The 65426-nt window shown below is 59.0% G+C and overlaps 6 protein-coding genes across 7 annotated transcripts; 1 reads left to right on the plus strand and 5 right to left on the minus strand.

The window, feature by feature from the left end:
* Positions 1-5398: 5398 nt before the first annotated feature.
* LOC141972826 (acrosin-like) lies at positions 5399-8009 on the plus strand. Its single transcript, XM_074930862.1, has 5 exons — positions 5399-5484; positions 5799-5999; positions 6335-6600; positions 6868-7013; positions 7491-8009. The coding sequence occupies exons 1-5, from the start codon at positions 5399-5401 to the stop codon at positions 7905-7907; spliced, it is 1116 nt and encodes a 371-aa protein (XP_074786963.1). The 3' UTR covers positions 7908-8009.
* A 10285-nt stretch (positions 8010-18294) lies between these two features.
* On the minus strand, positions 18295-20905 carry LOC141972827 (acrosin-like). Its single transcript, XM_074930864.1, has 5 exons — positions 20820-20905; positions 20305-20505; positions 19704-19969; positions 19291-19436; positions 18295-18813 (listed from the first exon to the last, which is right to left on the minus strand). The coding sequence occupies exons 1-5, from the start codon at positions 20903-20905 to the stop codon at positions 18397-18399; spliced, it is 1116 nt and encodes a 371-aa protein (XP_074786965.1). The 3' UTR covers positions 18295-18396.
* A 9068-nt stretch (positions 20906-29973) lies between these two features.
* Positions 29974-35709, minus strand: LOC141972882 (maestro heat-like repeat-containing protein family member 7). 2 transcript variants are annotated; one of them, XM_074930927.1, is made up of 11 exons: positions 34192-35709; positions 33895-34044; positions 33581-33735; positions 33138-33285; positions 32625-32762; positions 32343-32519; positions 31866-32021; positions 31376-31477; positions 30898-31000; positions 30681-30740; positions 29974-30173 (listed from the first exon to the last, which is right to left on the minus strand). In XM_074930927.1, exons 1-11 carry the CDS (start codon positions 34198-34200, stop codon positions 30040-30042), a joined length of 1332 nt encoding a protein of 443 aa, XP_074787028.1. In that variant the 5' UTR covers positions 34201-35709; the 3' UTR covers positions 29974-30039. The 2 variants fall into 2 exon arrangements, with proteins under 2 accessions (XP_074787028.1, XP_074787027.1); XM_074930926.1 differs by having other exon boundaries at positions 32343-32762.
* Positions 35710-38321: 2612 nt separating this feature from the next.
* LOC141972828 (maestro heat-like repeat-containing protein family member 7) lies at positions 38322-43302 on the minus strand. Its single transcript, XM_074930865.1, has 6 exons — positions 42963-43302; positions 42452-42553; positions 41974-42076; positions 41757-41816; positions 41546-41639; positions 38322-38625 (listed from the first exon to the last, which is right to left on the minus strand). The coding sequence occupies exons 1-6, from the start codon at positions 43068-43070 to the stop codon at positions 38322-38324; spliced, it is 771 nt and encodes a 256-aa protein (XP_074786966.1). The 5' UTR covers positions 43071-43302.
* Positions 43070-54449, minus strand: LOC141972829 (uncharacterized). The gene is made up of 12 exons (XM_074930866.1): positions 54110-54449; positions 53599-53700; positions 53121-53223; positions 52904-52963; positions 52693-52786; positions 49475-49772; positions 45029-45178; positions 44715-44869; positions 44272-44419; positions 43825-43962; positions 43462-43638; positions 43070-43075 (listed from the first exon to the last, which is right to left on the minus strand). The coding sequence occupies exons 1-12, from the start codon at positions 54215-54217 to the stop codon at positions 43070-43072; spliced, it is 1539 nt and encodes a 512-aa protein (XP_074786967.1). The 5' UTR covers positions 54218-54449.
* Positions 54217-60644, minus strand: LOC141972830 (uncharacterized). The gene is made up of 7 exons (XM_074930867.1): positions 60573-60644; positions 56176-56325; positions 55862-56016; positions 55419-55566; positions 54972-55109; positions 54609-54785; positions 54217-54222 (listed from the first exon to the last, which is right to left on the minus strand). Exons 1-7 carry the CDS (start codon positions 60642-60644, stop codon positions 54217-54219), a joined length of 846 nt encoding a protein of 281 aa, XP_074786968.1.
* Positions 60645-65426: the final 4782 nt, after the last annotated feature.

Raw genomic sequence — 65426 nt, forward strand, 5'->3', positions numbered from 1 at the left:
CCTTCCTTCTCTTCTGTTCCAGGGTGTCCGAATTCCCGCCCTCCTCGGCTGCTTCGACGCTGTCTCCAGACAGATCCATGTTGGAGAGGAGGCCGTGACTATCCACAGGCCCGTCTTTCGCCTGGCCAGAAACCCCGTCCTGGTCCGCAGCCTGACGGACAGCAAGGCCTACCTGCCCGGTAAGAGGGCGGATTAAACCCCGGTTGGCTTCACGGTCATCGCGTCCCTTCCCTGGGGCTGAGAACTCCTCGGAAGCGACTCCCCCTCTGCGGAGCAGAGCCAAAAATTTGGGGGTTTTGTCGTTCTGGGCGAGGCAACGATCGTTTCGCCTAGGGAAGCGCCCGTGGAAGGGCCACTGGCTGAACGTCTCCATCCCTCTCGTGGTTTTTTTTAGGCAACAAGGAGCTGGAGCCCCTCAAATACTCCAAGGTGGCCGCAGCCGCCTCGGTGTCCCGGCAGCTTTCCTCTGCTGGGTGTATTCTGTTCACTTTAAACCAGTTCGGTGTGGTGCCTGGGTTACAGAAATGCCCAATAACCAACTCAATATTGTTAGTTGGGGCTCCTGTTTCGGTGTGCACGTGTGTTACCCAGATAGCATCTTGAAAAAGTGAAACCTGTGTTCTTGGAGTCCTGTGGGGTGGGGGGGTGTTTTGGGTTTGTCTGCTGAGTTTTATAAATTGCTGGTATGTTCTAAATGAATAAATATTCTCTGTGATATGGAGGGATACCTGAGCACCTGTCGTCTGTTAGAGGGTGTCACTGATTTTATGCAGATGTGCTTTCTATAAACCCATAGGCTGTGTGCTTTCCTGTGTCATAGTCTGTGCATCTTGTATTTTGATCTTGCCTGTAGAGTTAATGGTAGGGGGATGTGTTTTAGAAAACACTTCTGATAGAGCGTGTGTTTGATAAACTTCTAAAATTCGTCAGTCTAAATGCTTCTTCCTGGCTAAAAGAAGTTGTCTATGTACTCGCTATGGACTTTGCTGTCGTTGTTTCTTCTCCCTGTTCAGCTGCTGCGTGCCACAGGGGCTATTTGCTTGTAAATGCCTGTCCCTTCTCCGTAGAAGGGGACAATCTTGTCCTGTTTTCCCCCCTTACCAACTCTTCCTGTCTATTCAGAGTGGGCGAAGGAGCTTTCTGCTCAGTGCACAATTCCTGTGAGTTGTTTAGGCTGCTCTTTTCAATTTACGTCTTTGCTGTGTCAGTTTTTGGCTCGATAAGTCAGTTCAAGTGTCTGATCCTGTCGCTCTGTGGTCAGAAATTGCCCCAAGGGAAGAAGAAAGAACATGTTGTGAGGAGAGAGGAGGAGGAGATGGTTTCTCTCAATATCCCCGAGGCAAATCCTGTACCTTATTCAGATCAGATCCTTCTCACTTAAACTGTATTTTCCTAGGGTGGTTCTGTGGCAGTTGAACGTGATGTTTCTCCTTGTGCTCAGAGTCTGAGTGCTGAGCTGAGGCAGATCCATCTCCCGACTGTTGGAGTCTGTGCAGGCTCCTAACGCTGCCGGGGGTGCCGGGGAGAAGCAGAGCCACAGACACAGCTGTGGAGGGGAGAGGTGGGAGGACAGACAGCATCTGGATTTAGATTGGTTTCCAGTGCACCCAGAAACTTGCGTCCTTTTGCAGTGTATGGAGTGATGTAAGAAAGCTTATGATCTCTGTCTGCAGTTTCTCTGCTGTTATTCTCCTCCTGCAGTTGTGTGCCCTGTGATGTGTACAGCTGGGTGTGCGTGTCTGCCTGTCCTGGCTGTACGCAGGCACCTGTAACTGTGTAGGTGAATGCGAGTTGTAGTGAAGTACGGAGAGTTTCTGTACTGGCGAGATAGCTTGGAGGTTTTCTGAGGGGGAGAATACAACTCCTGGCTTTACAGGTTCAGCTCTTATCCACAGAGGGATTCACATTACTCTTACCACAGGCAAATATTTTGAGGATGCCTGTGTCACAGGCTGAACTCTGTATCTCAGGGGTTTGGGGAAGATGATACGCTCAGATCTGGGCTTTAACACCCGTCCCATCCATCAGCTGAACTTCCGGCACTGTTGGTTGTCTGTGTGTGTTTGGAGATAGTTCTTCTACTACGTGGGGTGTCCCTGAGGGGCTGATATTTATGAGGGAGTGTGTTGCTGGAGTCATACAGCAATGCTGACAAACAGCAGTGTGGCGACGGGAATGGAAAAAGTCTGATATTTTGGTCTGTTGTTTTCTTGCCTTGTAGCTTTTTCTCAGATGAATTGTGTTGCAAGCCATTAAAAAGAAAAACTTTGTCCAGAAGGACATTTATTGTATTTTATTTGGCAAAGCGTTTCCTGACTCTTGGTAGAATGTGAAAATGTAATGAGTAAAGGAGAGTGAACCTTTAAGCAGATTTTTGAAGGCAGTTTTGAGGCAATTTTTGTATATGCGTGAAAAGTTCTGTACCAGCTACTGTACCTGAACCTTTCTGCATCAACATACAAAATCTGACTGAAAGGTGAAAGTGCTGCAGAGAAAATATTGGTGTGACATTCAAATGTTATCCCCAGAACAAAGAAAAATTTATCACAATGATTTTCTTCAAACTTGGGATTTTTCTTACAAATGTGGAGGCTCGTATCTGTGTCATGTACCCTGTTTCACCAGAGAGATTTTTGTCAGCAATAATTCGTATCTATGCACATAGGCCCTGAAGAATATCAGCTAACAATAACCTGAAATTGAGTACTGGGAAGCCGCATTTTGTAGTAAGTGTTCTCAGGATTTACTGATCTGTCGCATTATGTGGGCAGGTGTATGGTAAGAGGTAACAGTGAAGGGCAGAAGGTGAGGTGGCTCAAACCAGATTTCAGAGGGATGGATTTAAACCAATGGGGGTTGAAGGGGTTTTTTAGCTGTTTGTTTGTGGCTTTGTTTTTCTCCTTTATCTTTGAATGTCATCAGTTTCCTGCAGGGACATAATTCCACCGAGTGCTGGGAACCTAACAAGCTACTGGGGAATGTGAATGCAGAAACCATTCCCTCTGAAGTGGGCCCGGACTGTTGCTGCTGAGCACTAAGCTGGCCTTGGCGGGCGTGACCCTGGCACTGTGGAGTTGCTCTGTTCTTTCTCGGCTGGCTCGCTGCTGCTGGCTCGTGGCTCTTCCTGTGGCCAGCTGCAGCGGGCTCCTGGCTTCCCTGCAGTCACCTGGTAGGATTTCACCTGGGCGCTGTATGGTGAGCCAGGCAAATGGTACCTCTGCTCTGCTGCTTTCCCAGGGAACCTGGAACACGGCTTGTGTCCTTAATGGGAAATGAGTCACAGCTCCTCCCTGGGACAGCTCCACCGAAACACTGGAGAGAAACTTGCCCTGGCTGGTAGGGCAGGTGTGGTATCCTCAGGAGGTGGACGGGTTTCTCTTCAACTTGAAGCTAAGGGTAGTGGCGGTGTTAGCAGCTTCTAAACCAGGTCAGTTAATGGGAACTAGCTGCAGGCTTGCTGAAGCCGCACTAATCTGGCTGCTCTCAAAGAAGTGTGTGTCTCTGATCAGCTCATTCTCTCTGAGCAGGCTGAAAAACAGCCCCAGGATAGGAGTGCTTAGTCTAGAATCCTGTCGATTTTGTTTTGGGGTTGTCTTTAGCTGTTGGAGATTAATGAATGAAAATGGTGTTTGAATTGGCAGCCAGTTCCCATCCCTTGGCAGTGTTATTTCCAGCTGTTCTCTCCTTGGCTCACCGGAGCCCATCAGCTGAAGGACTCTGCTCTTCTGCCCTGGGGGAGTGGGGTGCAGCCTTCAGCGTCTAGTAACTAGTGAGGTGATAGCAGAGGGTGTTGAGGCCTTTTTTGCTTGTCCACTGTGTATTTGTCCCAGCCGTGTCCAAATCCAGCCCTGGCCTTTCCTCTTCACTCATTTTTGCCCCTATCACAATCTCCCCTGACCTCAGAAGAGGAGCCTCCCTTGATTCCACCGGCAGCCATCAGACACAGCGACAGCATGTTGGGGATGGTCGCTGCCGTGGAAGTGCAGACAGCACCTTAGATGCTCGATAGCTGAGTGCAAGCAAGGTCTGCTCGGCAAGGTCTGTGTGTGCTGGCGTTTGGGTAAGCACCTGGCGTATGGATCACAGGTTTCTTCGATTTCTCGGGGTCCCACTGGAAGGGGAAGGTGAAGGTGGTGAGTCTGAGTGTCCCTCTGAAGTGTCTGCATCTCCTAGAGGCAGCCCTGATATTTTGGTTCTGTAAAGGTTTGATTTGACCTCTGGTTCCTCCAGAGGTATTACACACGTGGAATTCTTTGCCACTGCAGTTTACCATTAAGGTGTTTCCTTTTGGGGAAGGAAGTGGAGTGCAAAGTGCACTTGTTCAGGAGGAAGAGTCTTAAATGAGAGGAACAGTGATCTCTGCTAGCTGACAGCTGAGGCAGGAAAAAACCTTTTGTGGGAGGTGTTGGGTCAGAAATAGTTGCCAGGAAGGTATTGCCCAAATTCGATGGGATATGCCTCCTGTATGTTGGCTTTTTTTTTTTTTTTTAATACATTTACAATACTACCTTCACTTTACAGGTAATATTTATTTTCTAGGAAGTGCCGAAGAGGTGTAACTTGTTAATGTTTAAAACGGGTTTTCTCTGACCTGGATGGAAGTATCTACAGAGGAATGTGTTGTATTTTGTGTAGGAATAGCTTTCAATAGCTTTTTCTCTTGATGGAGGAAGAGCATTAACCGTTTTAATCTTTGCGCTGTTGAGTTTTATTTGGGGTGGGGGTGGGGACAGCTTGGACAGCTGGTGTTGTGTAGCCCTGGTATTTGTTCTAGTTCCACTCTGGCTCGAACATGGCTGTGAGACTGGCTTTGGGCACTAAAGCCTGATCCTGATACCCGCGATGTGCTGTCTCTTACCACGCTGAGGAGTCTTTGTCATTAATTCCTTCATTTGGTGCAGAGATGGCGTCTAGTTCTGCTTGCTTGCAGGGAAGCTCTAGAGAGAGGAACGGATCCTGATAATTACTGAAACACCTCAATTCTGTGTGAGGGCTGGGAGAGATGTTCATATCCCTTGTAGTGCCTTATCTTGTAGTAAGACCTTGCGGAAGCTTTTTCTTGCCTTTTCACATAGTAGCATGATGTTCATGTGGAAACTGAACATCTGTGAAAAAAGAGTCAGCTTGAACTGTAACCGTGAGCCCACAGCAGGGAGCTCTCAGGGAGCACTGAGCGGGGTGTGCGGGGGTGTCTGATCCCAGCGTCTGCCTCCCCTCGTGCTTGGAAACCCCCGTGTTGTCCCCCCCGCCCCGGGAGACCACTGTGCCCAGCGCCCGGACCCAGCAACCCTGTGACATCAGCCTCGTTGCCAAGGGCACCGTGGGCACCGCGAGCCCTGTGGGCACTCTGTCGGCTGCTGCGCTGGTGGTGACACCCCTCAGCTCTGGCAGCTGGCACATGGCACTGGCAGTGATGGATCTGCTCCGTCTCCTCGTCGTGCTGGCCCTGTGCCGGCCTGCGCAGGGCACCTGGGACAGCTGTGGGTAAGTGGCCGAGGCTCTGGCAGGGAGCTTGGGCAGCCTGCTGGGGTTCCCTGGAGGGTCCCCGCTGGCCCCCCGTGGCCACAGCACGGCTTCCCCAGCCCCACGCGGGAGCCTCGGCTCCTGGCAGCACCCGGGCTGCTGGCACAACTGGCCTGCGGGGCTACAGCAGAAACGGGGGTGGCCGCCCGCCCGCCCCCCGGGGCTCCCCGGCCTCGCTGTGCGTGCAGCGCCCCGTGGGGAGGGCAGAGGGCTGACCTTCAGCCGGGACAGCCGCGAGCTGTCGAGCAGGACGCTGATGAGATTTTTGGTTGCAGAGGGACCTGCGGGCTCCGGAACGTGGCTGCTGACGACGGCACCTCGCCTGTGCTCGGGGGAAAAGATGCCCTGGCAGGGTCCCAGCCCTGGATCGTCAGCATCCAGGATCCCTGGGCAGCAGGCACGGGACATGTGTGTGGAGGGTCCCTCATAAGCCCACAGTGGGTCCTGACAGCAGCCCACTGCTTCCTCGAGGCCAGGTAAGGAGGGCCAGGCACGGGGATATCCCCCGGCACTCGCGGGCGCCCCGTCCGCAGCACCGCGGGCTGCTCCCGTGCCCTCGCCTTGCCGTACGGCCGGTGCCTGGGCACTGCAGAGCCCGGCTGAGAGGCTGCTCAGGAGAGAGCTGGGCTCCTGCCCCGGCTTCCTCCGGCCTCCAGCTCGACACGCCTCGAGCCCGAGGCACGCAGGGGCAGTCTGAGCCTCCGTAGCGCTGCTTTCCTCTGCCCCGTGTGAAGCAGAGGGCAGGGAGCTGCTGGGCTGCGGCAGCACGTGGCTGGGCTCCCTCTGAGCCCTCTCCCCATCTGCCTTCCAGGAACGTCACCATGTGGCGCGTGGTGGTCGGGGCCACCCGCTTGACCCAGCTGGGCCCGGAGGCCCAAGTGCGGAATATCAAGCGGCTTCTGGTTCACGCGGACTATAGGAACATCCCGCACAGGCAGGACGTTGCGCTGCTGGAGTTGGACCAGCCGGTGCAGTGCAGCCGCTCCGTCCAGCTCGCCTGCGTGCCCGACGTCTCGCTGAACGTGTCCGAGCTGACGCCCTGCTACGTCAGCGGCTGGAGGGCCTCGACGGCGAGCGGTGAGTTCCCAAAGAGCGCTCGGGTCCCGAGCGCGAGCTGGGCACGCGGGGATGGCGGGCTGGGCTTCCTGACAGCGGAGGCGAGAGCCAGAGCCCGCCTGCGGGGACGTGTGCCCGTGGAGAGAGGGGCCTGGCCCAGGGCCCGCGGCGAGAGAGCAGGGCAACGCCGGGGCAAAGCCAAGGCCCAGGGCAGGGAGGGGCTCCCCCAGACAGGGCAGGACACCTGGCCAGGAGCTGCCGGGCATTGATTCCTTTCTGTGCTCACAGCTGCAGGAACAACGGATGTCCTGCAGGAGTCCGAGGTCCGCCTCATCGACCTCAGCGTCTGCAACGCCAGCCGGTGGTACGCAGGGGCCCTCCACCCCCACAGCCTGTGCGCTGTCTCCGCGCAGGGCGGCATCGACACCTGCCAGGTAGGAGCCTGCGACAAGGCAGCGCCCAGCGGCACCGGCAGCCCCCTACAGCCGCCCAGACACCCCCCGGCAGAGGCTGTGCCTGGCCAGTCGCCCTCCCACCGCTGGGTCCCCGCCGCTGGCGGGGCTCACCGCCCCTTCCCCAGCTGCAGGTCCTTGCCCCTGGCCCCACTTGCCCCAGAGGCCCGGGACTCTGCCCAGAAAGCCCACCCAGCGCTCCTGGCAGCCCCGAGGTCCGGCTCCCAGCCCTGGAACATCCCTCTCGCACCCGGCCAGCGTCGCTGTGCGGAGATGAGCGCCAGCCCCACCCCGCGGGCCCACCACCCCCTCCCAGACAAGGTCCTGTCGGCCCCAGCACCTGAGCAGAGCCTCTGTGCTGGGGACACAGCTCTGGGGGTGCTGGCAGAGAGAAGGAGCCCGCCCTAACGCTGCCAGCGGCCACCCGCCACCACCCTGACTCTCTCTCCTCCGCTGCAGGGGGACAGCGGCGGTCCTCTCGTCTGCAGAGACAGCACTGCTGACTACTTCTGGCTCGTTGGGGTGACCAGCTGGGGGACAGGCTGCACGAGAGCAAACCGGCCTGGAATCTACACCTCCACTCAGCACTTTTACAGCTGGATCCTGGAACAGATGGGGCTGAGCCCAGAAGTAACGGCTGCTCCGACGCCAGGGCCAGCCTTCCCATCAACCCCCTTGCAGACGCCGAGGCCAACAGCAACCCCATCAGGCGGCTTCAGCTCCGACACCCTTCTACCGCAGAAGTTGGTGCCATTCTTCACCTGGTTGCAGGAGCTGGTGCAGAACCTGTGGGAAGGGCTGAGCAGCAGGATGGACAGGATCCAGTGCAGGCTGCAGTGCACCACGGCCACCTCCTGCAGGGGCTCTGCCTGCTGAGCCAAGGGCAGCCTCAGCGTCAGCGGCCTGCTCGGTCCTGCCCACGGCCCTCCACCTGCACAAAAAAGGACATTTTCTTAGCTGCTGAATAAAGTTTCCACGTTTCCGAGCTCACCAGGCTTTGGTTCCTTTCCGTCTCCCGTGCACGGCAAGGATTCCATGCCCAGCACCTGCAAAGTGAGGCTGCAGCAGCCAAGTGGGGCACAAAGGGAAAGAGTGACTCCGAGGGGTGACCCCGAGCCTGGTCGGAGGGGAGCGTGAGGGTGCAGTGGGAGAAGGGACCACTGGTCACAGGGGCGAGAGGTCTTGGGGACAGCAGCTGGAACACAGAGTGTCTTAGGCTGGCTGCTGGTGGGACCCCGGTGTGCGTGTGTACAGGGCTCCGGTGAACCTGAACCTGAACTCTCGTGACCCGGGAGACACGGCTCTGGGCAGAGCCAGGCTGTGCCCTGAAGCCGGGCTGAGGAGCTGGCCATCCCAGCACCCATATCCCAGGCGCTCGGTGTCCCTGCTGTCAGCTGAGCCATCTCTGCACGTGCTGCGCTGGTGAATCCAGGGAGCGAAGGGCGTTTGTGTTTCACTAGTAAACATCCAGTCCTGCCCGTCGGGAAAGGCAGAGAAGGACCGGCCTGTGCTCCTGGCGATGGACGGGCTGGTTACGGACCCAGGGGTGCTGGTAAAGGCCTTGGCCTGCCTGTGTCAGTCTGTTCTGCCCTTCACATTACTGGTGTGTGTGTCTGTGCCCGTGTCTGTGTACCTGCCCTTTGGGTGCAGCATCAGTCTGTGGAAGACACACCCGGGGACGGCAGCAGCCACGTCCATGAGGCTGCGACAGGAGAAAGCTCCTGGGGGTGAGTCCCCCAGATTCGGCTCTCGTGGGACTGAAAGGGGAAATCCCCCGTGCTCAGCAGCGCCCTGGCTGCTCCCTGACAGAACGGGGAAGGAAACACAGAGAAACTCTGCAGCAGAGACCCCGAGGGGCAGAGGCAGCGCTGGCCAGGTGTGAAGGCCTGTGCAGGGACAGTCAGGGAGTCAGGAAAGGAAAAGGAACGAGTGGCACTGACCCCCCCGGGAAGTTTTGTCAGACCTCTGCAGTTTGATCACTCTAAAAGTAAAGAGCATTTCATCCTGGCAGCGTGTTGGGATGTGGGTAAACTCACAGGGGGATGTGCCAGCCACACATCAGCTGGGACAGCCTGCGATGTGACGAGCACGGTGCCGTCCCTGCGAGGAAATCCGCCCCAGGCCACGGCAGAGAACTGCAGGAGCTCAGCCAGGGCAGAGGAAGAGCGCTCTGCCGAAAGCCTGGGCAGGGGCTGAGGGGAGAGGTGGCGCAGGAACGCAGCGCTGCTGCCTCCGTCCTCACGGCCACTTTGGTCACAGACGTGTTCTCACCCAAATGGAACGTGGTGCTGCCATTCCGGGCCAGGACGGGGTGTGAAAAGAAAAGAAAATGAAGAAGAGAACCAAGAGCGACCTTGCAGGGCTGGAGTAGCAGAGGGAAGATATTTTGGCTGCTGGTATTTTCTGGTGCTGGCATGGCTGAGAAGGGGGTGCATGGGGCTGGCTGCTCAGAGATGTATTGAGCTGCCTGCAGTGAGCGTTTCCCTCTCTGCATGCTGCCCGTCTTGCCGGGGAGCAGGGGGGCTCTGTGGTTTGGCCAGCCAGGACAGAAGGGTGCCTTTAGCCTGGGAGAGAGAGGGGCTGGCTGTGGAGGTGTGTGGGGGTGAGCGCTGGTGCCCCCGAAGGGCTGGGAACGTCCCGGGGAACAGGCTGGGATGGAGAAAGAGACACTGAGGGAGTCGAGGCCTGAGCTTGATCCCCTGCCCACGGCCTCCGATACGCGGCAGGTCACGCGGGAAGGCCTTCCCCAAGGGAGAGCTAAAGAGTTTCTGCACAACGTGCCCCTCGCTCCCCGTGTGCCGGGGCCGCGGCTGCCCCTCGAGGTGCCTGCTGTAGCCGACCTGCAGCCGGCGTTACTGTCTCTCCGCAGACGGGCAGAGTGTTGAACCAAAGGCTCGAGAGGTCTCCTGGGCAGGCTAGGCTCTGTTTCCTGCTATTGGGGCATTTTTACAGTCCTCCTCGAGGGGAATTAAACCCACATTTGGGCTTACATATAAAAAAGAAAAACTAAAACTTGACAAGCAATGCACTGGGCGGAGTCCTGCGGCACTAAGCGGTTCTACACGGCTTCGGCAAAGACGCATCACGAGCAGATTCCTCTCTGCAGCGCCATCCTGTACGCGGTTTGCGTGGGGCACCTCAGCCGGGCTGTGGGTCCATCTCCCAGAGCAGAGGGAGCCCCTGAGAGCTCCCGTTCCAGGATGGCTACAAGTCAATGCTGAGGCTGTTTCTTACCTCACCGCCCAGGGTAACTACAGCGCCTTGCAGGGAGTCCTTCTTGTCTCTGTCATCCCTGCTTCAAGTCAGTTTAACCGCTTTCCTGCAGCGGGGCCACCCTGCCCTCCGTGGCAGATGATCATTCCTCAGCCACAAATTCCCACTGCTGAGCCGTTGCAACTTGAATTTCCCCTTCCCTGTCAGCTGTTTGACTTATCCCCGGGTGGGACCGAAAGCCTCCCTCCCCCAGGGGTCGCTGCATGAGTGACCGGCAAAGGCCGGGCCTGTGGCACAGCACAGGAGCGCGTTCCCCTCAGAGAGGGGCTCGCTCCCACCGCTCCCCTTTGGGTCAACCCCGGCACAGGCTGCTTGACCCTGCTCAAGTGCGCGATTCTGGGCCTCCACAACATACCTGTCTTCTGCCTCAAGGCACCCGAGACCCAAGGGACACGGGCCAGCGCGGTGCCCGGGTCGGGGACCACACGTGTTTGTGCGGAGCTCCTGGGGAGCTCGATCTGAGGAGAAGGGGCCCCGGACAAAGGATCTCAAGGCCAAGAGCAACAATGTTCTTCCCACAAGGTGAAAACCCAGCTCCTAGAGCTGGACCCGCGCCGCCACGAGCTTGGCAGCAAAGCTCCATAAACGAGACAAGAATGCTGGATAGGTCTCACCTCCCCGGGAAGATTCCCTGTAAATTGGGTCTTAGCACGGCAGAGGCTGTAGGAGGGAAGACGATACAAATGATGGCAGGGAAAATGCCCAGGCACAGTAGGGCCTGGCTTGAACGGAGGCAGGCACAAGCAAGCACTCTGGAGTACAGTCTTTTATTGCATGCACGAGAGAGTAAGGGCTGTGTTTGCTCCCTGCTGGAGCGGCCCAGGGGCTCTGCACCTCTCTTGCCAAACGACTCCTCAGGGCATCGCTCACAAGCCTCCCAACGCCCTCGTTTTCACATGGGCCGCCCGGGCTGGCTGAGGGGAAGCTTTATGCGCAGCAGTGGGCGCCGTGCTCCTGTGCGGGCTGGGGGCTTTGGACCTGCTGGAAGGACGGGCTGCCTGGAAAACTGCAGGCCCGTGGAGGGAAGGGCATCCGCAGCGGGATGGCTCTCCTTTCTGTGCTGTGGTGTGGGCGGTTTTGAGACACCCCTTCCAGACTGCAATTCGGGGCTCAGAGCTGGCCCACGTTGACATATCCGCTCTAATACATTCTCCACAATGTCTTTTGCCAAGGCCCTTATAGCCAAAGCTTTGGCTGAGGCTCTTGGAATTGGCTTAACGTCTGTCTCTGACTTATTCCCTGTTCCAAGAACCTCAGGGACCACAGTTCCAGCATTCCCAGTCCGTTCTGCAGGGCGCTGCTGAATTCTGGAGATGGCAGTTTGGATGCTCTCCCTCGCAATTGTGCAACTCCGATGCGAGACTTCAGCAGCAGCTGTATTTGCCTCATCGCTGCTGAGCCTCTGGGACCGCTTGGCACTTTCCTGTCTAAACTCATGTTTGGAGCAAGTTTGCCCTTTGTGCAAAGGTCCTTTCACTCTTGTGCGCTGCCTTCCTTTCCTGCCTTTGGGTGGAGGTGGGCAGGATGGTTTCCGAGGCTGCAACAGCCGCTGTGCCAGGCGAGAAGTGTCCGTCGCTGTCACGAGTTTGAGGGCAGCCTTAAATCTGGCCAGGTGCTGCCGAAGCTTCTCCTGAAAGGTGACACCAGGTTGTGGCTCTCTGTTGCCTGGACAAGGGCTCACGCCCCCCCGTTCTGAGGCTTCGCACGGGCCCAGGCCAGCGCCCTGCTTCAGCCGTGTGATGAGGGAGGAAGACAAGCGCTTCTTCCCTCAGCACTCCGCGTGCTTGAACGTGACCTTCCTGCCCAGCCCATGCCCTCCCCAGCACCCTGTGCCAGCTCAGCTCTGAGCTGGGCGGTCTCTTCCCCGTCACAAGGCCCGGCCCACCAGCCCAGCCCTCCCCTCTTCTGCACTGACCCCCTCCCCGAGACACAGCAAGCACAGCCCCAGCCCTCAGCACCGTGCCGCTGGCCGCTGGCCGCGAGCACTCCGCTCTGCCTACCTCTTCTTGCCTGGCCACGTTCTCCGCCTGCACCCTGAGTGTGAGCAGGTACTGCCTGTAGTCATTGAACTCCTTCAGCGTGCAAGTCACCTGTGAAGAGACGAGGGGAGGGTTTGATCCAGGCCCTGTCAAGCCAGCTACAGAGCCCGCAACGGCCCGAACCTGGCGGGTGGGGAGCTGTGCCCCTGCACACACTCCCTCAGAGCTCGGGGAAGCCCGCTTGGACACAATCGTTTTTATAAGCCCGACAGCGTCCAAACCTACGTGGCCATCGCTAGTGACTAAACCTGCCTCCCTCAGCCTCCTGAAGTTGCGTCTGCGATTGTGATACGCCTTCAGATATGGGTCGTGGAGGCTGTTGTACTCTCTCCTGAGTAGGCGGCAGTAGGGATCTCCCAGGTCAAAATGGCCCGAGGGCAGTTGAAGCTGTAAGAGAGATGTTCCAGAGTGTGAACGGGGCAGGAGAGACCAGCAGGGACAGATGCACTTCCCAGCTCCTCCCACACCCAGGGTGGCATTTCCAAACCTCCAAGGTACAGCCTAATTCCTGGATGACTTCCCAGCCAGAGGAAAGATCTCTCGTGGGAGTGGTCCGACGTGTCAGACCAAAAGGCTGCAGCTCCTGCTGTAGAGCAGGTGGCTGCAAGGACTTCTCTGAATGGCGGGGACCCCGTAAAAGAGAAGAGCTTCTCCGCCCCTTTTCTACTTCCTTCACCTTCTCTCCCAGCTTCGCCCGGCTGAAAACAGGCCTGGAGCCAGGCAGCACAGGGATCTTGGCCCCGAGTGGGAGGTCCAGCAGCTCACGGTCCATCAGCCCGGTAGCTCCTTCTCCCAGGTGCTGTCTCCTGTTCCCGGCCTAGGAAGACAGAGACACTCAGGTGTTAGCTCCATTAGGCTCCTGCTTGGCAGCTGCAAGAAAGGGCACATCCCGAGGTCCCCAGAGTAGCCCCCCGTGCCCCAGGCTCCCTGGCTCAGCCCTGTCTATTGGCGCGCCGCTCACCTTTCTCCTCCTTCCTGGTGCCCTCTGAAGTGTGCCTGTCCTTTGGGCGCCAGTGGTGAGACGCTGCTCCATGGCTCTTCCAAGAGCTCTCCTGGAGCTGTGACCCTGCACGGATTCCCAGCTGTGGCCACATCAGCCGCTCTCCCAGCAGGTGGCTCTATATAGAGAGCAATCGAGCATTGTGATGTCACATTGCTGCACTGACATCACTGCGTTGCCGTGGCGCCGCCCGGCTGCTGTCCACCGGCCATGTGGAGGAGAGGGCTACTGCGGGTGGCCTTCTGCCCGAGGTCCGGGCAGCCCTTTTTCAGGAAAACCACCACGTTCTCTACCCCACACTGCCCTGGCTGCGCCGGGAGCTGGAGGCAATGCATGAGGAGCAGTGGTGGCTGGCGATGACAGCGGAAAAGCTGGTCCTGAGTGCCCTGTGCTGCTTTGGGCTGGACGAGGAGGCCGCAGTCCAGCCGCTGCAGCGGAGGCTCCAGGAGCACGCTGGGCCGTGGCCTCATCAGTGTCACCGTGCGCCTGTTACTGATTTTATTAACAACTGAAATGAAATTGTGTTTGATTTTAACATAAGTATAGAATTAAGAGATATTACAGTAAAAATAATTTCACATTTATTGTATTTTGAATCTAGCAACTGACTGCTACTCTAAAATCCCCTGTACAGCCCCGCAGCAAGGCCGAAGGGACTGGTCATAATTGTTTAATGGGAACGGTTAGAACCCAGGTAACAAAACACGAGGTGATTTGTCAACTGATTTATAATACATACACGGGACTAGAAGAATGCAGGTAGGTGTCAAGGTCCAGGATTAATGGGAACTGAGGGCAGTGACCGTAACAGCTTGCAGGTACCTGCCAAGAAAACCGTGTCCTTAAGCAGAAGGTAATTCCGGCAGGGGGAGATGGCGACCCCCGACCCATGGACCACCTACTCCCATTACACCCCAGAGCCATTTCTAGACATTTCTAACCTCTACTGCGCAGAATCGGAAATAGGAGGAGAATATGTTAATGATTTCTTGGAAGTTGTGTGCTTATGTATGAAGACTTAATGAATATGTATAAGTTCTATATAAGGTGTGTGGTTCTGGTGCTCGGCGCGTGGTGTTGGTGAGAGCACTCCCCTACACGTCCGGCTGTCAATAAAGAAGTGTCTGCTCATCTGCATCACATTGGTGTCGGTAAGTTATTTTTATCCCGGATTTCGGTGACACCCCGGTGCAGCGAGGAGGCCTGGAGGCTGCTGCTCTCCTACGCTGCCAGGAGGGAGCACAACAGCCCCACATCCAGCCCCAGCCCCACCACCTCCCGGGAAGGGTTTTCTGACTCCAGCCCGCTCTCCTCCAGCAACCGTGAAAGCTCCGACGGGGAGGAGGAAGGCAGCACCTCAGAGACCACCCTCCATGGGGGGCTGGCCACCCCCCATCTGCTCCTGTCCTGGCAGAGCAGAGGCAGCCCCAGGAGGAGCCGGGGGAGGTGGTGGCAGCAGGTCCCTCTGCCCAGGGCTGTAGCTGCAGACCCTCCGCTCCCAGCCAGGGCAGGGACTCTGCTCTCCTGGGGGATCCCGGTGCCCCCCAAAGAGGAGGGCCCCCAGCCCCCAGGACTCTCCCCAGTCCTGCAAGAGGCCGCCCTGCCGGCAGCACTACCAGGGCTGCACCAGGTCTTTATTGAAGAAAAAGACAAGGAATTACTCTTTCCCTGACCCCGTCTCTGCGTGTTGCTTTCTCCCCCTTCCCCTGGTGCCTTTCCCTGTCCCCCACGGCCCACCGTGGTGGCCCCCACCTGCTGGGGGCGCAGCCATGGCCCCCGGAGCCCCAGGACCGTCTGTGGTGCCTCCTCCCGCGGAAAATCCTGCTGTGGCTGCCCACCCGCTGCGCAGCAGATGCCGAGGCCAGAGCAGGGAGGAGAAGCGGGTTTTGCCACTGATCCGATGGGGACCTGACTGGGCAATAAAAGGGCTGGGGTGAGTTGTGACCTTGCCCCCTCCAGCACTTGTCTCTGCACCCCACAGAGGGTGACACAGCAGGAACCTCTCCAAGGCGGGGAGGTGTCTGTGCCTGTGCCGCGGTGTCTGTGTATGTGTGCACAGGCATCAGCTTTGGGCATCTCTGGAGACAGAAGTCCGCTGTGGAAGGGGGTGACCTGCCAAGGAAGGGGCTGAGGAGCTCCCCTCTTTCTCATGCTGCTCGTGTTCAACAGCTCCTCCGCTGGCTTTGGACAGGTGAGGACTGCAGCTACTGCAGAAGACTCCTGCTTCGACAAAGCTGTGGCACTGTCTCCCAGACAAACAAACAGACGCTGCCCTGCCTCCTGCAGCTTAGGAGAAAACTTAAACACCTTCCCGAGACACGATTATCTCAATAACAAACTGGCAACTCCATAACAAAGGGGACGTTTCTACCATCCACCTCCTTTGTAATCTTGCCCCAATATCACACCCAGCACCACCTCCTGACATCAGAGGGGAGCGAGGCAGACAGGCAAGAAAGGTTTCCTGCAACCAAAGGTATCTTGGCGATATCTCCAGGCACAACTTCAGCTGATTCTGGCTGATGTGATCACAGGTTTCTGGGAGCAAGTTAAATAGACTGACCAAACGCAATCCTTCTCAGAAACCAGGCTAAAAAGGAATCCTTAGGAATTACCACTACTTACCTTCTTTATAGTCTGGCTTTCTTGGTCTGAGTTCGGCTTTGGCAACTCTCTACATGAATAAAGAGGACAGAGGAGAGAAGCATTACTGGATTAGAATTACTGTGTGGAAGTATTGTATTATATCACAGTGGCCCAGAGGAGGGCAAATCCTTCCCTCCCAAGTCCCTCTGTGAGCTTGGGGAAGGGGCTCCAAGGCAATCCCTGTGTCGGGCTATGGAGCAAGGCTGTCTCAACTTCACCTTAACTTCCAGATCCCAGGAGAGCACTGTGACCCTCCTACCCACCTGTGAAACCTAATAACCCTCAAACTTGTTCTCGTTTGTACTTTCAGCCCACACAGGCCTGCACGGCTTTGACGCCTCTGGCTTCCACTGAGGCTGTAACCACGGTTCTTACAGCCGAAGATTCATTTAGACAGTGCCGCAACAACACACCCAGGTTCTGAGGTGATCTACTCCTTTTCTACTTTCATTTAACATGGTGCTGGCCTTCTGCTGCCTCCACAGCATCAACCCCGTTCAGCATGTTGGCCCGTACCTCATGATTGCTACTTCATCTTCATCAACACCAGATCCCCAAACAAAGGGCGAAGGCAGCCAGGATCATGGAAAACATTCCCCTGCATGAAAAGAGGCTGACAGTGGCCAGGGGCGAGGAGAGGGGAGATGCAGCAGATCACCTCCCAGCACTTCGCCTGGTGCCTGCGGGGAACGTGGAGCATCGGCAACTCGGAGGCAGCGTTTGTTCGTTTTGAATTGATTGTACGAAACTGTCGCCCACCATCCCGAGCAGTTGTTGCAGAAGCTCAAACACAGTTTACAGGACAGCAGAGAGCAGTGGAAAAGGTGTCTGAGGACAGTCCAGCGCCCCAGGGATGCCCTAGCGAGGCCCATTTATACGTGCTGTATAAATGGCCATAATATCTACCCTCTGCTACTCCAGCCCTGCAAGGTCGCTCTTGGTTCTCTTCTTCATTTTCTTTTCTTTTCACACCCCGTCCTGGCCCGGAATGGCAGCACCACGTTCCATTTGGGTGAGAACACGTCTGTGACCAAAGTGGCCGTGAGGACGGAGGCAGCAGCGCTGCGTTCCTGCGCCACCTCTCCCCTCAGCCCCTGCCCAGGCTTTCGGCAGAGCGCTCTTCCTCTGCCCTGGCTGAGCTCCTGCAGTTCTCTGCCGTGGCCTGGGGCGGATTTCCTCGCAGGGACGGCACCGTGCTCGTCACATCGCAGGCTGTCCCAGCTGATGTGTGGCTGGCACATCCCCCTGTGAGTTTACCCACATCCCAACACGCTGCCAGGATGAAATGCTCTTTACTTTTAGAGTGATCAAACTGCAGAGGTCTGACAAAACTTCCCGGGGGGGTCAGTGCCACTCGTTCCTTTTCCTTTCCTGACTCCCTGACTGTCCCTGCACAGGCCTTCACACCTGGCCAGCGCTGCCTCTGCCCCTCGGGGTCTCTGCTGCAGAGTTTCTCTGTGTTTCCTTCCCCGTTCTGTCAGGGAGCAGCCAGGGCGCTGCTGAGCACGGGGGATTTCCCCTTTCAGTCCCACGAGAGCCGAATCTGGGGGACTCACCCCCAGGAGCTTTCTCCTGTCGCAGCCTCATGGACGTGGCTGCTGCCGTCCCCGGGTGTGTCTTCCACAGACTGATGCTGCACCCAAAGGGCAGGTACACAGACACGGGCACAGACACACACACCAGTAATGTGAAGGGCAGAACAGACTGACACAGGCAGGCCAAGGCCTTTACCAGCACCCCTGGGTCCGTAACCAGCCCATCCATCGCCAGGAGCACAGGCCGGTCCTTCTCTGCCTTTCCCGACGGGCAGGACTGGATGTTTACTAGTGAAACACAAACGCCCTTCGCTCCCTGGATTCACCAGCGCAGCACGTGCAGAGATGGCTCAGCTGACAGCAGGGACACCGAGCGCCTGGGATATGGGTGCTGGGATGGCCAGCTCCTCAGCCCGGCTTCAGGGCACAGCCTGGCTCTGCCCAGAGCCGTGTCTCCCGGGTCACGAGAGTTCAGGTTCAGGTTCACCGGAGCCCTGTACACACGCACACCGGGGTCCCACCAGCAGCCAGCCTAAGACACTCTGTGTTCCAGCTGCTGTCCCCAAGACCTCTCGCCCCTGTGACCAGTGGTCCCTTCTCCCACTGCACCCTCACGCTCCCCTCCGACCAGGCTCGGGGTCACCCCTCGGAGTCACTCTTTCCCTTTGTGCCCCACTTGGCTGCTGCAGCCTCACTTTGCAGGTGCTGGGCATGGAATCCTTGCCGTGCACGGGAGACGGAAAGGAACCAAAGCCTGGTGAGCTCGGAAACGTGGAAACTTTATTCAGCAGCTAAGAAAATGTCCTTTTTTGTGCAGGTGGAGGGCCGTGGGCAGGACCGAGCAGGCCGCTGACGCTGAGGCTGCCCTTGGCTCAGCAGGCAGAGCCCCTGCAGGAGGTGGCCGTGGTGCACTGCAGCCTGCACTGGATCCTGTCCATCCTGCTGCTCAGCCCTTCCCACAGGTTCTGCACCAGCTCCTGCAACCAGGTGAAGAATGGCACCAACTTCTGCGGTAGAAGGGTGTCGGAGCTGAAGCCGCCTGATGGGGTTGCTGTTGGCCTCGGCGTCTGCAAGGGGGTTGATGGGAAGGCCGGCCCTGGCGTCGGAGCAGCCGTTACTTCTGGGCTCAGCCCCATCTGTTCCAGGATCCAGCTGTAAAAGTGCTGAGTGGAGGTGTAGATTCCAGGCCGGTTTGCTCTCGTGCAGCCTGTCCCCCAGCTGGTCACCCCAACGAGCCAGAAGTAGTCAGCAGTGCTGTCTCTGCAGACGAGAGGACCGCCGCTGTCCCCCTGCAGCGGAGGAGAGAGAGTCAGGGTGGTGGCGGGTGGCCGCTGGCAGCGTTAGGGCGGGCTCCTTCTCTCTGCCAGCACCCCCAGAGCTGTGTCCCCAGCACAGAGGCTCTGCTCAGGTGCTGGGGCCGACAGGACCTTGTCTGGGAGGGGGTGGTGGGCCCGCGGGGTGGGGCTGGCGCTCATCTCCGCACAGCGACGCTGGCCGGGTGCGAGAGGGATGTTCCAGGGCTGGGAGCCGGACCTCGGGGCTGCCAGGAGCGCTGGGTGGGCTTTCTGGGCAGAGTCCCGGGCCTCTGGGGCAAGTGGGGCCAGGGGCAAGGACCTGCAGCTGGGGAAGGGGCGGTGAGCCCCGCCAGCGGCGGGGACCCAGCGGTGGGAGGGCGACTGGCCAGGCACAGCCTCTGCCGGGGGGTGTCTGGGCGGCTGTAGGGGGCTGCCGGTGCCGCTGGGCGCTGCCTTGTCGCAGGCTCCTACCTGGCAGGTGTCGATGCCGCCCTGCGCGGAGACAGCGCACAGGCTGTGGGGGTGGAGGGCCCCTGCGTACCACCGGCTGGCGTTGCAGACGCTGAGGTCGATGAGGCGGACCTCGGACTCCTGCAGGACATCCGTTGTTCCTGCAGCTGTGAGCACAGAAAGGAATCAATGCCCGGCAGCTCCTGGCCAGGTGTCCTGCCCTGTCTGGGGGAGCCCCTCCCTGCCCTGGGCCTTGGCTTTGCCCCGGCGTTGCCCTGCTCTCTCGCCGCGGGCCCTGGGCCAGGCCCCTCTCTCCACGGGCACACGTCCCCGCAGGCGGGCTCTGGCTCTCGCCTCCGCTGTCAGGAAGCCCAGCCCGCCATCCCCGCGTGCCCAGCTCGCGCTCGGGACCCGAGCGCTCTTTGGGAACTCACCGCTCGCCGTCGAGGCCCTCCAGCCGCTGACGTAGCAGGGCGTCAGCTCGGACACGTTCAGCGAGACGTCGGGCACGCAGGCGAGCTGGACGGAGCGGCTGCACTGCACCGGCTGGTCCAACTCCAGCAGCGCAACGTCCTGCCTGTGCGGGATGTTCCTATAGTCCGCGTGAACCAGAAGCCGCTTGATATTCCGCACTTGGGCCTCCGGGCCCAGCTGGGTCAAGCGGGTGGCCCCGACCACCACGCGCCACATGGTGACGTTCCTGGAAGGCAGATGGGGAGAGGGCTCAGAGGGAGCCCAGCCACGTGCTGCCGCAGCCCAGCAGCTCCCTGCCCTCTGCTTCACACGGGGCAGAGGAAAGCAGCGCTACGGAGGCTCAGACTGCCCCTGCGTGCCTCGGGCTCGAGGCGTGTCGAGCTGGAGGCCGGAGGAAGCCGGGGCAGGAGCCCAGCTCTCTCCTGAGCAGCCTCTCAGCCGGGCTCTGCAGTGCCCAGGCACCGGCCGTACGGCAAGGCGAGGGCACGGGAGCAGCCCGCGGTGCTGCGGACGGGGCGCCCGCGAGTGCCGGGAGATATCCCCGTGCCTGGCCCTCCTTACCTGGCCTCGAGGAAGCAGTGGGCTGCTGTCAGGACCCACTGTGGGCTTATGAGGGACCCTCCACACACATGTCCCGTGCCTGCTGCCCAGGGATCCTGGATGCTGACGATCCAGGGCTGGGACCCTGCCAGGGCGTCTTTTCCCCCGAGCACAGGCGAGGTGCCGTCGTCAGCAGCCACGTTCCGGAGCCCGCAGGTCCCTCTGCAACCAAAAATCTCATCAGCGTCCTGCTCGACAGCTGGCGGCTGTCCCGGCTGAAGGTCAGCCCTCTGCCCTCCCCACGGGGCGCTGCACGCACAGCGAGGCCGGGGAGCCCCGGGGGGTGGGCGGGCGGCCACCCCCGTTTCTGCTGTAGCCCCGCAGGCCAGTTGTGCCAGCAGCCCGGGTGCTGCCAGGAGCCGAGGCTCCCGCGTGGGGCTGGGGAAGCCGTGCTGTGGCCACGGGGGGCCAGCGGGGACCCTCCAGGGAACCCCAGCAGGCTGCCCAAGCTCCCTGCCAGAGCCTCGGCCACTTACCCACAGCTGTCCCAGGTGCCCTGCGCAGGCCGGCACAGGGCCAGCACGACGAGGAGACGGAGCAGATCCATCACTGCCAGTGCCATGTGCCAGCTGCCAGAGCTGAGGGGTGTCACCACCAGCGCAGCAGCCGACAGAGTGCCCACAGGGCTCGCGGTGCCCACAGTGCCCTTGGCAACGAGGCTGATGTCACAGGGTTGCTGGGTCCGGGGGCTGGGCACAGTGGTCTCCCGGGGCGGGGGGGACAACACGGGGGTTTCCAAGCACGAGGGGAGGCAGACGCTGGGATCAGACACCCCCGCACACCCCGCTCAGTGCTCCCTGAGAGCTCCCTGCTGTGGGCTCACGGTTACAGTTCAAGCTGACTCTTTTTTCACAGATGTTCAGTTTCCACATGAACATCATGCTACTATGTGAAAAGGCAAGAAAAAGCTTCCGCAAGGTCTTACTACAAGATAAGGCACTACAAGGGATATGAACATCTCTCCCAGCCCTCACACAGAATTGAGGTGTTTCAGTAATTATCAGGTGAACAGAATACACCCAGCAGAGGAAAGCTGATGCAGAGAAATGATTACTCGTTCTGAGATTTATTTACTTACAGCAAACTGCTTAGCAACTTATTTACTTACTTAGAGCAACTTAGAGTATTTCTGAATATTGCTAACAATCCTGCTTGCCCAGACCGCTCTGTGGAATGTTACCAAGGACTGCTGTGTTCATCAAAACAAAGCAGTTCACTGTGAAAATCCACCAACAACTGCAGCGTTCAACAAAATATCATGGTTTTGTCCTTGGGGAACAGTTGTGCCCTAACTAGTCGGCTCTTGGTGACGAGTAAAGATAGCATGTATGGACGGGAGAAGTTCCATTGGTTCTCTTAGATAAGGCAGAAAGAATAAACCAGCTGGCAAACACTCTTGTTATTCCAGAAATTGGCCAAGAGAATCTGCACATGCTCCGGGGAAAAGCACAAGGTGAGAAAGACTCTGAGCCTTCCTCCCAAAGCTCCCCCCCCCGGAGACGCCCCCCCGGAAGCAATGGGCAGGGGCAAAGAGAACATCCACTGCTGACACCAGCCTCTAGAACTAACCCGGCCTCACGCCTGCACATGGGTGTTTGTGTGATGGAACCCAACGAATACGGATATCCACACTCGGTGAGGCTGGGGTAAAATGTGCGGGGGGGGCGCAAGCTGTGTGGAGGAACCCCCTGGCACCCCGGCCGGAGTACACATACTGCTGTATCACTCTATTCCAGTCTAGAGTCTGTTTTCCACAAGTCAAAGCATCACCTTGAATCAAACTCTTCCCAAATTCTACACACTCTGAAACACACTCGGTTTTAATCACTGCTACACATAATATTGTGGAAACGATGTAGGTGGAACGCAGCAGTCACATCTTAGAAAGAATTTTACATCAGTAACAACTGGCAAAAACCAAGAGAACCTTGTTTTCTAGGAAAATATATGACTCACAGAGTAGCCAACACAAACTCTCTCCTCAGTTCTGTCCTACAACAATCACTCTCAAGTATCTTCAGAAAGGTAACAGCGGAAATTAGAATTCAGAAACTCGAGCAAAGGAGCAGAAACACTATTGAATTATGGCTCTCATAGCGCTTCAGAACTGAACCTTCTCCAGAAATATTTTTTTTTCCTCTATTTGAGCGCTAGTCACTATAACAACTCACAACCTGACCATCTCACTTCAACCATCACTAACAGCCCTTGTTTCTCAGGAACCAGCGGCCTTTTCTCTTCAATCGTTTACGTGATTGAAGCCATCAAGATAAGCTTGATCGGTCTTCATTGCCATTTAATATTACAACTGCACCCGAGGAAAAATTTCTGTGCTTGAAAACCTGTTCATTTCTGCCTAAAAGTTGTCAGCGATTTAAAGAAAGGTATCACCTCTCCACTAAGAACCTTCCATCCCATCTGTAGGCAAACACAGCCAGCCTTGCAAAACCACAGCATGCAGCACAAACAGATTTTTAAAAGAACTGGCTAATTAGCCATCTCAACTTGGGAAAAATAAAGGCCACAAACAGATAATATCACAACTTTTAACAGAAGCATCTGATATTCAACCGCTCACCTTGAAAATCTCTTGTTCCAAGTTCTCCTTCCCAGACAACGTCTCCAGGAATCCGCAGTAGAACTCCATTTGTACTGTCTTGCCTTCAGTGAGGAGCACCCCGGTGTCCCTCAGGACATCTCCCCCTTCCCCAGGCAGTAAGACAGGAGGGACATGGTGCCCTGGATGCAGCCCTCCGCTTGCTGCCGGGACACCGAGGCGGCTGCGGCCACCTTGGAGTATTTGAGGGGCTCCAGCTCCTTGTTGCCTGAAAAAGAACAAGAGAGGGACGGAGGCGTTCAGCCAGTGGCCCTTCCACGGGCGCTTCCCTAGGCGAAACGATCGTTGCCTCGCCCAGAAAGACAAAACCCCCAAATTTTTGGCTCTGCTCTGCATAGGGGGAGTCACTTCCAAGGAGTTCTCAGCCCCAGGGAAGGGACGCGATGACCGCGAAGCCAACCGGGGTTTAATCCGCCCTCTTACCGGGCAGGTAGGCCTTGCTGTCCGTCAGGCTGCGGACCAGGACGGGGTTTCTGGCCAGGCAAAAGACCTGTGGATAGTCACGGCCTCCTCTGCAACCTGGATCTGTCTGGAGACAGCGTCGAAGCAGCCGAGGAGGGCGGGAATTCGGACACCCTGGAACAGAAGAGAAGGAAGGACCGAAGGGTGAGGACGGGAGAGGGAAGAGCTGGAGCTGGCCCTGAGCAGGGACGGTGCTTTGGATGGATCCTGCCCGCTCCTGCTTGGGGAGGAGACGCTGAGTCCTCCCCCTCTGAAGTTCTTAGCCTGCTTCTTGTATAGTCCCGACACAAGGCTGGCTTAAAACCCAGCCAAGCTAATCCTATGGAGGCAGTTTTAACAAAGGAGGGGGAATTGACTAAACACAGGGGGTTTGCTACATTAAAACAACTCAGGACATAGAAACTGCTCACTGTACCTAAGCTTTTCATTAGAACATCTTGAAGTCTTTCCCAGATTTGGGTGAGATTACATTGTGTGGAAGAAAGATGAAGATGACCACCCTGAAACTGAAGCAAGGATTGGAACCAGAAGAGAAGAATTTCTGAGACAGGGGATGGTAGTGAACTTCAATCACAGAATCACTGGGTCATCTCATTTGGAAAAGCCCTTGAAGCTCCTCCAGCCCTGTAAGGGGGAGGCGCGCAGAAGATCTTGCGATGTACGGGAAAAACAGAGGCACATGAAAAGATCTCGTAATGCACGGAAAGAACAGGGAACTAAAGATCTCGCGATATACAGAAAGGGGTATATAAAGCAATTGCGCAGTTAATAAACCGAACAGATAGCATCCACCATATTGGCGTTTGTGCTCTCTTTTCCCGTGGAGGTTAACCTCCTGCAAGGGTTAGCTGTGATCTGAGCACCACACCCCTGTGGCTAAGCAGATGGAAAAAAACAGCTAATGCCTTACCACTACACAGCCCAACCATGAACCTCACCCTGACCGTTCCCAACGCCACCAGATCCCTCAGCGCTGGGTCAACCCGACTCTTCAACCCCTCCAGGGATCCCGGGGACTACCCCCCTGCCCTGGGCAGCCCATTCCAACGCCCAACAGCCCCTTCTGCAAAGAAATCCTTCCTCAGAGCCAGCCTGACCCTGCCCTGGGCAGCTTGAGGCCATTCCCTCTGGGCCTGGCGCTGGGTCCTTGACTCAAGAAGCTTAAACCCAGCACTCTGCTCCCTCCTGGCAGGGAGTTGCAGAGGGCCAGGAGGTCTCCCCTCAGCCTCCTCTTCTCCAGACTGAACCCCCCCAGTTCCCCCAGCCGCTCTCCAGCAGAACTGTGCTCCAGACCCTGCACCAGCTCCGCTGCCCTTCTCTGGACACCCTCGAGTCATTCAAGGGCCTTTTTGGGGTGAGGGGCCCAAAACTGAACCCAGCAATCGAGGGGCGGCCTCACCAGGGCTCAGAGCCCTTCCCCGTCCCCGCTCCCTGCTGCGCAGTTCATTTGCAGCCGCTCACCCAAACGCCCTCGCTCCACCACGGTCCCTGCACCCCCGTTCTGGACGCAGCGCCGGGCGGTACAAATCCTCTCGCCGTGCAAAGTCTGAATTGCTTAAGGCAGCGCTTCGTGGCGGTGAACCGCCACCTGGCGGACCTGCGGGAAGAGCAACGCTGTGACACGCCCGACAAGTAGCGCCTGGAAAAAAACACCCCCCCGGCCCCCCTGAAAACCCCTCAACGAACCCCAACGCACCCCCCACCGCCTCACACCCCTCCCCAGGGCCCTGCCCCCATACCCCCCCCGCCCGCCCGAAGAATAACGACACGAACAGACCTTATTTCCTGCGGGGCCGGGCCAGCCAGCGCTCCACGCGCCTTCTCCTGCGCTCTCCAAAGGGTGTTTCCGCGCCGCGCGGGCCGCGCCCGCAGGGCCCGGCACCGGCCCCTCCCGGCGCACGCAGCCTGCGCGGGTCAAGGAGGAAGAGCAAGGGTTGATTTCGGAGCGGGAGCGCGGCCGCACGGCCCTGCCCGGGGCTGGCGCCGGCCCCGGCTTCTCCTCAGAGCCGCGGCTTCCGGCGGGGTCCTGCCCTGCCCGGGGCGTCCCTCTGACCGCCGGCTGCCGCTCGCCCGCCCGCCCGCCCGCGGCACCGCCGCAGCGCGCCGGCGCGGGTCAGGCGCTGGGACGGGCACCTGTCGCGGGGTCCTTGCCGGAGCTCCCCCGGCCCCGCCCCGCCCCGGGACGATCTTGCCGCCGGCGGCGGCGCGTGCAGGTACCGCGCGGCGCGGGAAGGGCCCGGCCGGGGCCGCCGGCGCCTGGGCCCGGGGAGGGGGGCGGGGGGGCTTCGGGCCCGGCCGCTCGTCCCGGCGGGGCGGGGGAGCCGGCAGCGGGGCTGAGCGGGCGGGCGGGTGCCGGGGGAAGAACCGGCGGGGGCTCCCGGGGGAGCCGGTGCCTCCTGCGCGGGCCCTGAGCTCGGGGCGTGCGGCCTCGGCCGCGGCGGGGGAGGCAACGCCGCCAGACCTGTCTCGGGCTCGGCTGGGCTGTTGAAGGCGGAGCAGCGAGGGGGATCTCCGTCCTGCGGGGCTGTCTGTCCGTTTGGGGTTTGCAGCCGCCCTCTCCCGGCGGTTTCCTTCGGCGGGTTCGCGTGCTCCTTAACGCGCCGTGAGCGGCCGCGGCTTTGCACGGCCCTGCCACAGTTTCTGGCAGCGCTGCCGGTCTCCTGCAGTGTTCTTGGGCGGGCACACGGCTGGCGGTGCGGGTGCTGCTGGTTTTGTTGCTGGTTGGGCGTGTGGGGGCTGTTTTTTTCAGGGGAGGGTGATAAGGAGCAGGCTTGAGCTGAGACTGGTTTTTGCTCGCACTCTGTACTGCCCTAGCGAGCCCCAGAAACGTGGCCTGACGTGCCACAAACGGTCTTTCCCGGGGAGAACCGAGGGATTTCTCGATGGCCGTGTGCTGCGTGGGACACCGGCCATAAGCCGGGTGGCAGGTGGCCACGGGGTTCCCAGGAAGGTTAATGATGAGAGCTCCCCGGTTTCTGGCAGTGAATCCCTTTGTTCTGCGGCTGATCCTCCGTGAGCCGAAGGGTAAGAGGGATATACGGGGCTAAACCTCAGGCTGATGCAGAACAGTCCTAAAGGCCGTGTCCAGCCTGCAGAAAGCAGCTTGACTGCCCGGCGGCTTTGGTTGTTTTCTTTAACGGAAAACAGCAGTGCTCGGCCTGATCTTTTAGGGTCTTTTCCCAAACGTTTTCCTACTGTATTCTATTCTTTACTCCTTGCTGTTCTGTAAGGACACTGTGTGACTGGAACTTTGAGACAAAAGCCGCCTTAATGGCAGAGTCCAACCCACGTGAAGCTCAGAGGTGAGCTGTGCGCTTATTTTGCATCATCCGTGCAGGACTTGGTTCCTGCTTTGAGATCTCCCTGCCTTCACTCTGCTGAACTGCGCTTTGCGTTTCAGTAGCAGCTGCTGTCTGTAATTGTGTCTCTCTCGTTGCACAGGATTCCTGGCTGTATCAGACCGGCTGCCTGAAATAAACGTGGACTGGCAGGGTCGGTGGCTTTGTGACCATCAGGCGCCTTCTGGAGGAGGCGGTGGGGGAGCAGAGAAGGTATTAGGTGGCTGCTTTTGTTTGTTCAAAGCTCTACGGCGGTGTTTTTTTCTGAAGTGGAAGAATTTGGGGAAAGTAACGTCGTGACTCTTGGGAAATACCGTGTCGAGTGCTCAGAGTGTTTTGGCCTTGGGTTTGGTTCTCTGTTCTGTCCCTACCACTTGTCCCCCAGTCTTGAGCTGCTCTTGGCTTGAGGCCTGACTTTAGGACAGTCTGGGTACTGAAGTAGGTCTGGCCGGTCCCTCCAAGCCTGTGAACTCGGGGTCTGAATTGTTTTTGCCCTTGGGAATTGTCTCTTCTGTAGTATTAGTCCAAACATTACTGTTTTACTGCGTGTTAGTCCCGGGCATAATGGTGTTTGACCTGGCAGCAGGAGGTGGTGTAACCTGGAACAGACTCCACTGACAAACGGATCACGGACCAACAGATTGTTTCTTTCCCGCCTCAGATGGAAACTAGTTGATCTGAAGCTCTTTGTCCTTACTCAGGAAAAGGGTTTGTGGTTTTTTAGGCTCTCTCATTGAAGGTCTAGGCTGTTTCTTGCATTTTTCTTCCTTGAAGAAGGGGAGGGGGTGCCGAAGAGAAGGCTGCGTCCAGAGCTCTCTTTCCTCTCTTGCGGAAGGAACTCCAATGTTAAGCGTTGTTTCTCTGTACCGGTGTTACAACAGCACAGCCGGTCGTTTGCGGGATCACGGGTACAGTTTGCAGTGTCGTGTTGAAAGCAAAACCGAGTCGTGTTCTGCTCCTCTGTTTGCCAGTTCCCTGCCGTGTGGTGTTGGTGGGGGGCGCTGGCAGGTTACGCTGGATTGTGGGAGAGAACCCGCGGCTTTGCTGCGCCTTGGGGCGGGGAGACGGGGCTTTGCTGCCAGCCCAGGAGCAACTGCGGGTGGGATTGGGGTGGGACCAGCTCCATTAAAACCGGCAGCTGCCAGTTCCCCGCCCCTCTCCCTCCAGCTCCCACTGACCCCCCCAGTGCCAGTGCCCCCCCACTGTGCCCCTTCACTTCACCCCGCTCCGGCTCCCCCTTCGCCGCCGGCTCCAGCCCGCAGGTCTGCTCCTGCCTCGCCCTCAGGGAGTAGCTGGGGGCTTGGGGATTTGGCAATTTGGGGAGGGGGGAGTGTGGTCGGGGCCGTGGGAAGGGAGCCGGGGAGGAGGGGCCGTGCAGACCCCCGGGAGAAGAGGGAGGGGGGAAGGAGGCTCTAAAGGTCTCGTGTAACCCCTGCGAAGGGGAATCCAACCCCAAACTTCATCTGTTTGTTGCAGAGCGGAGCTGGAGCCAAGGGCTGACATCCCCCAACCCAGTGCTGCCCAGACGCTCACGGCCACGGGGTTTCTCAAACTAATTTATTGGGTATTTACTTGGGGTAGGTCCCTCCTGCGCTCCGAGCAGGAGGAGCATCACGGCTGTGAGCGGGGCAGAGGCTGCGCGGGCAGCGGGGACCCGGCTGCTGTTCAGCTCCTCACGCCGAGGGGCAGAGGAGGAGGCGCAGCCGTTCCCCGTCAGGTGCCCCGCGGCCTGGAGGAGGAGGGGGAGAAGGGGCGGCCGGTCGGTTCCGGGGAGACTGTTGGAATCTTGAGGGGAAAATGGAGAACTGGGGGGCCAGTGGGATCTGGGCGGGGGCTAAGGGGGTTTTGGAGGGACCAGGGCAGAGGGGGGGAAATGGGGTTTGGAGCGGCCACAGGGGTGATTTGGGGTCTCTGGGGGTCCCAGTGGTATCTGACCCCCCCTCCGTGTGTCCCCCCTCAGCAGCTTCTGCTGCCTCAGTTGTACCCTGAGCGTGTCAGCCCTGACTGACTCCAGTACCAGTGCTGGGAGGCACTGCAGGTGCTACTGGGAGGAACTGGGAGAGGGATGGGGGTCACCAGAAGGGGTGCTGGGAGGGCACTGGAGGGCACTGGGATGCAGCTGGGGGCTACTAGGAGGGACCTGGGGGGACTGAGAGGTAACTGAGCACTGGGAGAGGACTGGAGACACTGGAAGGTGGTTGGGGGCCACTGGGAGGAGCTGGGGCAATGCTGGGAGAGACTGGGAGGTAACTGAGAGGGAGGTGTTGTAGGTGAGGTAGCTGGGAGCACTGGGATGAACTGGGGGTCACTGGTAATTGAATGTGGTGGGGGACTACTGGGAGGTGTCTGGGGGTTAAAGAGAAGGACTGGGAAGTAGCTGGGAGGGGGGGTGGGGCAGGTGGGGGTAACTGGGAGGTAACTGGGCGTGACTGGGAGCACTGGGCAGGCTCTGTACAGACCCTGATGGGCGCCCTGACCACCCGGGTGGTCCTCCAGGCCGTCAGGGTGGGGGACGGTGCTGCCACTGTCACCAGGGCCACCCTCACCTGGGTGCTGCGGGGTGAGACCCCCAAAGCCCCTTCTCACCCCAAAACCATGCATGGCCGCAGGATCCATGTTTCACCATCAAATCCCCCAATTTTACCACAAAACGTCCACGTTTGACCCCCAAATCTCCCATTTCTGACTCCCAAATCTCCCTCTTTGGATCCCAGATTTTCCCAGTTTGACACCAAATCAGCTTCAGCATCCCCAAAATTCTTATTTTTCATCCCCAAATCTATCCTGAATCTCAAAATCCTCCATTTTTACCCCAAAATCTACACCAGCATCCCCAAGAAGTCCCCCATTTTTGCCCCCAAATTCTCTTTGGACCCCAGAATCCCACAGGTTAACCCCAGAATGTTCGAGCAACTAACCAGTGCCCAGTCAATACCAGCCCAGCTCCCCAGTACAGGAGAGGATTTTGGTGCTGGGACAAATGGTGACGTGCCAGCTGGGCGCACGGGTGCCTTTTCGTGCCCTGAGGTGCCTCGGGAGGGGCAGGATGGGCTAAAGCTTCCCTCCTCCTCCTCCTCCTCCTCCTCCTCTCTGGTCTGGGTGCGGGTGTGCGGTCCTGGGGGCAGCGGTAGAGGCCGGGGGGGACACTGCTCAGCACACTCAGGGGGGTCCCCGTGGGAAGGACGCTACGGAGTCCCAGCGGCTTGTGGCTGCAGCTTTATTTAAAAAACTCATTATTCCAGTACGGCCTTTTTCCAGAGCGTTCTGTCGCTCGGAGGCTCAGCAGAGCCAGCAGCACAGCGACCGCAGGCTCCATCTTGATGTCAGACTCTGCTCTGTGGTCAGGCTGGAGACGGTCTCGGCTGCCAGGGCCCTGACGGAGAGTTCCGAGTCTTTCCTCAAGGGCAGGAGCGCTGCGAGAGAAGGGAGCAGAGCAGCCGTGAGCCCCCAGTGCCCGCAGGGACCCCCAGGGCCCCCCCAGCCCATGCCAGCCCCAGCCATCTCCTTCCCTGCCAGGAGGAGCCGGTGAGACACCCGGAGCGGCTGAAGCTGCTGCTCAGGAGTGACCCGTGTGCCCCCGGCACACAGAGGGGCTCAGGACTGGGCCAGGCCACAGAGTCATTTTTTCGTTTGCCGTTCGAGCTGGTCTAGAGTTGTGTGTGGCCTCAGCGAGCCCGTGTATTGATCTGAGCATCCCAGCGTGGAGTCTGGACATCATCAGCCTCCTGGCAAGGGGCAGGACAGAGACGGCTGTTCTTTCCCCACAGATTCCCTTCCTTTTTGGTGAGGAAACAAAATTCCTCCAATTTCAAGACCTTACTAAAGAGATATGCTAACCTATGTGTTAAGACACAAACAACTTTCTGAAACTGCTCGTCTGCCCCTGGAGCATTTTCCTGCCCAGGCTGTCCCCTACTCACTGTTGCAGATCTGCCACACCCTCTCCTGGCTGAGGGTACTCCGGCGCCGCACAGCAAGCCCTGGGGCACAGAACTGATGTCAGAGCTCTGCTCCCCCTGGGCAGGGCTGTCCCCCGGCAAGGACAGCACCCGAGGGCTCTGGGACCCATCAAGGCCCCCAGCGAGCCCACCAGTGGGGACTGGGGCTGGGTGGCCCGAAATGGGTCCGGGGACTCACCGATGAACCTGACGGCCGCCTCCCGCACGGTGGCCTGAGGGTTCTCCACGTAGGGCAGGCTCTGGCGCAGATACTCGTCCACGCTGTTCCTCTTGTGCGTTATCTGAGGGAGCACAAGGGCACGGGGCTGGTACGGACCCTCCGCAGCCGTCCGGACCAGTCCCTCCCGCCAGCACCCCCGCTCCCTCCCAGTGAGTCCCGTCTCCCAGCCGGGAGCCCTGTGGGGCTGGGGCCAGAGAGAGCCGCAGGCAGAGGGGGCTGGGGGTGCCGAGACCCCTCCGTCCCGCTGCCAGGGCCCAGCTGGGCCGGGCTCTCCTGGAGAAGAGCCCCTGGGGGCTGCGTGCTGGAGGGCAGGGAAGGAGGCTGCAGCTGGAGCAGCGGGGCTGGGGCAGGGCGGCGATGCAGAGCGGCACAGCCCCCCCAGGCACGGCTGCAGCCCCCGTCCAGCCCGGCCCGGGGGTTTGGGGGGTGTCCTCACCAAGCAGTCTCCGATCAGGTGCGTCTGCCCCGTCTCGGCCGCGGAGCTGAGCCTCCTCCAGCCCAGGAAGTCTCCACAGGCGCTGAGGGTGTCCCAGGAAGCCTGCGGAGAAGGAGAGGCTGGGAGATGGCACCAGAGCCCAGAGAAGGAGAGCTGGCATCCTCCTGCTCTGAGCCTGGCTTTGAGCTGGGGGCACGGGGTGATCCCGGGATTGGCTCCCCTTCATTGCTGGGGCCATCCCGCGCTCTGGGAGCCGGCCCCGACTGAGCAGGGAACTGTCTGTGCCAGGTTCTCTGGCCCTGCTCGTGCTGGGGCTGCAGGGACCCTTCCTGTGGGCCGGGGCGACGCCACCTCCCCCTCCAGCTCTGCAGCACTGGGACCAGTGCAGCGGGACCCCGCGGTGACACGCGTTCCCATTGTCCCTCAGGCCCAGGCCACCCCCGTGGTGTCAGCACGCCCCTCCCCGCGACACCACTCGCTGTCACTGCACCTTGGCCACGCTCTCGACCTGGTCGCTGGTATGGAAGTACAGTGGGATCAGGTTACTCTGCACTGTCTTCACCATTTTTTTCTTGTTTCTCCCCACTGCAGTCTTCATGATATCTCTGAAGAGGCTGATGGAGAGCTCCCGCACCCGGCTGCACTCCTGGCAGGGAGGAGGACAGAGGCAGCTCAGCACCAGCTGCTCCTCGCCCACGGGGAGCAGGGGCGTTAGCGTGGCCGGCGGAGAGGAGCTGCTCCGGGGTCGGATCCTGAACCAGGAGCCGTCGGCCAGTCCCGCAGCTGCGGCTCAACGGCCCCGGAGCCCTGAAAGGCCGCGGAAGAGGAGCGGGGAGGGGAAGAGCCCCCAAAGGCTACGCAAGAGGAGTAAGGGGGGAGCCCTGCCCAAATGCTTCCCGCATGGCCGCGCTCAAAGGCAGCCACATTGCAGCCATCGCCTCGGCTCAGGCTCCCATGGCAGCCTTACGTCATCGAAGAGGGGCAGGAGCTTCTCCACCAGCTTCGGGGAGATGAGGTCGGCCTCCTCCCTCTTCATGTGACCCATCACGTTGATGAACAACACCAGAGCCTTGCTCTTGACATCGGCGTTGGCGTCCGTCAGGGTCTCCAGTATGTCTGGCAGCAGCACTGACATTTTTCTGGCCTGTACGAAACACACCGTTGCCTGTTTGTGAAGCGGTGAAAGACGCCCCCCACCGCCCCAGCCCCCGGCTGCCGATGTGGCTCCCCTTGCCGACCCCCCACTCACCGTTCCAGGTGTTTTCGAGAGCATGACGAGGCCCGTGAGCACCAGCGAGAGCATCACCGGGCTGGGACGCCTCAGGTACCTCTGGGTTTCATAGAGGGCAGCAAAATCCGCCTCATGAATGTCAGTGCAGAGCAGGAGCTAAAATGGAGACAGTGGTGAGACCAGCAGAGCTGCAGGGCTCCCTCGCCCCCGACCAGCACGCTCCATGGCAAGGGTCTCCTCTCCCCCTGCGGCCACCTCAGAGTCCCCACGTCTCTGACCCAGGACCAGCAACCGCCTTGACTCTGGTTTCTGCCCCTTCCCGGGGTCTCCAGACTGCGGAGCTGGGCAGGGGGATGCAGGCAGGGGGGAGGGCAGAGGCTGCCTGTGCCGGGACAGGCTTGGTGGGGCCAAACCAGCGTGGGGTGGGCCCGGGCGTGTGGCACAGGGGTCTGGCTGGTGCTGAGCAGGGGAAGGAGGAGGAGGTGGAGGAGGAGGAAGGCAGAGCGCTGGGGCTGGGCGTGGGTCACTCACAATCATGGGGTAGATGCAGGCGTCCTCCGTGGCAGAGCTGAACACCCTGCGCAGCCGCCGGTCCTGCAGCACGTCGACCAGCTGCAACAAGACGCTCCACAAAGCCCAGCGCACGGAGATCAGCACCTCCCACATGGCCATGGCCGCCCTGCGGAGCCAGAGCCAACTCGCTCAGCAGAGCTGCCTCGGCTCCTCCGGAGCCCGGCCCTGCCCACCCCCTCATTTCGGGGTGCCCGCGGAGGCAGAGGGGGGTGAGGTTCTGTTCCCGTGGGGCAGGGGCTCTGCTTGGGCCGGCTCTGGCTGCAGGGGGAAGCGTGGTGGGATGGAGAGCCCTGCCCCTCGGGGATAGATATCCTGCAGTTTTCCGTGGGTCTGGCAGCCGGAGAGTCTCTGGGCCACTCTCCCCCTGGGGAACGAGCCCTCAAGGCTCTCGGGGCCGGTACCTGTCACACGTTGGAGAGATCCTCAAGAGGCTCCTGACCGTCTCCCTGGGGCTCCAGTCTGTCAACACCAGCAGCAGTGAGTCCAGGCTCTTGCGGGCTGGCTCCGTGCGGACGTGCTCCACATATTTGTGGATGTATCTCATGATTTCTAGCACCTGGAGGGGACATGGGTAAGGATGGTGCTGCCGTTCCCACCCCTCCCTGCTGCCTTGAAATGGTTTGGGGTGCCTGAGAGAGCCGGGTTAGGGCAGGAGGGAAGAACAAGGCTTGACACGTCTTGACACAGGAGGACGGTCCAGCCACGGGGCACTTACATCCGCCAGCCAGGACGCGGGGTCCCTCACGGCCATGTACACGACATCTATGCCCTTCTGCCTGTCCTGGACATCGTCTGACGTCAAGGCCTCGATGGCCACGAGGAGAATGTCCGTCCTCTGAGAAGGCCGGAGGTATTTGCCAAACACCTACGGGAAGAGGGATGGGGGGAAGACGTGTCACTCTGAGCACGCCGACGGTGCTGCACGGCTGATCAGCTCAACCGTCCCTGGGTCCCTTTGCTCGCACAAGCTGATGCCACGGACAAGGGTCCCTGCGAGGGGGGAGCTCATTACCTTTGTCATGTCGCTGCTGTCAAGCCAAGAAAGCAACGAGGTGCTCTCAGAATCGCACCCTGGTTGGAGCTCTGTGAGCTCTGGCTCCTCCTCCGGCAGTGTCTCGCCTACAGGGAAACAGGGAAGAGTCGGTAGGACACGCCACCCTCGCCAACGAGCCTCCCGGGCGGCGAAGAGCTTTAAATGGCCCCACGCCGAGGGAACGGGGTCCCGGCATCGAGCCCGCCCCGGGGAGCCGTCTACTCACCCATCTGCAGGGGCTGGACCATGGACACCTCGTGGGGCTCTGGAGGAGAGCTGCTCTCCTGGGGAGCCCCCACCTCCTCCCAAACCACCCTGGGGCTGCTGGGGGGTCTCTCTGCCATCTTCAAAAATGGAGGGAAGTGGTTGAGGGACCGGGGGGGCTTCAGCTTAAACGCCGGGGGCGGTGGGGAAAGACAGGCTGTGCTCAGGCGTCTCCTCGCTGCGCTCCTGCCCTGTCCCTTCCCCGACTTGTCAGACCCTGCGGGGCTGCGCTGCTCAGATACGGTGCCGGGGGTGACACGGAGCGATGTCACAAAGGGGTCACATTGTGACGCGTCACCCAGGCCGGGCGGGGCAGGGGTTCCCCTGCGGGGGATGGGGACCATGGGCCATGGCTGCTCTCGAGGTGCCCCCAGGCCCCCACCATGTCCCCTCAGCGCCTTCCTGTACCCCCCGGCTGGTCCCAGAGGGTTCACACACCCCGGCACAGCCCCCGGGCCTTCTGCTTTGGTCGCGACAGAAACACTCCAGCCTGCCCCGACTCTCCCTGGCGGTCACCTGAGGCGTTTGCTCGCCCCTGTCCTGTTCTCTCCCGCACTCGCAGAGTAGCTTTAATCTGCTACAAGAGTGTCCTGGGTTCAGCTGGGATAGAGTTCATTTTCTCCAGCTGGGAGGGGCACAGCCGGAGTGCCAGGCCCAGAGTGGCCATTGGAGTGTTCCCCATCCCGTGACGTTATGCTCAGGATATAAAGCAGGTGCGCTCTCTCCTGCTTCCAGTTTTCTGACGGCGGGAGGATCTCCGTTCTGTCGGGGTCGCTGGCCGGGAGCGGGCTGGGTATCGGTCGGTGGGTGCTGAGCAATCGCCTTGTGCATCACCCATCTGTACTTTCTATTATTGTTAGTGTTTTATTACAATCCCTAAACTGGTGGGTTTTAATCTCAACCTACGATCTTTCCTTGTGTCCCTCCACTCTCTTCCCCCGTTCCCCCGACGGGGGGAGGGTGACCGAGCGCTGCGTGGTGTTTGGCTCCGACCGAGTTCAAACCACCAGAGTCCTTTTTGGGGCCCAGCGAGGGGCTCGAAGGGTCGAGATAACGGCAGATGGGGTCAGGGTGTCATAACCATTGGTTAAAGCATTCATTACATTGGCTTATCAATTGCTGGGCATAATGTCCATCACTTGGCGCCTTAAAATTTCATCACCTCATTTGCTGTCTATCGTCCCCCTGCTGCTGCTCACCGCCCGTGGGAGCTGGGTTAAGATTTTTGTTCTGCTGAGCTGCGTAACACTGATCGGAGGCGCGATGAAGTTGTCAGTCCTGAGGCTACTTACAACTGTGTTTGAGAACTTGGGGAATTTTGAATATCCAACTAACATGGTCATCTTACTGCTGAGAGCCAGTGTGTTCCCACGTGTGGTGCAGGCTTTGTTCAGGGTTAAGCAGCTATTGAAGAGCATCACCCCGAGATCTCCACAAGGCTGGAGAATTATTTGTGGCTGGGGGTGTGTCAAAATCCTATTAAAAACCCCCCAGGGGTTGAGAAGCTTCTGGAGAGCGCTGCGGGTTCGCTTTGTCCGAGCTGTTCCCGTTAGTGGAGAGTGAGAGAGACCTGGCACGAGGCCCTCGGTGACCTTCCCTTGCAGGGGCTGTCACAGGGAGACTCTGTGGTTCAGAGCTCCGGGGCCTCCCTGGCAACTGTTTTAAGCCTTTCTGTGTCTCAGGGCTTTGAGATGAGGTCAAACAGGAGCTCAGCTGTGGGGCTGCCCGATGAGTTTCCTGCTCAAAGCCTGCAATTAATTTCTTTGTCGTGACTTCGCAGGGCTTTGTGTGCGGGGCAGTGCCGGCGCTGCTCAGGTGTTCTTTACCCATGAAGCGAAACAAACTTAGAAAGAGAGTTTTTGAACTCCCGGTGACCTTTGCAAGTGTCACTTCTTTTTGCCAAGGGAATCCCACTGAGGACAGAGGATTATGCCCCACGCTGTCCCCCTGCCCCCCAGGCGCTCACCTTCGGCCCCAGCCCGGTGCCCACGGCCACGTCCCCTGGCACCACCACTGTCCCCAGCGTCCAGCCCGTGGCCAAACTGGTGTTGGTGGCACCTGCGATCCCCAGTGTCACTGTCAGCGGCAGCGTCCAGCAGGACAGCGTGGTGTCCCTGCCCCCAGCAGTGACACCGCCACGGGTGCCCCCACCCCAGGACCCCAACTGTCCCCCTCAGCCCCCACCTCCCCCACCGTCCCTCCCCAGTCGGAGCGTGGGACAGTCCACAAGCACCCCCCTCCTCTGCTGGGAAAGCCAGCAGGACCTCTGGGTGGGGGCACAGTGCCCCCGGTCTGCCCAGTGACCCTACTGGGACCCTGGTGCTGGGGACAGGGGGTGGCCTGGGGCTTCCCCCAATGTCCCTGTATCACCCCCGGGTATCCTGGGACCTCTCTATGGAGACAGGGGGTGTCCTGGGGGTTCTCTGCTGTCCCTCTGTGCCCCGCATTGTTCCCAAGTACCCAGGACCTCTCTGTGGGGATGGGGGTTTGCTTGAGGGTCCCCCAGTGTCCATCCCAGTGTCTCCCAGTCGCCTGGGACCCCTCTATGGGTCAGGGGGTGTCCTGGGTGTCTCCAGTGTCCTCAAGTGCGTGGGGGGTGCAGCATCGCCATGTGACTTGGAGGTCCCCACGTGTTCCTTGGACCCCTGTATGGGGATGGGGGGTGGCCTGGGGGTGCCCCACTGTCCCCATGGCCCCTCCCAGTGTCCCATGATCCCTCTATGGTGAACAAAGAGGGTGGCTTGGGGGTGCCCAGAGTGTCCGTGGATGTCCCCCACTTTCCCCATTTCCCTTTCCCAATACCTCCCAGTGCCCCCCAGTGAGCTTGGTAGGACCCCTTGGGGTGGGGGATACCGGGGTGTGACCTGGGTGCCCCTCGATGTCCACCAAGGGCCCTGGGTCCCCCTTCCTGGGCTGCCCCCCCCGGGGACCCCCTGTTAATACCTGCACCCGCGCGCTGTTAATAACCCAATGAACTCCCAGTGCCCCGCAGTGCAGCCCTGTCCCTCCGCGTCCTGGGGCTCTTGCACCCGCGCCAGGGCTCTGCACTTGCACTCGAACAGCTGCTCTCCTTCACCTTCCAGGGAGCTGAAATTGCTCTTGCAGCCAACTTGAACATTAAAACTATTCTCACCAGCCAAGCATTTTTCTCCAAGGACAGAAAACTACTGCTCGGGAATCCTACGCTTCTCCCTCCAAATCTCACACCTGCAAGGGAGGAACTGAGTTAAGAGCAGGCTTTTTTCCTGGCAGCTTCTCGGCTTTTCCAGAGAAAGACGATGGCAGGCTTGGGAGTTTTTTGGAAAGCCGAGACTGAATTTACAGCATCCCAGTTAGTTAGATTTTCCAGTACACTGATCCATCACAGAGGCATGGCTAGGGATGCTTTTTTTTTCTTCTTTTAAAGAAATTGTTCAAATTAATCAGATCTAGTCCTAAGCGAGCGCAGGAAAGGCTCTTGCCTTTACAATCATTTCTTCCAGGTCTCCCGATTACGCTTCCCTCTGTTGCTGCCCAGTTCCAGACAGCTGATGCTTTGGGCCATTAGTTTCAGGGAGACAAAGTTTGTTTTCTGCCCGTTGTTGTCTTCCGTGTACTTGACGTTTCTCAGCACGACGCAGCGGTGCTGCTGCGTTCAGTGCTGACTTTCTCACCTGCCCGTGCTCTGCGCCGGGTTTCTGTGCGGCTCCAAATCCGGGCTGCGGTGACAGAAACTCCCAGCGAGTGTCTCCAGTTTGGAAAACTTGCCTTCTGTCCTTGTCAGTGAGGCTTGAAACTGCCCCCGCTGGCTGAGCAACCCAACCCGTCCTGGAGGGTACTGAAGGAGGCTGCGGGCTCGCAAGTCTTTACACTCGAGTCTCCTGGCTGTCTTCATCGGCAAACAGTTTAAATCCGGGGAAGCCGCAGGCGGCAGAGAATTCCCGCTGCGAATGAACCCTTTCCTCGGCCCCACAAAACTCACGGGACCGCAGGTGCCCGCGGCCTCGGCCAGGGGCCAGGGGCGGGGCCCTCCCCTCAGAACTTTCCCGCCTCTCCGCCGAGAGCGGCGCTGGGATTGGGCAGGGCACGCCCAGCGCCGATTGGCGGCGCTTCCCGCCGCAGCAGCCGATTGGCTGTCGCTCTGCCGGCCGGGGCGGGCTCTGGGCTGGACTGGCAGGAGCGCCCCGGCAGTGGGGGGGCGGTTGTCATGGCGGCGGCCCAGGCCCGGCCCTGCCGCGGCCTGCGCTGTCAGGCGATGGCTCGGGGGGCTCCGGGCCTGCCCTCACAGCCCGCCCCGCCAGGTCGCTCGGGGTAGCGTCAGGAAAACTCCCTGCCCAAAGGTTCTGCCGGCCAGGCTCGGCAGTAGCAGGGCGCCGTGCCTTGGTGGCTGGCTGGCTCTGCTCACAGCCGGGGCCGGGGTGCTGAGGGCCGGGAAGCGCAGGCGGGGGTGCTGCTTGTGCTGAGGGAAAACAAAGCAAGGGAGAGCCCGGCCCCAAAAAGCAGGGCCGTGCTTCCGCAATGGCTAACGGCAACGCAGCCTGCTTACAAGCACAAACGCTGCCTGAGGCTGGCATCAGGCTTCAGAGCACAGAGAGACGGCTCTGGACCCTCACACCACTCCCCCAAAGGAGGCTTTGGGCCCTAGAAATGAGGGTTGGCACCCTAGAAAGGAGGCTTTAAATCCTCAGAAACAATGAACCCTTGCGCCCTAAAAATTAATGTTCGCACCCTAGAAATGAAGCTTTAAATGCTCAGAAACAATGAACCCTTGCACCCTAAAAATTAGGGTTTTGACTCTAGAAATGAGGCTTTAAATGTTCACAAATAATCAGCGCTTCAGCCCTAAATGTTACGGTTTGGACCCTAGAAATGAGGCTGTAATTCCTCAGAAACAATGAACCGTTGGGCCCTACAATGAGGCTTGCAGCCCTTCAAATGAAGCTTGAGTCCCGAAATTGAGGTCTTGAACAATAAAGATGAGGCTTTGAGACCCAAAAATGAGGTTTTGTTCCCTGAAGTGGGTTTTGAGGATTAAATCAAGGATTTGTGCCCTAGAATTGGTGCTTTGGGCTTGAAAGAGAAGACTTTGGAAACCAAAAATGATGCTTTAGGCCATAAACAGAGGCTTGGGACTCTCTAAATGTAGATTTTGACTGTGAAGAACTGGCTTTGTCCCTACAAATGAGAGTTTAGAGCCTTACAATGAAGCTTTGGGCCTTTAAAATAAGAATCCAAAAATAAGACTTTGAGCTGTAGAAGAGGGGTTTGAACTGCAGGAATGAGAATTTGGACCCTGAGGTTGAAGCTTTGAGCCCTATAAATGAAGGCCTGGAAACCAGACTGAGGCGTGTCCGGTCTCTGAAGTGACCTTTAGTGTCTTCACGTGAGGTTCGGACACTAAAACTGAGGCTTTGGCAATGAAAACAGAGGCTTTGCCACTGAAGAATAAGCGTCAGACGCAATTTTCAGATGCCCCTGATCAGGAGAGTGACGGAGGCGGGTGTGTCAGTGCCCGTGTTTCTACTGTCTAGCGAGGAAGAAAATATGTGTAAAAAAATAAAAAATCTTTTCCCCACAGCAGCAACTTTTCTTCTTTTTAGCATTGTTTAGGCAGCAATAAACCAGCATGCAGTGAAGAAATAATTAATTAAAGAAATGAGTCACAGGTCCCGGCCCCTCCTGGTTGTCACAGGGGCTGTTCTTCACGCTCCCTTGCCTCACCCACTGCCCCTTCTTCCACCTCCCCCCACCCTTTGACAGATCTCTCTTCTAATTTTCCTTGGGGTGATTTCCCTGGAATTCCTCACCAGGGCATGCAGACACGTGTTAGGGCGAGTGGATCCTGGTGGGAATTACAGCTGCTGTTTGCAGATCGCGCTGCGGACCCCTGCTGGGGCAGCGGCCACCAAAGGCCACCCCCACCCCGGAGAGGGAGCAGCTCTTGTCCGTGGGGAGCGAGCTGGGCGCTCCTCACGCCCCCCCAGCCCGGCACACGGGCTCCTCTCCCCGCTCTGTCCCCTCTGTCCTCTCTTTCCCTCTTCCGTCCTTCCCTTTCTGCAGCCCTCGCTTCTCCTCTGTCTCTTCCCCCCTATCACCCCCTCTCTGTCCCTGCTCAGAAACTTCCTTCACCCCCCCGCTACCGCGTTCTCCCAACACCAGAGCGAAATGCGGGAAGAATTTCTTCACCGTGAGGGCTGTCGGGCACGGGGACAGGCTGCCCAGGGAGGTGGTGGCGTCCCCAGCCCTGGGGGTATTTAGAAGACGTGCAGACGTGGCTCTCAGGACGCGGTTTGGGGGGGGGGCTCGCCAGTGGTGGGTTCACGGCCAGGTTCGGTGACATTAAAGGTTTTTTTGAACCGGAATTCTTCTGATTCACCAATTCTATTCATTCTCTATTGCTGTCTTGCACCCAGTAAGGGAACGCTACTGCTGGTAACTAAAGGGATTTATTTTTATTTCGAGAAGGCAAAATTGCTCCTTGGTGTTGTGGTTTAACCCCATTTGGCAACAAATCACCTTCCCCCCCAGCAGGATGGGGGAAGAGAATTGGAAGGGTGGTTGGAGATAAGAACAGTTTAATAACTGAACTAAAGTAACAAGAAGAATAATAATTTCTCATGACAAAAATTAGCAGAGAGACGGAAATGAAACTTAAGAGGGACAAGTGATGGCAATGAAACCAACTGCTGACAACCAACCAACCAGTGCCCAGTCAAAACCAGCCCAGCTCCCCAGTACAGGAGAGGATTTTGGTGCTGGGACAAATGGTGACGTGCCAGCTTGGTGTGCGGGTGCCTTTTTGTGCCCTGAGACACCTCAGGAGGGGCAGGATGGGCTAAAGCTTCCCTCCTCCTCCTCCTCTTTGGGCTTTGTGGTCATTCGGGACACCCTGGGTGTGGGGCCCTGGGGGCAGCAGCAGAGGGACACTGCTTGGGGGAGTCCCCACGGGAAGGACACCATAGGACTGGGCTTGTTGCTCCAGCTTGATTTAAAAAAAAGATTTATTGAAGTACAGCTGTTTCCCCAAGACCTGCACGTCTCCAAGGCTCATCAGGCGCAGCAGCACAGCGACCGCAGGCTCCATCCTGACCTTGGCTTCTGCTTTAGAGCTGTCAGGATGAGGACGGTCTGAGCTGCCAGGGACCTGATCGAGAACTCAGCGTCTTTGCCCAAGGACTGGAGGGCTGCAAGAGAAGGAAACAGAGCAGAGGTGAACCCCCCCTGCCCGCAGAGAGCCCAGGATCCCAGGCTTCGTCCCCTGCTCCAGCAGCCCGCGCCAGCACAGAACTGCCCCTACTCACTGTGGCAGATGTCCCACAGCTTTTCCAGCCTGAGGATCCTCTGGTGCCGCGCAGCAAGCCCTGGGGCACAGAGCTAATGTCAGAGCTCTGCTCCCCCTGGGCAGGGCTGTCCCCCGGCAAGGACAGCACCCGAGGGCTCTGGGACCCATCAAGGCCCCCAGCGAGCCCACCAGTGGGGACTGGGGCTGGGTGGCCCGAAATGGGTCCGGGGACTCACCGATGAACCTGACGGCCGCCTCCCGCACGGTGGCCTGAGGGTTCTCCACGTAGGGCAGGCTCTGGCGCAGATACTCGTCCACGCTGTTCCTCTTGTGCGTTATCTGAGGGAGCACAAGGGCACGGGGCTGGTACGGACCCTCCGCAGCCGTCCGGACCAGTCCCTCCCGCCAGCACCCCCGCTCCCTCCCAGTGAGTCCCGTCTCCCAGCCGGGAGCCCCGTGGGGCTGGGGCCAGAGAGAGCCGCAGGCAGAGGGGGCTGGGGGTGCCGAGACCCCTCCGTCCCGCTGCCAGGGCCCAGCTGGGCCGGGCTCTCCTGGAGAAGAGCCCCTGGGGGCTGCGTGCTGGAGGGCAGGGAAGGAGGCTGCAGCTGGAGCAGCGGGGCTGGGGCAGGGCGGCGATGCAGAGCGGCACAGCCCCCCCAGGCACGGCTGCAGCCCCCGTCCAGCCCGGCCCGGGGGTTTGGGGGGTGTCCTCACCAAGCACTCTCTGATCTGGTGTGCCTGCTCTGTCTCAGCCAGGAAGCTGAGCCTCCTCCAGCCCAGGAACTCTGCAGAGGCACGGAGGGTGTCCCAGGAAGCCTGTGGAGAAGCAGAGGCCGGGAGATGGCACCAGAGCCCAGAGAAGGAGACCTGGCATCCTGCTGCTCTGGGCCTGGCACAGCCCTGGGGGACAGGGATGGGGACTCAAAGCTCACAAAGCCCGTGGGGACTCATGTGCTTGGTGGCCACAGGCTGCTGCTGAGCAGGGAAATGTCTGTGCCCAGTTCCCCAGCCCTGATGGTGTTGGGGCTACAGGGACCCTTCCTCTGGGCTGGGGGGCCCCCACCTCTCCCTCCAGCTCTGCAGCAGGGGGAAAGGAGGCCGGTGGAGGTGGGACCAGCACAGCGAGACCCTGCAGTGACACACATTCCCCTTGTCCCTCATGCCCAGGCCACCCCCATGGTGTCAGCACGCCCCTCCCCGCGACACCAGTCACTAATCACTGCACCTTGGCCACACTCTCGATCTGCTCGTTGGTGTGGAAGAACAGCGGCAGCACCACACCCTGCACTTTCTCCACCATTTTTTTGGTGTTTCTCCCCACCACGGTCTTCATCACGTCTTTGAAGAGGCTGATGGAGAGCTCCCGCACCCGGCTGCACTCCTGGCAGGGAGGAGGACAGAGGCAGCTCAGCACCAGCTGCTCCTCGCCCACGGGGAGCAGGGGCGTTAGCGTGGCCGGCGGAGAGGAGCTGCTCCGGGGTCGGATCCTGAACCAGGAGCCGTCGGCCAGTCCCGCAGCTGCGGCTCAACGGCCCCGGAGCCCTGAAAGGCCGCGGAAGAGGAGCGGGGAGGGGAAGAGCCTGGAAAGGCCATGGAAGGAGAGTGGGAAGCACCCTGAAAGGCCACACAAGAGGAGCCAGGGGGGCACCCCTGCCCAAATGCTGTCCGCAGGGCTGGGGCTGAAGGTCCTTCACCCATCGCCTCAGCTCCAGCTGCCGCCTTACATCATCGAAGAGGAGCAGGAGCTTCTCTGCCAGCCTCAGAGCAATGAGGTTGGCCTCTTCCCTCTTCATGTGATGAATCACGTTGGTAAAGAGCATCAGGGCCTTCATCCTGACATCAGCGTTGGCTGCCAGCAAGTTCTCCACGATGTCGGGCAGCAGCACCAGCATTTTCCTTGCCTGTACGGAAATACACCGGTCACCTTCTTGTGAAGCAGTGAAAGACCCCCCCAGGCACCCCCAGCCCCTCCAGAGCAGGGAGGGTGCTTGGAGCCGTCACCCCACATCCTCCCGGACGGGGCCAAGCCAACGCATCCCACAGGCCCCAACTACCAGCATGGCTCCCCTTGCTGACCCCCCGCTCACCAGTTCAGGTGTTTTTGAGAGTGTCACAAGGCCCGTGAGCACCAGCGAGAGCATCACCGGGCTGGGACGCCTCAGGAACCTCTGGGCATTGTAGAGGGCAGCAAAATCCTTGTCGTCAATGTCATCTCTGGTCAGCAGCTAAAATGGAGACAGTGGTGAGAAACCAGCAGAGCTGCAGGGCTCCCTCCCCTACACTGGCACAGCCCGTGGCAAGTGTCTCCTTTCCCCTTGAAGCCACCTCCGAGTCCCCACATCTCTGTCCCAGGGCCAGAGCTGGGCAGGGGAATGCAGGCAGGGGGGAAGGCAGAGCACTGCCTGTGCCGGGACAGGCTTGGTGGGGCCAAACCAGCATCAGGTGGGCCCGAGCATGTGGCACAGGGGTCTGGGAGGAGGAGGAGGTGGAGGAGGAGGAAGGCAGACCGCTGGGGCTGGGTGTGGGTCACTCACATCCAAGGGGTAGATGCAGGCGTCCTCCGTGGCAGAGCTGAACACCCTGCGCAGCCGCCGGTCCTGCAGCATGTCGACCAGCTCCGACATGACTGTACACAGAGCCCAGTACTCGGAGATCAGCACCTCCCACATGGCCATGGCCGCCCTGCGGAGCCAGAGCCAACTCGCTCAGCAGAGCTGCCTCGGCTCCTCCGGAGCCCGGCCCTGCCCACCCCCTCATTTCGGGATGCCCGCGGAGGCAGAGGGGGGTGAGGTTCTGTTCCCATGGGGCAGGGGCTCTGCTTGGGCCGGCTCTGGCTGCAGGGGGAAGCGTGGTGGGATGGAGAGCCCTGCCCCTCGGGGATAGATATCCTGCAGTTTTCCGTGGGTCTGGCAGCCGGAGAGTCTCTGGGCCACTCTCCCCCTGGGGAACGAGCCCTCAAGGCTCTCGGGGCCGGTACCTGTCACACGTTGGAGAGATCCTCAAGAGGCTCCTGACCGTCTCCCTGGGGCTCCAGTCTGTCAACACCAGCAGCAGTGAGTCCAGGCTCTTGCGGGCTGGCTCCGTGCGGACGTGCTCCACATATTTGTGGATGTATCTCATGATTTCTAGCACCTGGAGGGGACATGGGTAAGGATGGTGCTGCCGTTCCCACCCCTCCCTGCTGCCTTGAAATGGTTTGGGGTGCCTGAGAGAGCCGGGTTAGGGCAGGAGGGAAGAACAAGGCTTGACACGTCTTGACACAGGAGGACGGTCCAGCCACGGGGCACTTACATCCGCCAGCCAGGACGCGGGGTCCCTCACGGCCATGTACACGACATCTATGCCCTTCTGCCTGTCCTGGACATCGTCTGACGTCAAGGCCTCGATGGCCACGAGGAGAATGTCCGTCCTCTGAGAAGGCCGGAGGTATTTGCCAGACACCTACGGGAAGAGGGATGGGGGGAAGACGTGTCACTCTGAGCACGCCGACGGTGCTGCACGGCTGATCAGCTCAACCGTCCCTGGGTCCCTTTGCTCGCACAAGCTGATGCCACGGACAAGGGTCCCTGCGAGGGGGGAGCTCATTACCTTTGTCATGTCGCTGCTGTCAAGCCAAGAAAGCAACGAGGTGCTCTCAGAATCGCACCCTGGTTGGAGCTCTGTGAGCTCTGGCTCCTCCTCCGGCAGTGTCTCGCCTACAGGGAAACAGGGAAGAGTCGGTAGGACACGCCACCCTCGCCAACGAGCCTCCCGGGCGGCGAAGAGCTTTAAATGGCCCCACGCCGAGGGAACGGGGTCCCGGCATCGAGCCCGCCCCGGGGAGCCGTCTACTCACCCATCTGCAGGGGCTGGACCATGGACACCTCGTGGGGCTCTGGAGGAGAGCTGCTCTCCTGGGGAGCCCCCACCTCCTCCCAAACCACCCTGGGGCTGCTGGGGGGTCTCTCTGCCATCTTCAAAAATGGAGGGAAGTGGTTGAGGGACCGGGGGGCTTCAGCTTAAACGCCGGGGCGGTGGGGAAAGACAGGCTGTGCTCAGGCGTCTCCTCGCTGCGCTCCTGCCCTGTCCCTTCCCCGACTTGTCAGACCCTGCGGGGCTGCGCTGCTCAGATACGGTGCCGGGGGTGACACGGAGCGATGTCACAAAGGGGTCACATTGTGACGCGTCACCCAGGCCGGGCGGGGCAGGGGTTCCCCTGCGGGGGATGGGGACCATGGGCCATGGCTGCTCTCGAGGTGCCCCCAGGCCCCCACCATGTCCCCTCAGCGCCTTCCTGTACCCCCCGGCTGGTCCCAGAGGGTTCACACACCCCGGCACAGCCCCCGGGCCTTCTGCTTTGGTCGCGACAGAAACACTCCAGCCTGCCCCGACTCTCCCTGGCGGTCACCTGAGGCGTTTGCTCGCCCCTGTCCTGTTCTCTCCCGCACTCGCAGAGTAGCTTTAATCTGCTACAAGAGTGTCCTGGGTTCAGCTGGGATAGAGTTCATTTTCTCCAGCTGGGAGGGGCACAGCCGGAGTGCCAGGCCCAGAGTGGCCATTGGAGTGTTCCCCATCCCGTGACGTTATGCTCAGGATATAAAGCAGGTGCGCTCTCTCCTGCTTCCAGTTTTCTGACGGCGGGAGGATCTCCGTTCTGTCGGGGTCGCTGGCCGGGAGCGGGCTGGGTATCGGTCGGTGGGTGCTGAGCAATCGCCTTGTGCATCACCCATCTGTACTTTCTATTATTGTTAGTGTTTTATTACAATCCCTAAACTGGTGGGTTTTAATCTCAACCTACGATCTTTCCTTGTGTCCCTCCACTCTCTTCCCCCGTTCCCCCGACGGGGGGAGGGTGACCGAGCGCTGCGTGGTGTTTGGCTCCGACCGAGTTCAAACCACCAGAGTCCTTTTTGGGGCCCAGCGAGGGGCTCGAAGGGTCGAGATAACGGCAGATGGGGTCAGGGTGTCATAACCATTGGTTAAAGCATTCATTACATTGGCTTATCAATTGCTGGGCATAATGTCCATCACTTGGCGCCTTAAAATTTCATCACCTCATTTGCTGTCTATCGTCCCCCTGCTGCTGCTCACCGCCCGTGGGAGCTGGGTTAAGATTTTTGTTCTGCTGAGCTGCGTAACACTGATCGAAGGCACGATGAAGTTGTCAGTCCTGAGGCTACTTACAACTGTGTTTGAGAACTTGGGGAATTTTGAATATCCAACTAACGTGGTCATCTTACTGCTGGGAGCCAGTGTGTTCCCACGTGTGGTTCAGGCTTTGTTCAGGGTTAAGCAGCTATTGAAGAGCATCACCCGGAGATCTACCCCAAGGCTGGAGAATTATTTGTGGCTGGGGGTGTGTCAAAATCCTATTAAAAACCCCCCAGGGGTTGAGAAGCTTCTGGAGAGCGCTGCGGGTTCGCTTTGTCCGAGCTGTTCCCGTTAGTGGAGAGTGAGAGAGACCTGGCACGAGGCCCTCGGTGACCTTCCCTTGCAGGGGCTGTCACAGGGAGACTCTGTGGTTCAGAGCTCCGGGGCCTCCCTGGCAACTGTTTTAAGCCTTTCTGTGTCTCAGGGCTTTGAGATGAGGTCAAACAGGAGCTCAGCTGTGGGGCTGCCCGATGAGTTTCCTGCTCAAAGCCTGCAATTAATTTCTTTGTCGTGACTTCGCAGGGCTTTGTGTGCGGGGCAGTGCCGGCGCTGCTCAGGTGTTCTTTACCCATGAAGCGAAACAAACTTAGAAAGAGAGTTTTTGAACTCCCGGTGACCTTTGCAAGTGTCACTTCTTTTTGCCAAGGGAATCCCACTGAGGACAGAGGATTATGCCCCACGCTGTCCCCCTGCCCCCCAGGCGCTCACCTTCGGCCCCAGCCCGGTGCCCACGGCCACGTCCCCTGGCACCACCACTGTCCCCAGCGTCCAGCCCGTGGCCAAACTGGTGTTGGTGGCACCTGCGATCCCCAGTGTCACTGTCAGCGGCAGCGTCCAGCAGGACAGCGTGGTGTCCCTGCCCCCAGCAGTGACACCGCCACGGGTGCCCCCACCCCAGGACCCCAACTGTCCCCCTCAGCCCCCACCTCCCCCACCATCCCTCCCCAGTCGGAGCGTGGGACAGTCCACAAGCACCCCCCTCCTCTGCTGGGAAAGCCAGCAGGACCTCTGGGTGGGGGCACAGTGCCCCCGGTCTGCCCAGTGACCCTACTGGGACCCTGGTGCTGGGGACAGGGGGTGGCCTGGGGCTTCCCCCAATGTCCCTGTATCACCCCCGGGTATCCTGGGACCTCTCTATGGAGACAGGGGGTGTCCTGGGGGTTCTCTGCTGTCCCTCTGTGCCCCGCATTGTTCCCAAGTACCCAGGACCTCTCTGTGGGGATGGGGGTTTGCTTGAGGGTCCCCCAGTGTCCATCCCAGTGTCTCCCAGTCGCCTGGGACCCCTCTATGGGTCAGGGGGTGTCCTGGGTGTCTCCAGTGTCCTCAAGTGCGTGGGGGGTGCAGCGTCGCCATGTGACTTGGAGGTCCCCACGTGTTCCTTGGACCCCTGTATGGGGATGGGGGGTGGCCTGGGGGTGCCCCACTGTCCCCATGGCCCCTCCCAGTGTCCCGTGATGCCTCTATGGTGAACAAAGAGGGTGGCTTGGGGGTGCCCAGAGTGTCCGTGGATGTCCCCCACTTTCCCCATTTCCCTTTCCCAATACCTCCCAGTGCCCCCCAGTGAGCTTGGTAGGACCCCTTGGGGTGGGGGATACCGGGGTGTGACCTGGGTGCCCCTCGATGTCCACCAAGGGCCCTGAGTCCCCCTTCCTGGGCTGCCCCCCCCGGGGACCCCCTGTTAATACCTGCACCCGCGCGCTGTTAATAACCCAATGAACTCCCAGTGCCCTGCAGCCGCCCAGTGCCCCGCAGTGCAGCCCTGTCCCTCCGCGTCCTGGGGCTCTTGCACCCGCGCCAGGGCTCTGCACTTGCACTCGAACAGCTGCTCTCCTTCACCTTCCAGGGAGCTGAAATTGCTCTTGCAGCCAACTTGAACATTAAAACTATTCTCACCAGCCAAGCATTTTTCTCCAAGGACAGAAAACTACTGCTCAGGAATCCTACGCTTCTCCCTCCAAATCGCACTCCTGCAAGGGAGGAATTGAGTTAAGAGCAGGCTTTTTTCCTGGCAGCTTCTCGGCTTTTCCAGAGAAAGACGATGGCAGGCTTGGGAGTTTTTTGGAAAGCCGAGACTGAATTTACAGCATCCCAGTTAGATTTTCCAGTACACTGATCCATCACAGAGGCATGGCTAGGGATGCTTTTTTTTTCTTCTTTTAAAGAAATTGTTCAAATTAATCAGATCTAGTCCTAAGCGAGCGCAGGAAAGGCTCTTGCCTTTACAATCATTTCTTCCAGGTCTCCCGATTACGCTTCCCTCTGTTGCTGCCCAGTTCCAGACGGCTGATGCTTTGGGCCATTAGTTTCAGGGAGACAAAGTTTGTTTTCTGCCCGTTGTTGTCTTCCGTGTACTTGACGTTTCTCAGCACGACGCAGCGGTGCTGCTGCGTTCAGTGCTGACCTTCTCACCTGCCGGTGCTCTGCGCTGGGTTTCTGTGCGGCTCCAAATCCGGGCTGCGGTGACAGAAACTCCCAGCGAGTGTCTCCAGTTTGGAAAACTTGCCTTCTGTCCTTGTCAGTGAGGCTTGAAACTGCCCCCGCTGGCTGAGCAACCCAACCCGTCCTGGAGGGTACTGAAGGAGGCTGCGGGCTCGCAAGTCTTTACACTCGAGTCTCCTGGCTGTCTTCATCGGCAAACAGTTTAAATCCGGGGAAGCCGCAGGCGGCAGAGAATTCCCGCTGCGAATGAACCCTTTCCTCGGCCCCACAAAACTCACGGGACCGCAGGTGCCCGCGGCCTCGGCCAGGGGCCAGGGGCGGGGCCCTCCCCTCAGAACTTTCCCGCCTCTCCGCCGAGAGCGGCGCTGGGATTGGGCAGGGCACGCCCAGCGCCGATTGGCGGCGCTTCCCGCCGCAGCAGCCGATTGGCTGTCGCTCTGCCGGCCGGGGCGGGCTCTGGGCTGGACTGGCAGGAGCGCCCCGGCAGTGGGGGGGCGGTTGTCATGGCGGCGGCCCAGGCCCGGCCCTGCCGCGGCCTGCGCTGTCAGGCGATGGCTCGGGGGGCTCCGGGCCTGCCCTCACAGCCCGCCCCGCCAGGTCGCTCGGGGTAGCGTCAGGAAAACTCCCTGCCCAAAGGTTCTGCCGGCCAGGCTCGGCAGTAGCAGGGCGCCGTGCCTTGGTGGCTGGCTGGCTCTGCTCACAGCCGGGGCCGGGGTGCTGAGGGCCGGGAAGCGCAGGCGGGGGTGCTGCTTGTGCTGAGGGAAAACAAAGCAAGGGAGAGCCCGGCCCCAAAAAGCAGGGCCGTGCTTCCGCAATGGCTAACGGCAACGCAGCCTGCTTACAAGCACAAACGCTGCCTGAGGCTGGCATCAGGCTTCAGAGCACAGAGAGACGGCTCTGGACCCTCACACCACTCCCCCAAAGGAGGCTTTGGGCCCTAGAAATGAGGGTTGGCACCCTAGAAAGGAGGCTTTAAATCCTCAGAAACAATGAACCCTTGCGCCCTAAAAATTAATGTTCGCACCCTAGAAATGAAGCTTTAAATGCTCAGAAACAATGAACCCTTGCACCCTAAAAATTAGGGTTTTGACTCTAGAAATGAGGCTTTAAATGTTCACAAATAATCAGCGCTTCAGCCCTAAATGTTACGGTTTGGACCCTAGAAATGAGGCTGTAATTCCTCAGAAACAATGAACCGTTGGGCCCTACAATGAGGCTTGCAGCCCTTCAAATGAAGCTTGAGTCCCGAAATTGAGGTCTTGAACAATAAAGATGAGGCTTTGAGACCCAAAAATGAGGTTTTGTTCCCTGAAGTGGGTTTTGAGGATTAAATCAAGGATTTGTGCCCTAGAATTGGTGCTTTGGGCTTGAAAGAGAAGACTTTGGAAACCAAAAATGATGCTTTAGGCCATAAACAGAGGCTTGGGACTCTCTAAATGTAGATTTTGACTGTGAAGAACTGGCTTTGTCCCTACAAATGAGAGTTTAGAGCCTTACAATGAAGCTTTGGGCCTTTAAAATAAGAATCCAAAAATAAGACTTTGAGCTGTAGAAGAGGGGTTTGAACTGCAGGAATGAGAATTTGGACCCTGAGGTTGAAGCTTTGAGCCCTATAAATGAAGGCCTGGAAACCAGACTGAGGCGTGTCCGGTCTCTGAAGTGACCTTTAGTGTCTTCACGTGAGGTTCGGACACTAAAACTGAGGCTTTGGCAATGAAAACAGAGGCTTTGCCACTGAAGAATAAGCGTCAGACGCAATTTTCAGATGCCCCTGATCAGGAGAGTGACGGAGGCGGGTGTGTCAGTGCCCGTGTTTCTACTGTCTAGCGAGGAAGAAAATATGTGTAAAAAAATAAAAAATCTTTTCCCCACAGCAGCAACTTTTCTTCTTTTTAGCATTGTTTAGGCAGCAATAAACCAGCATGCAGTGAAGAAATAATTAATTAAAGAAATGAGTCACAGGTCCCGGCCCCTCCTGGTTGTCACAGGGGCTGTTCTTCACGCTCCCTTGCCTCACCCACTGCCCCTTCTTCCACCTCCCCCCACCCTTTGACAGATCTCTCTTCTAATTTTCCTTGGGGTGATTTCCCTGGAATTCCTCACCAGGGCATGCAGACACGTGTTAGGGCGAGTGGATCCTGGTGGGAATTACAGCTGCTGTTTGCAGATCGCGCTGCGGACCCCTGCTGGGGCAGCGGCCACCAAAGGCCACCCCCACCCCGGAGAGGGAGCAGCTCTTGTCCGTGGGGAGCGAGCTGGGCGCTCCTCACGCCCCCCCAGCCCGGCACACGGGCTCCTCTCCCCGCTCTGTCCCCTCTGTCCTCTCTTTCCCTCTTCCGTCCTTCCCTTTCTGCAGCCCTCGCTTCTCCTCTGTCTCTTCCCCCCTATCACCCCCTCTCTGTCCCTGCTCAGAAACTTCCTTCACCCCCCCGCTACCGCGTTCTCCCAACACCAGAGCGAAATGCGGGAAGAATTTCTTCACCGTGAGGGCTGTCGGGCACGGGGACAGGCTGCCCAGGGAGGTGGTGGCGTCCCCAGCCCTGGGGGTATTTAGAAGACGTGCAGACGTGGCTCTCAGGACGCGGTTTGGGGGGGGGGCTCGCCAGTGGTGGGTTCACGGCCAGGTTCGGTGACATTAAAGGTTTTTTTGAACCGGAATTCTTCTGATTCACCAATTCTATTCATTCTCTATTGCTGTCTTGCACCCAGTAAGGGAACGCTACTGCTGGTAACTAAAGGGATTTATTTTTATTTCGAGAAGGCAAAATTGCTCCTTGGTGTTGTGGTTTAACCCCATTTGGCAACAAATCACCTTCCCCCCCAGCAGGATGGGGGAAGAGAATTGGAAGGGTGGTTGGAGATAAGAACAGTTTAATAACTGAACTAAAGTAACAAGAAGAATAATAATTTCTCATGACAAAAATTAGCAGAGAGACGGAAATGAAACTTAAGAGGGACAAGTGATGGCAATGAAACCAACTGCTGACAACCAACCAACCAGTGCCCAGTCAAAACCAGCCCAGCTCCCCAGTACAGGAGAGGATTTTGGTGCTGGGACAAATGGTGACGTGCCAGCTTGGTGTGCGGGTGCCTTTTTGTGCCCTGAGACACCTCAGGAGGGGCAGGATGGGCTAAAGCTTCCCTCCTCCTCCTCCTCTTTGGGCTTTGTGGTCATTCGGGACACCCTGGGTGTGGGGCCCTGGGGGCAGCAGCAGAGGGACACTGCTTGGGGGAGTCCCCACGGGAAGGACACCATAGGACTGGGCTTGTTGCTCCAGCTTGATTTAAAAAAAAGATTTATTGAAGTACAGCTGTTTCCCCAAGACCTGCACGTCTCCAAGGCTCATCAGGCGCAGCAGCACAGCGACCGCAGGCTCCATCCTGACCTTGGCTTCTGCTTTAGAGCTGTCAGGATGAGGACGGTCTGAGCTGCCAGGGACCTGATCGAGAACTCAGCGTCTTTGCCCAAGGACTGGAGGGCTGCAAGAGAAGGAAACAGAGCAGAGGTGAACCCCCCCTGCCCGCAGAGAGCCCAGGATCCCAGGCTTCGTCCCCTGCTCCAGCAGCCCGCGCCAGCACAGAACTGCCCCTACTCACTGTGGCAGATGTCCCACAGCTTTTCCAGCCTGAGGATCCTCTGGTGCCGCGCAGCAAGCCCTGGGGCACAGAGCTAATGTCAGAGCTCTGCTCCCCCTGGGCAGGGCTGTCCCCCGGCAAGGACAGCACCCGAGGGCTCTGGGACCCATCAAGGCCCCCAGCGAGCCCACCAGTGGGGACTGGGGCTGGGTGGCCCGAAATGGGTCCGGGGACTCACCGATGAACCTGACGGCCGCCTCCCGCACGGTGGCCTGAGGGTTCTCCACGTAGGGCAGGCTCTGGCGCAGATACTCGTCCACGCTGTTCCTCTTGTGCGTTATCTGAGGGAGCACAAGGGCACGGGGCTGGTACGGACCCTCCGCAGCCGTCCGGACCAGTCCCTCCCGCCAGCACCCCCGCTCCCTCCCAGTGAGTCCCGTCTCCCAGCCGGGAGCCCCGTGGGGCTGGGGCCAGAGAGAGCCGCAGGCAGAGGGGGCTGGGGGTGCCGAGACCCCTCCGTCCCGCTGCCAGGGCCCAGCTGGGCCGGGCTCTCCTGGAGAAGAGCCCCTGGGGGCTGCGTGCTGGAGGGCAGGGAAGGAGGCTGCAGCTGGAGCAGCGGGGCTGGGGCAGGGCGGCGATGCAGAGCGGCACAGCCCCCCCAGGCACGGCTGCAGCCCCCGTCCAGCCCGGCCCGGGGGTTTGGGGGGTGTCCTCACCAAGCACTCTCTGATCTGGTGTGCCTGCTCTGTCTCAGCCAGGAAGCTGAGCCTCCTCCAGCCCAGGAACTCTGCAGAGGCACGGAGGGTGTCCCAGGAAGCCTGTGGAGAAGCAGAGGCCGGGAGATGGCACCAGAGCCCAGAGAAGGAGACCTGGCATCCTGCTGCTCTGGGCCTGGCACAGCCCTGGGGGACAGGGATGGGGACTCAAAGCTCACAAAGCCCGTGGGGACTCATGTGCTTGGTGGCCACAGGCTGCTGCTGAGCAGGGAAATGTCTGTGCCCAGTTCCCCAGCCCTGATGGTGTTGGGGCTACAGGGACCCTTCCTCTGGGCTGGGGGGCCCCCACCTCTCCCTCCAGCTCTGCAGCAGGGGGAAAGGAGGCCGGTGGAGGTGGGACCAGCACAGCGAGACCCTGCAGTGACACACATTCCCCTTGTCCCTCATGCCCAGGCCACCCCCATGGTGTCAGCACGCCCCTCCCCGCGACACCAGTCACTAATCACTGCACCTTGGCCACACTCTCGATCTGCTCGTTGGTGTGGAAGAACAGCGGCAGCACCACACCCTGCACTTTCTCCACCATTTTTTTGGTGTTTCTCCCCACCACGGTCTTCATCACGTCTTTGAAGAGGCTGATGGAGAGCTCCCGCACCCGGCTGCACTCCTGGCAGGGAGGAGGACAGAGGCAGCTCAGCACCAGCTGCTCCTCGCCCACGGGGAGCAGGGGCGTTAGCGTGGCCGGCGGAGAGGAGCTGCTCCGGGGTCGGATCCTGAACCAGGAGCCGTCGGCCAGTCCCGCAGCTGCGGCTCAACGGCCCCGGAGCCCTGAAAGGCCGCGGAAGAGGAGCGGGGAGGGGAAGAGCCTGGAAAGGCCATGGAAGGAGAGTGGGAAGCACCCTGAAAGGCCACACAAGAGGAGCCAGGGGGGCACCCCTGCCCAAATGCTGTCCGCAGGGCTGGGGCTGAAGGTCCTTCACCCATCGCCTCAGCTCCAGCTGCCGCCTTACATCATCGAAGAGGAGCAGGAGCTTCTCTGCCAGCCTCAGAGCAATGAGGTTGGCCTCTTCCCTCTTCATGTGATGAATCACGTTGGTAAAGAGCATCAGGGCCTTCATCCTGACATCAGCGTTGGCTGCCAGCAAGTTCTCCACGATGTCGGGCAGCAGCACCAGCATTTTCCTTGCCTGTACGGAAATACACCGGTCACCTTCTTGTGAAGCAGTGAAAGACCCCCCCAGGCACCCCCAGCCCCTCCAGAGCAGGGAGGGTGCTTGGAGCCGTCACCCCACATCCTCCCGGACGGGGCCAAGCCAACGCATCCCACAGGCCCCAACTACCAGCATGGCTCCCCTTGCTGACCCCCCGCTCACCAGTTCAGGTGTTTTTGAGAGTGTCACAAGGCCCGTGAGCACCAGCGAGAGCATCACCGGGCTGGGACGCCTCAGGAACCTCTGGGCATTGTAGAGGGCAGCAAAATCCTTGTCGTCAATGTCATCTCTGGTCAGCAGCTAAAATGGAGACAGTGGTGAGAAACCAGCAGAGCTGCAGGGCTCCCTCCCCTACACTGGCACAGCCCGTGGCAAGTGTCTCCTTTCCCCTTGAAGCCACCTCCGAGTCCCCACATCTCTGTCCCAGGGCCAGAGCTGGGCAGGGGAATGCAGGCAGGGGGGAAGGCAGAGCACTGCCTGTGCCGGGACAGGCTTGGTGGGGCCAAACCAGCATCAGGTGGGCCCGAGCATGTGGCACAGGGGTCTGGGAGGAGGAGGAGGTGGAGGAGGAGGAAGGCAGACCGCTGGGGCTGGGTGTGGGTCACTCACATCCAAGGGGTAGATGCAGGCGTCCTCCGTGGCAGAGCTGAACACCCTGCGCAGCCGCCGGTCCTGCAGCATGTCGACCAGCTCCGACATGACTGTACACAGAGCCCAGTACTCGGAGATCAGCACCTCCCACATGGCCATGGCCGCCCTGCGGAGCCAGAGCCAACTCGCTCAGCAGAGCTGCCTCGGCTCCTCCGGAGCCCGGCCCTGCCCACCCCCTCATTTCGGGATGCCCGCGGAGGCAGAGGGGGGTGAGGTTCTGTTCCCATGGGGCAGGGGCTCTGCTTGGGCCGGCTCTGGCTGCAGGGGGAAGCGTGGTGGGATGGAGAGCCCTGCCCCTCGGGGATAGATATCCTGCAGTTTTCCGTGGGTCTGGCAGCCGGAGAGTCTCTGGGCCACTCTCCCCCTGGGGAACGAGCCCTCAAGGCTCTCGGGGCCGGTACCTGTCACACGTTGGAGAGATCCTCAAGAGGCTCCTGACCGTCTCCCTGGGGCTCCAGTCTGTCAACACCAGCAGCAGTGAGTCCAGGCTCTTGCGGGCTGGCTCCGTGCGGACGTGCTCCACATATTTGTGGATGTATCTCATGATTTCTAGCACCTGGAGGGGACATGGGTAAGGATGGTGCTGCCGTTCCCACCCCTCCCTGCTGCCTTGAAATGGTTTGGGGTGCCTGAGAGAGCCGGGTTAGGGCAGGAGGGAAGAACAAGGCTTGACACGTCTTGACACAGGAGGACGGTCCAGCCACGGGGCACTTACATCCGCCAGCCAGGACGCGGGGTCCCTCACGGCCATGTACACGACATCTATGCCCTTCTGCCTGTCCTGGACATCGTCTGACGTCAAGGCCTCGATGGCCACGAGGAGAATGTCCGTCCTCTGAGAAGGCCGGAGGTATTTGCCAGACACCTACGGGAAGAGGGATGGGGGGAAGACGTGTCACTCTGAGCACGCCGACGGTGCTGCACGGCTGATCAGCTCAACCGTCCCTGGGTCCCTTTGCTCGCACAAGCTGATGCCACGGACAAGGGTCCCTGCGAGGGGGGAGCTCATTACCTTTGTCATGTCGCTGCTGTCAAGCCAAGAAAGCAACGAGGTGCTCTCAGAATCGCACCCTGGTTGGAGCTCTGTGAGCTCTGGCTCCTCCTCCGGCAGTGTCTCGCCTACAGGGAAACAGGGAAGAGTCGGTAGGACACGCCACCCTCGCCAACGAGCCTCCCGGGCGGCGAAGAGCTTTAAATGGCCCCACGCCGAGGGAACGGGGTCCCGGCATCGAGCCCGCCCCGGGGAGCCGTCTACTCACCCATCTGCAGGGGCTGGACCATGGACACCTCGTGGGGCTCTGGAGGAGAGCTGCTCTCCTGGGGAGCCCCCACCTCCTCCCAAACCACCCTGGGGCTGCTGGGGGGTCTCTCTGCCATCTTCAAAAATGGAGGGAAGTGGTTGAGGGACCGGGGGGCTTCAGCTTAAACGCCGGGGCGGTGGGGAAAGACAGGCTGTGCTCAGGCGTCTCCTCGCTGCGCTCCTGCCCTGTCCCTTCCCCGACTTGTCAGACCCTGCGGGGCTGCGCTGCTCAGATACGGTGCCGGGGGTGACACGGAGCGATGTCACAAAGGGGTCACATTGTGACGCGTCACCCAGGCCGGGCGGGGCAGGGGTTCCCCTGCGGGGGATGGGGACCATGGGCCATGGCTGCTCTCGAGGTGCCCCCAGGCCCCCACCATGTCCCCTCAGCGCCTTCCTGTACCCCCCGGCTGGTCCCAGAGGGTTCACACACCCCGGCACAGCCCCCGGGCCTTCTGCTTTGGTCGCGACAGAAACACTCCAGCCTGCCCCGACTCTCCCTGGCGGTCACCTGAGGCGTTTGCTCGCCCCTGTCCTGTTCTCTCCCGCACTCGCAGAGTAGCTTTAATCTGCTACAAGAGTGTCCTGGGTTCAGCTGGGATAGAGTTCATTTTCTCCAGCTGGGAGGGGCACAGCCGGAGTGCCAGGCCCAGAGTGGCCATTGGAGTGTTCCCCATCCCGTGACGTTATGCTCAGGATATAAAGCAGGTGCGCTCTCTCCTGCTTCCAGTTTTCTGACGGCGGGAGGATCTCCGTTCTGTCGGGGTCGCTGGCCGGGAGCGGGCTGGGTATCGGTCGGTGGGTGCTGAGCAATCGCCTTGTGCATCACCCATCTGTACTTTCTATTATTGTTAGTGTTTTATTACAATCCCTAAACTGGTGGGTTTTAATCTCAACCTACGATCTTTCCTTGTGTCCCTCCACTCTCTTCCCCCGTTCCCCCGACGGGGGGAGGGTGACCGAGCGCTGCGTGGTGTTTGGCTCCGACCGAGTTCAAACCACCAGAGTCCTTTTTGGGGCCCAGCGAGGGGCTCGAAGGGTCGAGATAACGGCAGATGGGGTCAGGGTGTCATAACCATTGGTTAAAGCATTCATTACATTGGCTTATCAATTGCTGGGCATAATGTCCATCACTTGGCGCCTTAAAATTTCATCACCTCATTTGCTGTCTATCGTCCCCCTGCTGCTGCTCACCGCCCGTGGGAGCTGGGTTAAGATTTTTGTTCTGCTGAGCTGCGTAACACTGATCGAAGGCACGATGAAGTTGTCAGTCCTGAGGCTACTTACAACTGTGTTTGAGAACTTGGGGAATTTTGAATATCCAACTAACGTGGTCATCTTACTGCTGGGAGCCAGTGTGTTCCCACGTGTGGTTCAGGCTTTGTTCAGGGTTAAGCAGCTATTGAAGAGCATCACCCGGAGATCTACCCCAAGGCTGGAGAATTATTTGTGGCTGGGGGTGTGTCAAAATCCTATTAAAAACCCCCCAGGGGTTGAGAAGCTTCTGGAGAGCGCTGCGGGTTCGCTTTGTCCGAGCTGTTCCCGTTAGTGGAGAGTGAGAGAGACCTGGCACGAGGCCCTCGGTGACCTTCCCTTGCAGGGGCTGTCACAGGGAGACTCTGTGGTTCAGAGCTCCGGGGCCTCCCTGGCAACTGTTTTAAGCCTTTCTGTGTCTCAGGGCTTTGAGATGAGGTCAAACAGGAGCTCAGCTGTGGGGCTGCCCGATGAGTTTCCTGCTCAAAGCCTGCAATTAATTTCTTTGTCGTGACTTCGCAGGGCTTTGTGTGCGGGGCAGTGCCGGCGCTGCTCAGGTGTTCTTTACCCATGAAGCGAAACAAACTTAGAAAGAGAGTTTTTGAACTCCCGGTGACCTTTGCAAGTGTCACTTCTTTTTGCCAAGGGAATCCCACTGAGGACAGAGGATTATGCCCCACGCTGTCCCCCTGCCCCCCAGGCGCTCACCTTCGGCCCCAGCCCGGTGCCCACGGCCACGTCCCCTGGCACCACCACTGTCCCCAGCGTCCAGCCCGTGGCCAAACTGGTGTTGGTGGCACCTGCGATCCCCAGTGTCACTGTCAGCGGCAGCGTCCAGCAGGACAGCGTGGTGTCCCTGCCCCCAGCAGTGACACCGCCACGGGTGCCCCCACCCCAGGACCCCAACTGTCCCCCTCAGCCCCCACCTCCCCCACCATCCCTCCCCAGTCGGAGCGTGGGACAGTCCACAAGCACCCCCCTCCTCTGCTGGGAAAGCCAGCAGGACCTCTGGGTGGGGGCACAGTGCCCCCGGTCTGCCCAGTGACCCTACTGGGACCCTGGTGCTGGGGACAGGGGGTGGCCTGGGGCTTCCCCCAATGTCCCTGTATCACCCCCGGGTATCCTGGGACCTCTCTATGGAGACAGGGGGTGTCCTGGGGGTTCTCTGCTGTCCCTCTGTGCCCCGCATTGTTCCCAAGTACCCAGGACCTCTCTGTGGGGATGGGGGTTTGCTTGAGGGTCCCCCAGTGTCCATCCCAGTGTCTCCCAGTCGCCTGGGACCCCTCTATGGGTCAGGGGGTGTCCTGGGTGTCTCCAGTGTCCTCAAGTGCGTGGGGGGTGCAGCGTCGCCATGTGACTTGGAGGTCCCCACGTGTTCCTTGGACCCCTGTATGGGGATGGGGGGTGGCCTGGGGGTGCCCCACTGTCCCCATGGCCCCTCCCAGTGTCCCGTGATGCCTCTATGGTGAACAAAGAGGGTGGCTTGGGGGTGCCCAGAGTGTCCGTGGATGTCCCCCACTTTCCCCATTTCCCTTTCCCAATACCTCCCAGTGCCCCCCAGTGAGCTTGGTAGGACCCCTTGGGGTGGGGGATACCGGGGTGTGACCTGGGTGCCCCTCGATGTCCACCAAGGGCCCTGAGTCCCCCTTCCTGGGCTGCCCCCCCCGGGGACCCCCTGTTAATACCTGCACCCGCGCGCTGTTAATAACCCAATGAACTCCCAGTGCCCTGCAGCCGCCCAGTGCCCCGCAGTGCAGCCCTGTCCCTCCGCGTCCTGGGGCTCTTGCACCCGCGCCAGGGCTCTGCACTTGCACTCGAACAGCTGCTCTCCTTCACCTTCCAGGGAGCTGAAATTGCTCTTGCAGCCAACTTGAACATTAAAACTATTCTCACCAGCCAAGCATTTTTCTCCAAGGACAGAAAACTACTGCTCAGGAATCCTACGCTTCTCCCTCCAAATCGCACTCCTGCAAGGGAGGAATTGAGTTAAGAGCAGGCTTTTTTCCTGGCAGCTTCTCGGCTTTTCCAGAGAAAGACGATGGCAGGCTTGGGAGTTTTTTGGAAAGCCGAGACTGAATTTACAGCATCCCAGTTAGATTTTCCAGTACACTGATCCATCACAGAGGCATGGCTAGGGATGCTTTTTTTTTCTTCTTTTAAAGAAATTGTTCAAATTAATCAGATCTAGTCCTAAGCGAGCGCAGGAAAGGCTCTTGCCTTTACAATCATTTCTTCCAGGTCTCCCGATTACGCTTCCCTCTGTTGCTGCCCAGTTCCAGACGGCTGATGCTTTGGGCCATTAGTTTCAGGGAGACAAAGTTTGTTTTCTGCCCGTTGTTGTCTTCCGTGTACTTGACGTTTCTCAGCACGACGCAGCGGTGCTGCTGCGTTCAGTGCTGACCTTCTCACCTGCCGGTGCTCTGCGCTGGGTTTCTGTGCGGCTCCAAATCCGGGCTGCGGTGACAGAAACTCCCAGCGAGTGTCTCCAGTTTGGAAAACTTGCCTTCTGTCCTTGTCAGTGAGGCTTGAAACTGCCCCCGCTGGCTGAGCAACCCAACCCGTCCTGGAGGGTACTGAAGGAGGCTGCGGGCTCGCAAGTCTTTACACTCGAGTCTCCTGGCTGTCTTCATCGGCAAACAGTTTAAATCCGGGGAAGCCGCAGGCGGCAGAGAATTCCCGCTGCGAATGAACCCTTTCCTCGGCCCCACAAAACTCACGGGACCGCAGGTGCCCGCGGCCTCGGCCAGGGGCCAGGGGCGGGGCCCTCCCCTCAGAACTTTCCCGCCTCTCCGCCGAGAGCGGCGCTGGGATTGGGCAGGGCACGCCCAGCGCCGATTGGCGGCGCTTCCCGCCGCAGCAGCCGATTGGCTGTCGCTCTGCCGGCCGGGGCGGGCTCTGGGCTGGACTGGCAGGAGCGCCCCGGCAGTGGGGGGGCGGTTGTCATGGCGGCGGCCCAGGCCCGGCCCTGCCGCGGCCTGCGCTGTCAGGCGATGGCTCGGGGGGCTCCGGGCCTGCCCTCACAGCCCGCCCCGCCAGGTCGCTCGGGGTAGCGTCAGGAAAACTCCCTGCCCAAAGGTTCTGCCGGCCAGGCTCGGCAGTAGCAGGGCGCCGTGCCTTGGTGGCTGGCTGGCTCTGCTCACAGCCGGGGCCGGGGTGCTGAGGGCCGGGAAGCGCAGGCGGGGGTGCTGCTTGTGCTGAGGGAAAACAAAGCAAGGGAGAGCCCGGCCCCAAAAAGCAGGGCCGTGCTTCCGCAATGGCTAACGGCAACGCAGCCTGCTTACAAGCACAAACGCTGCCTGAGGCTGGCATCAGGCTTCAGAGCACAGAGAGACGGCTCTGGACCCTCACACCACTCCCCCAAAGGAGGCTTTGGGCCCTAGAAATGAGGGTTGGCACCCTAGAAAGGAGGCTTTAAATCCTCAGAAACAATGAACCCTTGCGCCCTAAAAATTAATGTTCGCACCCTAGAAATGAAGCTTTAAATGCTCAGAAACAATGAACCCTTGCACCCTAAAAATTAGGGTTTTGACTCTAGAAATGAGGCTTTAAATGTTCACAAATAATCAGCGCTTCAGCCCTAAATGTTACGGTTTGGACCCTAGAAATGAGGCTGTAATTCCTCAGAAACAATGAACCGTTGGGCCCTACAATGAGGCTTGCAGCCCTTCAAATGAAGCTTGAGTCCCGAAATTGAGGTCTTGAACAATAAAGATGAGGCTTTGAGACCCAAAAATGAGGTTTTGTTCCCTGAAGTGGGTTTTGAGGATTAAATCAAGGATTTGTGCCCTAGAATTGGTGCTTTGGGCTTGAAAGAGAAGACTTTGGAAACCAAAAATGATGCTTTAGGCCATAAACAGAGGCTTGGGACTCTCTAAATGTAGATTTTGACTGTGAAGAACTGGCTTTGTCCCTACAAATGAGAGTTTAGAGCCTTACAATGAAGCTTTGGGCCTTTAAAATAAGAATCCAAAAATAAGACTTTGAGCTGTAGAAGAGGGGTTTGAACTGCAGGAATGAGAATTTGGACCCTGAGGTTGAAGCTTTGAGCCCTATAAATGAAGGCCTGGAAACCAGACTGAGGCGTGTCCGGTCTCTGAAGTGACCTTTAGTGTCTTCACGTGAGGTTCGGACACTAAAACTGAGGCTTTGGCAATGAAAACAGAGGCTTTGCCACTGAAGAATAAGCGTCAGACGCAATTTTCAGATGCCCCTGATCAGGAGAGTGACGGAGGCGGGTGTGTCAGTGCCCGTGTTTCTACTGTCTAGCGAGGAAGAAAATATGTGTAAAAAAATAAAAAATCTTTTCCCCACAGCAGCAACTTTTCTTCTTTTTAGCATTGTTTAGGCAGCAATAAACCAGCATGCAGTGAAGAAATAATTAATTAAAGAAATGAGTCACAGGTCCCGGCCCCTCCTGGTTGTCACAGGGGCTGTTCTTCACGCTCCCTTGCCTCACCCACTGCCCCTTCTTCCACCTCCCCCCACCCTTTGACAGATCTCTCTTCTAATTTTCCTTGGGGTGATTTCCCTGGAATTCCTCACCAGGGCATGCAGACACGTGTTAGGGCGAGTGGATCCTGGTGGGAATTACAGCTGCTGTTTGCAGATCGCGCTGCGGACCCCTGCTGGGGCAGCGGCCACCAAAGGCCACCCCCACCCCGGAGAGGGAGCAGCTCTTGTCCGTGGGGAGCGAGCTGGGCGCTCCTCACGCCCCCCCAGCCCGGCACACGGGCTCCTCTCCCCGCTCTGTCCCCTCTGTCCTCTCTTTCCCTCTTCCGTCCTTCCCTTTCTGCAGCCCTCGCTTCTCCTCTGTCTCTTCCCCCCTATCACCCCCTCTCTGTCCCTGCTCAGAAACTTCCTTCACCCCCCCGCTACCGCGTTCTCCCAACACCAGAGCGAAATGCGGGAAGAATTTCTTCACCGTGAGGGCTGTCGGGCACGGGGACAGGCTGCCCAGGGAGGTGGTGGCGTCCCCAGCCCTGGGGGTATTTAGAAGACGTGCAGACGTGGCGCTCAGGACGCGGTTTGGGGGGGGGGCTCGCCAGTGGTGGGTTCACGGCCAGGTTCGGTGACATTAAAGCTTTTTTTGAACTGGAATTCTTCTGATTCACCAATTCTATTCATTCTCTATTGCTGTCTTGCACCCAGGAAGGGAACGCTACTGCTGGTACCTGAAGTGATTTTTTTTTTTTTTTTTTTTTCTGAGAAGGCAAAATTGCCACTTGGTGTCGTGGTTTAACCCAGACTGGCGTGCGTCTGTGGGATGCAGCAGGTCACTGACTGTGTCCTGGACTGCGGGGGGTCGTTCTCCCAGTCTCTGTCTTCTGGCTGCGGAGGCTGGATTCCCTCAGGACAACTGGTCTTGTTTCTAAAGCCTGAGGCAAAGGCGGCATTAAGCCCCTCAGCCTTCTCCTCATCACTGGTTACCACGTTTCCTCCTGCGTCTGGCAGGGGATGGAGACTCTCCCTGGACTCGCTTTTGCTACTGACATACTTACAGAATCATTTCTTGTTATCCTTGATTGCTGAGGCCAAATTAATTTCCAGCTGGGATTTGGACCTCCTAATTCCCACCCCGCACAGCCTCACAGCCTCTCTGTAATCACTGTGAGTGGCTAGCCCCTTCTTCCAAAGGCTGTAAAACTCTCCTTTTCTCCCCGAGTTGCAGCCAGAGCTCCCTGTTCAGCCAGGGTGGTCTCCTCTGGCGTCGGCTTCTCTTAGAGCACCTGGGGACCGCCTGCTCCTGAGCCATTAACACTTCCTTCTTAGAGAGCGCCCAGCCCTCCTGGGCCCCTGTACCCTTCAGGATCGTCTCCCAGGGGATCAAACGGCAGCCTCAAAGCTCGAGCAGGGTGCGGGAGCTCCCTGCTGCCATCCTGGCTTCTGTGGACAGACGCCAGGCACACAGCTGACGCCCAGCCGGGCCCCGAGGGTGCCAGGGCAGCTCCCTCTGAAAACGGAATACCTGCTGTCAAGGCCCCTGAGGCTTCCGAGGCACCAGGGCTGGGCCCCAGAGAAACGGGACTCGAGGCTGCTTTGCTCTGGGGCGGTTGACCTGAAGGTGATGCCCCAGACCTGCTTCAAGGGAGCAGGCAGAAGGCGGCCTGAGAGAAGGCGACTCGTCCTCTGTGGCTATTCCAGCACCAGGCTTGGCCGGTGGTTAAGGGGGAATGATGTGAGAGGGGCCACACTCCACAGAGAGTTGAAGGGAGAGAGGGGGTAATGCTGGGCAGAGGAACCGTCTGTTTGTACATCTTCCCTCTAGGAATATACAGATATATATATAGTCTGGGTTAGGATACCTTACAGCAAGTTAGTGTGAATCTTTTCACTTTCAAGCCTCTAGTGAAGTGGCTATTCGAATCATCATGTATTTTACTGAACTGGTTTGTAAATCCTTACCTTGGTTAATGATTAAGGGCTGCCAGTCATCAATAAATCTTGATTTGTTGCTAAATCCTTACTGGGCTAATATTTCCATCTGCGACGTGCCCTCCCTGGGGATGGCCAGACAGTCCAGAGGAGAGTGTTCCCAAGGCCCAGCAGCAGTTCAGGACGCTCCTTCCAAGTTTCAGGGCATCTTTTTCCTTCTCTCCGATGCTCGGGACACAGTTTTTGGAAGCTGCCTGCCGAGAGGGCAGGCTGGGGTGGGGGCAAGGAGCGCTTGCGTTGCCATAGGCCAGGCCGTGCGACCTGGCACAGCAGGCTGAGAGCCTCAGGCAGTGCCGGGCTGCAGCTGGGGCCTCGCCTTGGGCCCACAGTAGCCTTTCAAGGTCAAGAAAATGCCTTTTTCTGTACTCTGGGTAAAAGAATAGACCTGAATTTTAAGCACTAACTAGCTCTCGGAAGACTTTCCAGGGAAAGCAACAGTCCTGATGCCAGTCTGACAAATGAGGAGCTCAAAGCAGAGCCCCCAGCTGAAAGGGCGTGAGGTGCTGGGCCTGAAGGAGCCGCCCCCTGCAGCTGGGCAGCAGCAGCAGATACGCATGTGCTGGGCTCGGGACTGAAGCAGCTTGGCCAAGGTTTGTGGCAAAGGGGCACAGAGATCAGTTCTCCCTGGTTTTATTCAGGGGCTCCATCTACCCGGTGGTGTGGTCCTTTATGGGATCGGGGAGATTACAGCAGATCTGGCTCTAGGTGACTCGGCGCCCCTGGCCTGCACTGGAAATGCTCTTGAGGTTCTTGCTGATAGAGGAAACGGCAGAAACAGACAGTGGGGGATGTCTATGATTGCTCACGAGCAGTAATGCCAATGTCTTGTTTGGAAAAGACAACTTTTTTTCTCGATGTCAAGTTCAATCTGGCAGAAGGCACCCAGACACTGCCAGTGACCAGGCTCGGGGTCACCCCTTGGAGTCACTCTTTCCCTTTGTGCCCCACTTGGCTGCTGCAGCCTCACTTTGCAGGTGCTG

The sequence above is a fragment of the Athene noctua genome, chromosome 36, assembly GCF_965140245.1.
Source record: "Athene noctua chromosome 36, bAthNoc1.hap1.1, whole genome shotgun sequence".
Classification (NCBI taxonomy): Eukaryota; Metazoa; Chordata; class Aves; order Strigiformes; family Strigidae; genus Athene; species Athene noctua.

Bases quoted from the DNA above. Each gene is read 5' to 3' on its own strand.
- LOC141972827 (XM_074930864.1), bottom strand. From the start codon at position 20,905: ATGGCACTGGCAGTGATGGATCTGCTCCGTCTCCTCGTCGTGCTGGCC. The intron at 19,970-20,304 runs GTAAGGAGGGCC...TCTGCCTTCCAG, and splicing joins CACTGCTTCCTCGAGGCCAG to GAACGTCACCATGTGGCGCG. The intron at 19,437-19,703 runs GTGAGTTCCCAA...CTGTGCTCACAG, and splicing joins GAGGGCCTCGACGGCGAGCG to CTGCAGGAACAACGGATGTC.
- LOC141972826 (XM_074930862.1), top strand. From the start codon at position 5,399: ATGGCACTGGCAGTGATGGATCTGCTCCGTCTCCTCGTCGTGCTGGCC. The intron at 5,485-5,798 runs GTAAGTGGCCGA...TTTTGGTTGCAG, and splicing joins GGCACCTGGGACAGCTGTGG to AGGGACCTGCGGGCTCCGGA. The intron at 6,000-6,334 runs GTAAGGAGGGCC...TCTGCCTTCCAG, and splicing joins CACTGCTTCCTCGAGGCCAG to GAACGTCACCATGTGGCGCG.
- LOC141972829 (XM_074930866.1), bottom strand. From the start codon at position 54,217: ATGAAGACCGTGGTGGGGAGAAACACCAAAAAAATGGTGGAGAAAGTG. The intron at 52,964-53,120 runs GTGAGTCCCCGG...TCTGTGCCCCAG, and splicing joins GGCGGCCGTCAGGTTCATCG to GGCTTGCTGCGCGGCACCAG. The intron at 43,963-44,271 runs GTGAGTGACCCA...TCTCCATTTTAG, and splicing joins CCTGCATCTACCCCTTGGAT to CTGCTGACCAGAGATGACAT.
- LOC141972828 (XM_074930865.1), bottom strand. From the start codon at position 43,070: ATGAAGACCGTGGTGGGGAGAAACACCAAAAAAATGGTGGAGAAAGTG. The intron at 42,077-42,451 runs GTGAGGACACCC...GTGCTCCCTCAG, and splicing joins ACCAGATCAGAGAGTGCTTG to ATAACGCACAAGAGGAACAG. The intron at 41,817-41,973 runs GTGAGTCCCCGG...TCTGTGCCCCAG, and splicing joins GGCGGCCGTCAGGTTCATCG to GGCTTGCTGCGCGGCACCAG.
- LOC141972882 (XM_074930926.1), bottom strand. The intron at 33,286-33,580 runs GTACCGGCCCCG...CTGGCTCCGCAG, and splicing joins ATCTCTCCAACGTGTGACAG to GGCGGCCATGGCCATGTGGG. The intron at 30,174-30,680 runs GTGAGTAGGGGA...CTTCTCTCGCAG, and splicing joins GGTGTGGCAGATCTGCAACA to CGCTCCTGCCCTTGAGGAAA.
- LOC141972830 (XM_074930867.1), bottom strand. From the start codon at position 60,644: ATGAAGACAGCCAGGAGACTCGAGTGTAAAGACTTGCGAGCCCGCAGC. The intron at 56,326-60,572 runs GTTGGGTTGCTC...CTCTTCCCGTAG, and splicing joins TTCAGTACCCTCCAGGACGG to GTGTCTGGCAAATACCTCCG. The intron at 54,786-54,971 runs GTGAGCGGGGGG...ATTTCCGTACAG, and splicing joins TCTCAAAAACACCTGAACTG to GCAAGGAAAATGCTGGTGCT.